Here is a 72,089-nt window from a genome sequence, read left to right on the forward strand (position 1 = left end):
TGGGCCATGGTCTGCTTCGGGGGAGGCAGTGGTTTGGCGCCGGTTTAATTCCCTTAACGCTCCCTTTGCATCTTCTAACTCCTCACACAATCTGATGTTTTCTGCCTGTAGTTCAATATTCTGTTCGAGTACTTGATCTAGTTTCTTCTGTGTACACTGCATTTTGTCATGAATCCTTTGCTCCCAGTGCAAGTGATTGTGGAGAGCAGAAAGGTTCTCTCGCCATTCACTTCTTTTTTTCCGCATCTGGCTTACTAAACCTTTTAACTCTTTAGTCTCCCTAATAATAATAATAATAATAATTCAACTTTATTGTCATTGTACAATGCACAACGAAATGTGATCTTGCAAGCTCCCATGAGTCCAGTGCAAATAACATTAAACGTAAATTTAACTGGGCAGTGCACAAATGTGCCCCGTAAGCTAACCTGTCTCGACCTCTCTTTATTATAACTTTGTTTTTCTGAACATCCTCAGAGATTTTATCAAGGATGTAGTCATAGTCCCCGTTACCATCTTCTAAGATTTTTAGGAGGTCAGCTGTTGCAGACGTGCCGACTTTTTCTGCCAGGCTGTCTACTAGCTGTTCTCGATGGTATGCCAATGCCATTGTATCTCTGGTTTTACCTTTACCCCACTCACTCCCTCTCCCTTCTTTCAGGGAGTCTTCTACTTAGTCTTAAGCGACGATCACGCGTGACCAAGTCCCTCCGGTCCCCACAACTGGAGCCTTACCCAACTCTGATCCCACTTCTGACACCACTGTAAGATTTTGGATCACAGGTCATACACAGATTACCCAAAGGGTTTTAGGAGTTGTAAGGCATTTTATTAAGTGGCGGCAGTTTAAGTTAAGTACAACACGCAATCAAGATAGACATAGTCGACATACGACCGTGACAAGCAGCTGGTATCGGTCCCGATCGGACAGACGACTGGCGTGCGTGAACAGCTCTTCCCTTCCCTTCACCGTCTGTGCTAAAAGCTCTTTAGATATCTCTTTTACTATCTTTTATGGGGTGGGCCTAGGGTAGATTATCAAAGATACAGTCAACAACCTTTCTAGTACACAAACAGCAGACAGCTAGTCTGGAAACAAGGTCACCGCCACGGTGCAGAATGTTATAATATTCATAGGGAACCAAGAACATAAGCAAATTCTAAGCATCTATCCAGTTATTCTAACACCAGTCTGAAGAGACCTTTTTGTCTCAAGTTATTTCTTCCAATTCACGATTTCTTACAACTGCAAACCAATATGGTGGGTATATTGTGTTTAATCTGAGTTTAAGACGGAATATAACATGCTAGTTATACAGCAAAAACATACGACCATGACAAGCAGCTCGTCCCTTGTCCCTATCCTCTCTAGTTTGAAGTCAGACATGGCATTCTCAGCCAACAGATGTTTGTAACTGCTTGTTATCAGTTATTTTATATTCATGCTGTTCATACAGCTTTAGCTATACAAAATGAACTATTTCATTATCAGACAATTTTACCATGGAATGAATCATTAAATTCCCAAAGATATCTTCTGTTCTATTCTCATACACTGGCTAACTTATGCATTTTAAAGCAGTTTTGTTAAACAAAGTCAAAATCCTAACTTAGCATTATAATATGGTTATCAGCATAATGGAAGAAACGTAGGCGTTGGGCCTTGGCTGGTCAAATTAGAGATACATAAACAAAGTCAAAATCCTAACTTACAAACAGCAGATATCTGGCCTGGATCGCTGACGTCACCAGTAACTAGGTGTCCCTTAATTGACCTGCTGAGCCCGCTGGGTGGGCTTAACAAGGTCAATCAAGGGAAAATAGCGTGGGTTGGCCACAAGTCGATGGAAGCGGGACTACAACCCAAAAAGTGGGAGTCCCGCCTCCATCACGTCCCCATTAACAAAATCCAGCCCTAAGCATCTATCTTGTTATTCTAATACTAGTCTGAAGAGACTTTTTTTGTCTCCAGATCTAATACCATCATGTAACACAGCATTATTTGCATCACAATTTTATCCGCATAACCATATACATTTTGGCCACCCTTGATTTCTAACACCCGTGCTTCCAACAGGCCTCCGAGTGAATATCAGTACCTATGATTCTATAAATGACATAGGTAGAAAAAGGGATGAGGTCCTGCAGGCAGATTTTAGGGAGCTGGGAAAGAGATTAATAAGCAGGACCTCAAAGGTAGTAATCTCGGATTATTCCCGGTGCCACACGCTAGTGCGTACAGAATAGGAGGGTAGAGCAGATGAATGCATTGATAGAGAGATAGTGCAGGAGGGAGGGATTTAGATTCCTGAGGCATTGGGACTAGTTCTGGGGGAGTTGGGACCTGTACAAGCTGGACAGGTTGCACGACAACAGGGCCGGGACCAATATCCTCGCCGGGTTGGCCGGGGGGGGGGGGGCGGGGGCTGGAGGAGGGGGCCGTTGCTAGTGCTGTTGGGGAGGGTTTAAACAAGCTTGGCAAGGGGATGGGAATCTGAGCATAGATTCAGAAGGGAGAGAGGCAAAGCTGGAAATAGAAGGCAGAAAATTAGTAAGTGAGTTTGGAAAGCACCTATGTCATTTATAGAATCATAGGTACTGATATTCACTCGGAGGCCTGTTGGAAGCACGGGTGTTAGAAATCAAGGGTGGCCAAAATGTATATGGTTATGCGGATAAAATTGTGATGCAAATAATGCTGTGTTACATGATGGTATTAGATCTGGAGACAAAAAAAGCAACGGCTAGAAAATAGACAACAAAGGAATTTGACAGAGCTTAAAGGTATACACTTCAATGCAAGAAGTCTAGTGAATAAAGTAGATGAGCTGAGGGCACAGATTGACACGTGGAAGTATGATATTATAGCAATTACTGAAACATGGCTGAAAGAAGGGCAGGAGTGGCAGCTCAACATTCCTGATTACAGGGTTTTCAGACGAGATAGTGAGGGGGATAAAAAAGGAGCGGGGGGGTCGCAATATTGGTTAAAGAAACAATTACAGCTGTGAGGAGGGATGATATGTTAGAAGGACCGTCAAATGACTCCATATGGGTTGAACTGAAAAACAAAAAAGGGGCAATCACACTGCTGAGAATGTACTATAGACCGCCAAACAGTCAGAGGGAGATAGAAGAGAAAATATGTAGGCATATTTCTGAGAAGTGCAAAAACAATAGGGCAGTAATACTAGGGGATTTCAACGCCCCTAATATTAACGGCGATAGAATCAGAGTAAAAAGTATAGAGGGCGCAAAATTCTTAAAATGCATTCAGGATAACTTTTTTAGCCAGTACGCAGCAAGCCGAACAAGGGAGGAGGAGGGTCTGGATTTAGTTATAGGGAATGAAACTGGTCAGGTGGAAGGGGTATCAGTGGGAGAGCATTTTAGTGGTAGTGATTATAATTCAGTTAGATTTAGCGTAGTTATGGAAAAGGACAAAGATAGACCAGGAGCAAAAGCTCTCAAATGGGAAAAGGCCAATTTTGCTAAGCTGAGATGTGATTTAGCAAAAGTGGACTGGAAACAGCTACTTGAAGGTGTCAGATCAGTGGGAGGCATTCAAGGAGGAGATAGTGAGGGTTCAGAGCAAGTATGTTCCCAGAGAAAAAGGGTGGACTCCTAAATCTAGAGTCCCCTAGATGTCAAGGATCATACAGGGTAGGATAAGGCAAAAAAGGGAAGCTTATGTCAGATACCGAGAGCTAAATACTGCAGAAAGTCCAGAGGAATATAGAAAGTGCAGGGGTAACATTAAAAAGGAAATAAGGAAAGCAAAGAGAGGGCATGAAAAATATTGGCAAGTGAAATCAAGGAAAGCACAAAGAAGTTTTATAAATACATAAAGAGCAAGAGGATAACTAAAGAAAGGGTAGGACCTATTAGAGACCAAAAAGGTAACCTGTCTGTGGTGGTGGAAGATGTGGGTATGGTTCTTAATGAATAATTTGGCCCGTCTTCACAAAAGAAAGGGATGATGCAGGCATTGTAGTTAAGGAGGAGGAGTGTGAAATATTAGATGGGGTAAACGTAGAGAGAGAGGAAGTATTAAGGGGTTTAGCATCTTTGAAAGTAGATAAATTGGCAGGCCTGGATGAAATGTTAAGCTGTTAAGAGAAGCAAGGGAGAAAATAGCGGAGGCTCTGGCCATCATTTTCCAATCCTCTCTGGCTACAAAGGTGGTGCCAGAGGACTGGAGGACTGCTAACTATTAACCATTTCTTAAAAAGAGAGAAAGGGATAGACCAAACAATTACAGGCCAGTCAGGCTAACCTCGGTAATGGGCAAATTTTTGGAAAAAATTCTGAAGAACAGTATTAATCATCATTTAGAAAGGCACGGATTAAACAAGGATAGTCAGCATAGATTTGGTAAGGGAAGGTCGTGTCTGACTAACTTGACTGAATTTTTTGAGGAGGTAACTTGGAGGGTTGATGAGAGTAGCGCATTTGATGTAGTCCTCATGGATTTTAGCATAGCTTTTGACAAGGTCCCACATGGCAGATTGATCAAAAAAGTAAAAGCTCGTGGGATCCAAGGGAAAGTGGCAAGTTGGATCTAAATTTACTCTGTGCCAGGAAGCAAAGGGTAATGGTCGACGGGTGTTTTTGTGACCGGCAGGCTGCTTCCAGTAGGGTTCTGCAGGGCTCAGTCATGGGTTCCGCAGGGCTCAGTCATAGGTCTCCTGCTTTTTGTAGTATATATCAATGATTTAGACTTCAATATTAAGATTAAGAAGTTTGAGATGATACAAAAATTGGCCGTGTGGGTGATAGTGAGGACGAAAGCTGTAGACTGCAGAAAGATATCAATAGACTGATCAGGTGGGCAGAAAAGTGGCAAATGGAATTCAATCTGGAGAAGTGTGAGATAATGCATTTGGGGGTGTGAATACACACTAAATGATTGGAAACTGAGTAGTGTAAAGGAAAGGAAGTGTAAAAACAGAGGGACCTTGAAGTCATGCCACAGAGCCCTGAAGGTAGCAGAACAGGTAGGTAAGTTGGTTAAGAAGGCATATGGGATACTTTCTTTTATTAGCCGAGGCATATAAGAGCAGGGAGGTTATGCTTGGACTGTATAAAACACTAGTTAGGCCACAGCTAGAGTACTGCGTGCAGTTGTGGTCACCACATTACAGGAAGGATGTAGTTGTGCAAGAGAGGGTGCAGAGGAGATTTATGAGGATGTTGCCAGACTGGAGAATTTAGCTATGAGGAAAGATTGAATAGGCTGGGGATGTTTACTTTGAAACAGAGGAGCCTGAGGGGAGACTTGATTGAGGTGTATAAAATTATGATGGTCCTAGATAGATTGGATAGGAAGGACCTATTTCCCTTAGCAGAGTGGCCAATAACCAGGGGCATAGATTTTAACGTAATTAGTAGAAGGATTAGAGGGGTGATGAGGAAAACTTTTTTCACCCAGATGGTGGTGGGGGTCTGGAGGTCACTGCCTGAAAGGATGGTAGAGGCAGAAACATTCATCACATTTAAGAAGTACTTGTATATGCACTTGAAGTGCCATAACCTGCACGGCTACAGACCAAGAGCTGGAAAGTGGGGTTAGGCTGGATAGCCCTTTTTTAGCCGGCACAGACACGATGGGCCAAATTGCTTCCTTCTGTGATGTAAATTTCTATAATTCTATGATCAGGCTTACGCCCCTGCCACAGTACCAAAATGGCTCTGATCAAAGTCACAAATGGCATCCATTGTGACTGTGACAATGGTAAACTATCCCTGCTCATCCTTGTCGACCTGTCTGCAGCCTTTGACATGGTTGACCACACCATCCGCCTCCAACGCCTCGCCACCGCCATCCGGCTGGGTGGGACGGCACCTGTCTGGTTCCACTCTTATCTACCCAGTAGTAGCGAGAGAATTACCTGCAATGGCTTCTCTTCCTGCTCCTGCACCGTTACCTCTAGTGTCCCACAAGGATCTATTAATCGCCCCTTCTTATTTCTCATCTACATGTTGCCCCTCAGTGACATCATCCGAAAACACAGCTTCAGTTTCCACTTGTACGCTGGCAACACCCAGCTCTACCTCACCACCACCTTTCTCAACCACACCACTACCTTTCTCAACCACACCACAGTCTCTAAATTGTCAGACTGCTTGTCCGACATACAGTACTGGATGAGCAGAAATTTCCTCCAACTAAATATTGGTAATACCGAAGCTATGGTCTTCGGTTCCCGCCACAAACTCCATTCCCTAGCCACCAACTCCATCCCTCTCCCTGGCTACTGTCTGAGGCTGAACCAGCCTATTCTCAACCTTGGTGTTGTATATGACCCCGAAATGCGCTTCCGACCCCATATCCACTCCATCACCAAGACCGGCTACTTCCACCTCCGTAACATTGCCCGAATCCACCCTTGCCTCAGTTCATCTGCTGCTGAAACCCTCATTCATGTCTTTGTTACCTCTAGACTGGACTAATCCAATGCTCTCCTGGTCGGTCTCTCATCTTCCACCTTACGTAAACGTGAGCTCGTTCAAAACTCTGCTGCCCGTATCCTAGTCCCATTCACCATCACCCTTGTGCTCACTGACCTACATTTATTGGCTCCCAGTTAAGCAAGCCTCTATTTTAAAATTCTCATCCGTGTTTTCAAATCCCTCCATGGCCTTGCCCTTCCCTATCTCTGTAATATCCTCCAGCCCAACAACCCTCCAAAATGTCTGTGCCCCTCCAATTCTGACCTCTGGATCATCCCTGATTATAACCGCTCCACCATTGGCAGCCTTGCCTTCCGCTGCCATAGCCCTAAGCTCTGGAATTCCCTCCCTAAACCTCTCTGCCTCTCTTTCCTCCTTTAACACACTCCTTAAAACTTTCCTCTTTGACCAAGCTTTTGGTCATCTGCCTAATAGCTCCTTATGTGGCTCAGTGTCAAATTTTGTTTGATTACAATCCTGTGAAGTGCCTTGGGATGCCTTACTACATTAAAGGTGCTATATAAATACAAGTAATGCCGATGCAAGCCGGAAGTTTCAAAGTGATATGGACAGATTAAGTGAGTGGGCAAAACTATGGCTGATGGAGTTTAATGTGGGCATGTGAAGTCATCCATTTTGGACACAAGATAAATCTAAATGGTGAGAAACTAGACAACTGTACAGGAGCAGCGATTTGGGAGCCCTGGTACACAAATTATTTAAAGCTAGTAGACAGGTAAAAAAAGCAATCAAAAAAGGCTAATGGAGTTGGCCTTTATCTCAAGGGGGTGGGTTACAAAGGAAAGTTATGCTTCAGTTGTATAGAGTGTTAGTCAGACCCCTTATGGAGTACTGCATTCAGTTTTGGGCTCCGCACCTCAGGATGGATATAAAGGCCGCAAATTTAATCACGCTGAGGGAGCAGATTTGGAGGCGGGTCCACCTTCAAAATCGCAAAGATTGACAGCGGGTCGGAAACCTGCTGTCAACTGGAGGGGTCACAAAATCCCCTCAGCCCCCGAAGATCGGGAAATATTAATCCACATCGTGGACGAAGACTTGTGTGATTTAAATTGTCTCTGGGTCGGACAATGTTTTAAAACATACCCAGAACCGCAAAAGGCTGCGTTAAAAAGCTCGTAAGCTAGGCAGCACTTGGACACTGGAATCAAAGAACTTTGTGAAAATCGCACACTTTAAGATTGTACATTTTATTAAAAGATGTACTCTTGAGCTTTGGACTGTTTAAATTGCCCAGGGATAAAATGGCCGTCAGACCGCATGGCCATGGACAAAGGACTTGGAAGCAGCTTGTGTGTCTGTCTGTGAAAAAGGGAGGATCAAAGATGGCTGACTAAACTGCCAATCAAAGGCAGTTCGGGGAGTTCCCTCCCTGCAGAGACAATCGATGTTTGTTTACAGAAACTGCTACTTTGTTTACACAAAGGATTATCCACTTCAGACTGCGGTTTCAGCTGACCACAAGACAGTGGGTTTCTGTTTACACTCCTCCCAAGCTGTTTACATAGTAATATACAACTCCATTCAAAACCCATCAGGATGAATGGAAATGGTTCAATAGTCCATCACACACAATGAAGACACATTTAAACTGCAGCTTTACATTCAAAGCTCAGCACAGACATTTGAAAAGAGATATTTGGACTGAGAAAAGGAACAGTTTAAAATGAATGGGTTTGGATGATCCATTTTGTTCAGCCCAGATGAACCTGGATCTGGGCGGGAACATTTCGGCCCCAAATTGGGGTAGAAGAGATAGCCTCTCAGAAGCATCTCTCTCTCTCTGGCCTTGCCTCCATGTGCCTCTACAGCGTGGGAGTCTGTCTGAAGAAGTCAAACACCAGCAGTTTACTTTTAAAACACTGGGGTGTTTTTTTTCACTTCGGGGCAGTGAAGAGCTAAGTTTCGCAGGGCACTGAGCTGGCATTGCAGTGGTGAGCATATGTTTTTCTGGCCTTCCACAAGGCAACTTAGGGGTGGGAGTAAAGTGGGAATTTCATTAGAATTGTGATTTTAGTCATTTTCCCTCGTTGTGTCCGTTTTTCCTCCCCTATTTAAGTAATTTTACCGTGATTAATTTGATCGTGTGGTGTAGTTTCTTTAGTTTTAATAAAACTTTCTTGCACCCAGATCATTTGTCCGTTTTTAATATATCATTAATTATAAGTTCCTCCAGTCAGAACTGGAAGGGGGGGTTTAGCGATTCGAAACCACTGATTGGAATTGGTCACAGTGCAATGGCAAAGGCTGCCTGACCAGGTAAATTACCGTAAACCAGGTAAAGGATGCCCCCCTACAAATTGGCGACCGCACCAGGACTGGAGGCAGTTTTTGATATGATAAGTGGTCTGGATCTGGAGAAAGCATCAGCTCTTGCTTTTCTTGCTTTCAGTCTGTGGGTAGCCCTGCAGAAGTTAGCAGCAGCGTGTAAGCTGACCTATTATAGTATAGGTGGCTGGGTTAAGAAGGGTGAGATGAGGGTGCGGGAGGAGGTTACAGAGGCCAAGAATCAGGAGTCAGAGTTTGAAAAATGCCAGGCAGAGATAGAGCGCCTTGTGTAGGAAGTCACAGAGGCTAGGGACAGTGAGATGAGGCTACAGGAGGAAAACGCACACCTCACCCGAGAAGCTAGCGAGGGCAAAAGCCATGAGAGGCACAAGGTAGAGTTCCTAAAGTGCCAAATTACAGAAGCAAAGAGTAACGAGATGAGACTGTGGGAAGAGAATGCCCGCCTCACCTCAGAAGTAACAGAGCAGGAGGAAAAGGTTAGGGAGGTAAAGGCAGCTTATAAGCTGGCCTGCGACCAAAGGTTTAGTGGAGCAGATCATACCCCATGTAACAGAAAGATAGAGAGTTTGGGTATGGAGTTACTGAGGACTAAAGGGATGGTATGTCTCATAAGTCCGAAGGGAAGTCCGTTGGACAGGACCAGCAGCCCAACTCAAACCGCCCCACAGGCAGCACCCAGAACAGAGCTGGCTAGGGGATTAGAGATCCCAAGACTGCAGCCCATAGCTCTGAGTTTTGAGGAGCTCTGGCAGTGAGAAGGGGTGGACAGTGGGGTGGTAGGAGAATGCCAGCAGGTCCCGCTAGGCAGGCGGGGACCAGGACCAGTGTACCCCCTTCGACAATGGAGGTACGGTCCGCCCATGAACGATAATGACCATGGGGCTGTTCAGCATACCTATCTGGTACCCTATGATACCCAACAGCTCAGAGGCCTGGGGAAACATATTCCCCTGCTCTCCGAAAAGGGAGACCCCTCAATGCACTTCCAAGAGATAGAACAGGCAGCCTGTGTTAATGGCTGTGATGACGAAGAGAAAGCCAAAATGTTGCTTTTCTCTGTAGATAGTCAGCTCTATCAGACCCTTTCAGATGAAGCTAAGACAGGGCAGAAGGGTTTTGAGGACCTAAAGGAGGAAATACTGGAAGCCATGGGTGCGAACGACGGCAGTCCATTCGATCGCATAGGGAAAACACTGCAGAAGGAAGGGGAGACCCCACAGGCATTTGCAGACAGGCTGTGGCCAGTCTACAACAGCACGTGTACAGGGGGACAGGATAGGGCACACCTGAACCAGCGGCAGTGGACCCAATGGCTTCGTTGCCTGGTGTCCAATTGCCTGCCCCAGATAAAAGCAAAGGCTGATACTTGGTTTGACCACCGAGACCCCCTAGCAACCGAAGAGACTGTAATCCAGCAGCTCACGGTAGCATATAGGAACGGTAGGAATAGTGGGACCCCCCAGCAAAAGGGTAAGGTCCACGAGGTTAAACCTGGGGCTCAATACAAGAAAGAGTGGCGCCAGGAGGGGAGCCGTCCCTCTCAGAACAAGATCGCTTGTTACAGGTGCGGGGAGGATGGCCACTGACGCAGGGATTGTGAAAAGCCTGGGAGAGACGATAAAGCCAGGACCCCCGCAGCCCCAACTCAGAAGGCAGAGACAGAAACTCCTCCCGATACGGTTGAGTCCGTCATGGAGTCGATAAAATCTTTCCTCAGGGCCAATCAGGGAAAGGTAGCAGCCATCAGTGGTGCTGCAGCCCCCTCGCCCACCTCTGCCTCCCCACAATGACTGGAACGAATTTATGGGCAGGCAGCAAACAGCAAGGGGAAGCAGCATCGGAATAATCGGCTGCTGCTCGAGCCTAGCAAGAGCCACCAGTGGGAGATAGGAGACCTAGTGATGGTAAGAAACTATGCCCGGGTGGGAAGTTTAGAGCCACTCTACATGGGACCCTATAGTATAGTTGATTGGGCCAGCCCCATGGTCTATGCAGTAAAACTACCCCGGTGCACAAAGTGGTTCCACGCCAACCAATGTAAATTGTATAAATCTGACCATACAAGTTCAAGTTCACAGGCTGTAAAGACAGGCGCTGTGGCTTGTTTCAAGGGAAAAGTTGTCCGGCCCACCAATTGGAACACTTCCCCGCCCCAGTGGGACATAAATTGTGGCCAAAGTTTAAATTTGAACCAGTTATTTAGTTCAGAAACAGAGAAACCACAGCCTGAGAGTAGAAATCTGCAGGCTGCTGCGAGTTCATTCACAGAACATCGCTTGCGGGGGCTCCAGGGAGGAGCTGCCCTTTGAAGAGACTGCCCACGCATGCGTAGTCGCTGGTCTGGAGACAGGAATTCCCCAGACTTTTGAACGGCCTGTTCGTGCAGGCGCAGTTCCCCAGCCCGTGACCACAGCGGCTCCTCTTCAGTTTCGCTGCGTAGGCGCAGTCGCGCACCTGAGGGGAGAGGTTTCCCAACACTGGGTTCGCGCAGGCGCAGTTCCCCAGCCCATGACCACAGCGGCTCCTCTTCAGTTTTCCCGCGCAGGCGCAGTCGCCTGTTTGAATACAGAGGTTTTACAGCCTCTGCCATGGGACTCCGGGGAGGAGGTTCGCGCAGGCGCAGTCGCCTGTTTAAAGGGACAAGCTTCCCAGCCTGCTTCTAGAGTGGTTCCCCCTATGGTGTGGGACTCTGGGGAGGAAGGGATAGCAAGTCCTCTTGCAGGGGACATATGGAAGGAGCTGGTACCAGGTTTTGGACCTGGAGAGGAAGATTTTCAGCAACAGCAGCGGGTGGTGAGGGGATACCTGCCCCCAGTACAGGAGTGGGTAGGGAAAAGGAGACAAACCCGGATTACTGGCAGGCTGCCAGGTATATTAAACAGTGCGGGCTGTTTGCATCAGGGGGAGAAGGTTCCCAGCCAGCTAGGGCTGTGACCCAGGCTCAGGGTCCGTCAGCCAAGGTTTCCCCCACAGAGATGCACCTCAGAAGGTGTCAGCGGGTCCACAAGCCCAAGATAAGATGGTCACCAGAGTACCTGCCACAAAGAGCAATCTCCCGATCTCGAGAGGAAACAGATCACAGAGATCCCCAACTAGCAGCCATAAGCTGCCAGGGACTTGAAGCAGGAGGCAGTCCAGCTTCGCTGCAGGCAGCAGTAATCTGCAACAGTGACACCAGAGATTAGCCTGGCCGTCCAGAGATGGGTGGCATTTGTATTATAGCTTTGTGTTAAGTTACCAATGTTTATAGCTTGCATTTAAGATGTTTACATTTTAAGTTTAGAATGTAACTAGTAGTTTTGAGTTTAAGTTTAAAGTTTAAGTTTATAAGTGTGCCAAATGCTTGTATTTTGGTCCGAGGTCAAGGGACCCGACCATGTCTCCACCTAAGGCAGCAGGTCAGTGAGAGACCTGGCTGCATGTCCTTTTAAGTTCTTTTGCAGGAGAGTGGACAAAGGAGCAGCCCTGTTCGCCCAGCCCGAGCTGGGCATCGAATGAAGATATGGTTATACAGAATGTTGGGGATCACCTCGCCACTGGACAAATCCAGGAGGAGACCCTGCAGCGACCTTCGGGAGAAACCGGACAGGGTCCAGAGGAACCTGCCTACTCATCCTATGCAGAAGAGATGGCCCCAGCTGGGTGGGGCACGGCCACAACCCAGCACTATCATTGCGGGAGACCTCGCTATTGAGGAGTCATGGTGGGGAAGCATGGGCGCCTTGTCAGATAGGGACGCGTTCCCCGGGAGTGGGTGGTGATGGCCCGGGAAAGATTGTAAAGGGGAGGGGGAGAGCCAAGAGTCACATGGGTGCGTTCAGGGAAGGGAGGAACTCACCCGGGGCCCACGGGCAAAGTTAGAGTGTAAGTGTGGCTGGGAAGGATGAGTGGGTGGCCGGATCTGGGATCCAAGTTTGAGTGTGGGGCCAGTGAGAGCTGCCACACAGGCACCCATCAGTTTCTGCAGCCAGTCAAGGGAAGATGGGAGGGGGAATGACTGGGAGTCGCGATCCCATACTCCCCGGTCTTGGTCTGTGAAACATGAGGGGTACCCCGCCTCCACAAAGGGACAAGGGAACGGCTCGGGGCTGGCGGATCAGACTGTTCTGTAAAATCCATTCTGTATGTTTTAAAAGTTAAGACCATTAAAGGGGGGGTGGAAGGAACATTTACTGCCCGGGTGGGAGGAGCAATACCCACTCGAATTTCGCGACCCATCATTGGCATGTGATGGTCGGGGTTTATTTCAGCATTTTGTTTCAAATGTTTCAGCATTTTGTTTCAAATGTTTAATGAAGATTTTTGTATTTTGTTTTACAGTTCCAAGCGGTACCTCTCCATGCTTGGGATCATTTTTGATTACATTGTATAACCAAGATTGCAACATTTTGTAATACGTTATAATGTAACAAGTGGTGCAGGGGTATGAGACCCCTTATTGTAACATTTTGTAATTGATGTATCTGTAGATGCCTACCATACCACCGTTTTTCTCAGATTTGAGGGGAATAGACGGGTCAGGGAATCAGTGATAGGTAGCTATAGGTAAATACAGGGGATGATTGTTTGTGGGGGGTCAGAAAATTTTGCTCACTTCTTCAAGAGGATACTACAAGCAAGTTGGAAGTAACCAAGGGAGGAATGTAGGGGTCACAAAATCCCCTCAGCCCCCGAAGATCAGGAAATATTAATCCACATTGTGGACGAAGACTTGTGTGATTTAAATTGTCTCTGGGTCGGACAATGTTTTAAAACATACCCAGAACCGCAAAAGGCTGCGTTAAAAAGCTCGTAAACTAGGCAGCACTTGGACACTGGAATCAAAGAACTTTGTGAAAATCGCACACTTTAAGATTGTACATTTTATTAAAAGATGTACTCTTGAGTTTTGGACTGTTTAAATTGCCCAGGGATAAAATGGCTGTCAGACCACATGGCCAAGGACAAAGGACTTGGAAGCAGCTTGTGTGTCTGTCTGTGAAAAAGGGAGGATCAAAGATGGCTGACTAAACTGCCAATCAAAGGCAGTTTGGGGAGTTCCCTCCCTGCAGAGACAATCGATGTTTGTTTACAGAAACTGCTACTTTGTTTACTCAAAGGATTATCCACTTCAGACTGCGGTTTCAGCCGACCACAAGACAGTGGGTTTCTGTTTACACTCCTCCTGAGCTGTTTTCATAGTAATACAACTCCATTCAAAACCCATCAGGATGAATGGAAATGGTTCAATAGTCCATCACACACAATGAAGACACATTTAAACTGCAGCTTTACATTCAAAGCTCAGCACAGACATTTGAAAAGAGATATTTGGACTGAGAAAAGGAACAGTTTAAAATGAATGGGTTTGGATGATCCATTTTGTTCAGCCCAGATGAACCTGGATCTGGGCGGGAACATTTCGGCCCCAAATTGGGGTAGAAGAGATAGCCTCTCAGAAGCATCTCCCTCTCTCTCTGGCCTTGCGTCCATGTGCCTCTACAGCGTGGGAGTCTGTCTGAAGAAGTAAAACACCAGGGCCTAGAAATTCAGTTGGCGCCGCGCCAGGGCTTTAGCGCCGGAAATTTAGCGCCGGCGCTAAGTCCCCCTGCGCACGCCAAAAATTCAGTAGCGCCGCGCCCAAACGGCTGCCGGCGCTACAGGAGGGTGTCAGCGCCTCGAAATGGGCTCTGACTGCCGCATTGTGGCGCAATTCCGGCGCTGCGGCACCCGATGCGGTGCGGCAGACTGGGGAAGTGCAGGCCTCCTCCTTCAGTTAAGGAGGAGCTGCCTGCACCCGCCTGCTGGCCGTTGAAATCTTGAAAAAAATGAGCCCGGCACCTCGGAGAAGTGCCGGGCTCGCAGGCCAGACGCATCTGTTCTGCGGGGGGGGGGGGTGGAGGAGTCCGGGGAGGGAGGTGCGGGCAGGCGGCCGGCGGGAAAGCGGCCGGCCGCCGCGCGACCTTAATGCGCCGGCGCTAACTCGCGTAGGACTCTACTGAAACACCGTTAGTTGCGGCTGCCACGGGCGAGGCGGCCGCAACTCAATTTCGGCGTTGGGGCCCATCACCACGGCAACCGGGACGCTGCGCACACCGATAACGTCATCGGTGCCGGCGCAGCGCAACCGGTCTAACGCCGATGGCAGGGCCCCACTGAATTTACAAACCGGCCATAACTCCGGTGCTAGGCCCTCTAGCGCCTCAAATGGGGCACTAACCCTACTGAATTTTCAGCCCCAGCAGTTTACTTTTAAAACACTGGGGTGTTTTTTTTCACTTCGGGGCAGTAAAGATCTAAGTTTCGCAGGGCATGGACCTGGCATTGCAGTGGTGAGCATATATTTTCCTGGCCTTCCACAAGGCAACTTAGGATCAGCTTAGGGGTGGGAGTAAAGTGGGAATTTCGTTAGAATTGTGATTTTAGTCATTTTCCCTCGTTGTGTCCGTTTTTCCTCCCCTATTTAAGCAATTTTACCGTGATTACTTTGATCGTGTGGTGTAACTTCTTTAGTTTTAATAAAATTTGACTTTCTTGCACCCAGATCATTTGTCCATTTTTAATATATCATTAATTATAAATTCCTCCAGTCAGAACTGGAAGGGGGGGTTTAGCGATTCGAAACCGCTGATTGGAATTGGCCACAGTGCAGTGGCAAAGGCTGCCTGACCAGGTAAATTACCGTAAACCAGGTAAAGGATGCCCCCCACACAACCCACCTCCATGGTGTCGGGTCTGTAAGCGCAGAACTGACCCGACATCAAGCGGCGGGGCATACAATGCACCTACTTAAATGGCTTGTTAAGAGCCAACTTAAGAGTATTTTGAGGCTTACTTCTAATTTTACCTTCTCCCCTACTGGTTACCCACTGTTTGGGGAACATGCCAGCTCAACCTGCCGTGTTTTGAGTCTGCTCTGATATTTGTGAAAAGCTGACAGCTGCAGAAGTGGTGTCAAGGATGCCATGTTGCAAATGGTGAGTTTCAGAGCACAGAAAATGTTGGTTACAGCATTTTTAATACATATAGAGATTTCTTTAACTTACAAGTTTTTAGATTCAACTGTATGACCAGTGCCACCTCATTGGGAGAACCTCTTTCACCAGTGACAGATCGCTTCTGCCAACTCACCTGCAGCTGCCATCTATTCCAGCAACATCAGAGCCAATGAAACAATCAGACCTTGGTCCGCCGATTCCTTCCACAATCAGCCCCAACAACAACCTCACCAACCTCATAGCCAACCTTCTCCGCCATCATCTGATGCTGCACTGGACACAGGGCTTAAGCCCCTGGCAAATATGCTGGCCGGAAGGCCAGCGATGGCATCACCATGGCCAGATTTTCTTCACTTGACACCGTAAACCCTGGCTGCCACATGATGCGCCAGGTTGACACCATCCCACACCAGCACCATGAAGCTTCCCTTTAATGTCCAAGCCATTCCATGCACACTCATCACTATAGCAGGGGAGTGGGGAAGTTATGACTGATCACTCACTGGAACTCAGTAAGACACTTGTAAAGGTGCTCTCAATCTGTCCAATAAGGGGCACTTTTTGAGAAAGAGATTTCACTGTATGACAGCACATTACCAGAAACCTCACATGGACATTGGCTAAACCTTTCAAGTGCCTACCCTTGTGTGTTGTTATTTGGTATGCTTGCAGTAGGATGAGGGTGAGCATGAGGGGTGGCTAGTGAGATGGGGAAGTGATAAAGTAGATAGAGAGGGTTGGGTGACGGTGCAAAGTAAGTTGGTGTCCTGGGGAGGTTCTTCCGCCCTTGGAAGGGAAGGGTGCTGTGACTCCCTCCATAAACATATGAAGGGAGTCATTGGAGAGCTTGGGGGCAACCGTCCACCTTTGTGCAGTGCTTGTCAGTGTTTGCAGCACCTCAATGCTGTCAAACACTGACAGAACTGTCAAAATAAAATTGTGCATAGTCCCTTTAAGGAAACCGGCAGATGACGCGTCATCAAATGACATCATCAGATCCGCTTCCTGTTAATTGGCCGGTAGGGCGGGCTGAACAAGGCCAATCAAGGGAGAATCACGGCTGCAGAGCGGATGCAGCTGGACCAGAACCCCATCCCGCCTCAATTAAATTTGCTGCCAATGGCTTTGGAGGGAGCGCAGCATAGATTCACCAGCATGATACCAACAACAACAACTTGTACTTATACAGTGCCTTTAACATAGTAAAACATCCCAAGGCATTGCACAGGAATATTTTAAGACAAAAAATTTGACACCGATCCAAATAAGGCAGGTGACCAAAACCTTGGTCAAAGAGGTAGGTTTTAAGGAGCGTCTTAAAGAAGGAAAGAGAAGTAGTGAGGCGGACAGGTTTAGGCAGGGAATCCCAGAGCTTAGGGCCTAGGCAACAGAAAGCACGGCCACCAAAGGTTGAGCGATTATAATTACGGATTCTCAAGAGGGCAGAATTAGAGGAATGTGGATATCTCGGGGGGTTGTGGGGCTGAAGGAGATTACAGAGATAGAAAGGGGCAAAGCCATTGGAGGATTTGAAAACAAGGATAAGAATTTTGAAATCGAGTTGCTGCTTAACTGGGAGCCAATGTAGGTCAGCGAGCACAGGGGTGATGGGCAAATGGGACGGTGCAAGTTAGGACATAGGCAGCCGAGTTTTGGATCACCTCAAGTTTACGTCAGGTGGAATGTGGGAGGCCAGCCAGGAGTGCGTTGGAATAGTCAAGTCTAGAGATAACAAAGGCATGGATGAGGGTTTCAGCAGCAGATGAGCTGAGGCAAGGGCGGAGGCCGGTGATGTTACGGAGGTGGAAGTAGGCGGTCTTTGTTATGCTGTGGATATATGGTCGGAAGTTCATTTCAGGGTCAAATATGACACCAAGGTTGCGAACAATGTGGTTCAGCCTCAGACAGATGTTAGGGAGAGGGATGGAGTCAATGGCTAGGGAACGGAGTTTGTGGCGGGGACCGAAAACAATGGCTTCGGTCTTCCCAATATTTAATTGGAGAACATTTTTGCTCATGCAGAACTGTATGTCGGACAAGCAGTCTGACAATTTAAACACCGTGGAGGGGTCGAGAGAAGAAGTAGTGAGGTAGAGCTGGATGTCCTCAGAGTACATGTGGAAACTGATGCTGTGTTTTCGGATGATGTCGCCAAGGGGCAACATGTAGATGAGAAATAGGAGGGGGCCAAGGATAGATCCTTGGGGGACACCAGAGGTAATGGGGCTGGAGCGGGAAGAAAAGCTGTTGCAGATGATTCTCAGACTATGATTAGATAGATAAGAATGGAACCAGGCAAGTGCAGTCCCACCCAGCTGGACGATGGTAGAGAGACATTGGAGAAGGATGGAGTGGTCAACCATGTCAAAGGCTGCAGACAAGTCAAGAAGGACGAGGAGGGATAGTTTACATTTGTCACAGTCACAAAGGATGTCATTTGTGACTTTGATGAGTGCCATTTCGGTACTGTGACCAGGCTGTAAACAGTTTAATTATGAGGGCAGGTTGCGTAAACTTGCATTGTATTCCATGAGTATAGAAGATTGAGTGGTGATCTTATCGAGGTGTTTTAAATATTAAAAGGATTCGACAGAGTAAATGAGGAAAACACTATTTCCTCTGGTGGAGAAATCAGGAACAAGGGGATATAATCTTAAATTAGAGCCAACCATTTAGGAGGGAATTAAGGAAGCACTTTTTCACACAAGGGGTAGTTGAAATCTTGAACTCTCTTCCCCAAAAGACTGTGGATGCTGGATATTTTTCAAAGCTGAGATTGATAGATTTTTGTTGGGTAAGGGTATTTGGAGCAGTGTCAGGTAAATGGAGTTAAGGTACAGTTCAGCCATGATAGAATGACAAAACAGGCTCGAGGACTGAATGGTCTATTCTGTTCCTATCTCTGCACAAACGTGGATAATAGAATGTGAATTTTAATATTTGAAAAGCCTGTGTACTGTGAAGCCTAAAGAAGGTTACGACCTCGGACTCATGGTCGATTGTGTCCCGGGGGAATTTCAGGCAGTCGTGCAGGCTCACCTAGCTGCATTTGCCACACATAAACACGACTGCGGGAGGGTCACAGGGTTTGAGGTCAGAGTAGACGGGGACCCCATGGCCCGGCCCCAGAAGCAGTGTAATTTCCCCAAAGAAGCAGAACCCGACATGGAGGCAGCCATGTCCTCTCCAGTACAACAGGGAGTGTTGAGGCCCATAGCCACCCATGTTAACTCTCCGCTTTGGCCGGTCAGAAAACCGGACAATTCATGGAGAGCCACGGTGGACTATCGGGTGCTTAACAGCAATATCCCCGCGTGCGCCCCCACAGTGGCAGCAGTGGCCGACCTCATCGGGAGTATTCCAGCATCCACGACTACGTTCAAGGTGCTGGATATTTCAAATGGGTTTTGGTCCATCCCCTTAAGGAGGGAGGACCAGTATAAGTTCGCTTTTACTTTTAAAGTGCAGCATTATACTTGGAACTGCTTGCCACAAGGTTTTCATAACAGCCCCAGCATCTTCCACCAATGTATGGCGGATAGCTTAAAGGAATTTAGTCAGCCCACCCAGTTGCTGCAGTATGTGGATGACCTGCTCTTGTTTACCGACTCAGTCGGGGAGCATGGCCCGCTACTCGCCGACCTGCTGGAGCTGTTACAGAGTAAAGGGTTCAAAGTCAACCCGAAAAAGGTGCAGGTCGGTCAGCAGGAAGTTAAATTCCTGGATCTAACCGTCCGCACAGGAGAGAGGGCCATAGACAAGGCGAGGAGGGAAGCGGTCCAAGAATTACCGGTCCCCAACTCAGTGAGAGGGGTGAGGTCATTCCTAGGGTTAACAGGGTACTGCAGAGACTTCATTGAAGACTATGCAGCCACAGCAGCCCCTCTGCTCTGACTCCTACACAAGGGAGTGGAGTGGTCTTGGGATGAGGGTTGCCAGGCAGCATTTGTCCAACTCAAGGGAGACTTGCAGACCGCACCAGCCCTAGGAGCTATAGATGGGGGGAAAGAGTTCTTTCTGGAGGCAGCGGCTAGTGGGGATAGCCTGAGTGCTGTGCTGCTCCAGGAGCGGCACGGTAGGCTAAGGCCCGTGGTTTACTCCTCCAGCATACTCACTGATGTGGAGAGGAGCTACTCAATATGCGAACGGTGCCTTTTGGCCACGTATTGGGCTGTGAAAAGATCCTTGATCTTCACAGGCACCTCTCCCATCACCCACCTCACGCACCATACACCCACCCAGATGCTTCTGGACGGGGGGATTAAAGATGGGACAGTCAGCAGTGCCTGCATTGCGCGCTGGACCCTCCTCCTCTCGCAGATGGACCTGAGGGTGAGGGGCCTTTGCGAGCCAAAGCTCGCGGCCAATATGGTATATCCTGGAACAGCCCATCGGTGTTCCTTAGAAGGGGTATGGGAGGTGAACATAGGTTTACGGGCTGGGATACATCCCTCAGGCCGCGAGATCTATGTAGACGGTTCCAGCATGGTATCTGCTGGCGTACGACTCACGGGTTGTGGAGTCTATGACCCAACGGCAAACATTGCCTTGGCAATCAAGCTCCCCAACACCATGAGCGCCCAACAGGCTGAACTGTCCGCGGTGATGTACGTGGTTACCCACCCTGAAATCTTCCCTACCCCGTACATGATTTGCTCTGACAGTATGTTCACTTGCAACTCGTGTACGGAATACCTGGCCATCTGGTCCCGTCGCGGGTATACCTCTGCCGACGGGAGGCCCTTAACATTAAAGCCCCTGCTGGAGAAAATCCTGGCAGCCATGGGGGAGGAAGGCGAGGTCTTCATCCACAAAGTGATGGCCCATTCCTCCACAGAACCCCGCAGCCAGGGTAACCAGCAAGCCGACATGCTGGCCAAGGAGGGTGCTCACACAGGCACTTTCTGGGACCCACATGAGTCCGGGCCCATGGCGGCAGTTAGAGGCAGGGATGGGACACAAGGGAGCTTAGGAGTAGTGTTAGCCCCGGATCCTAAAATGGTCCAAACCCAGGAACCTGTCCTGAAAACCATCATTAGCGCAGTAGTGGAGGGCAGGAAGGTAGCAGGCCCTTACGGCACAGCCCCCCTCTCCATAAGGGAAGGCATGCTGTTCAGAGAAGAACAGTGGGTAGTACCCCAGCAACACCGGAGGGAGTTCCTTCAACTGGCCCATGAGGGGCCGGGAGCAGGACACCCTGGGCCTGAGACCACCTGGCAACGGGTGGAACAGGCAGGATGGTGGCCAGGACTCCGGGAGGACGTCCGTGAGTTCTGTGCTAGCTGTCTCGTGTGCGCTGCAAATAACCCCGACACCCACAGAAGGAAGGTACCCATGGGACATGTTAGGAGGGTGGAGGGACCATGGCAGTCAATCCAGATCGACTACATCGGGCCCCTGCCCACCACCCAGGGAGGCTACAAATACTGCCTCCTCCTGGTTGACGTGTTTTCCAAGTGGGTGGAAGCCTTCCCCTGTAAAATGGCCACAGCATTGGGGACTGCAAGGATCTTGGTACGGGAGGTGTTCTCATGGTGGGGACTCCCCCAGTTTGTGGAGTCCGACCAGGGAAGCCACTTCACCGGCCAGGTCATGCAGGACACCCTCACGCTGCTCGGTATTAAGGAGAAGTGGCACGTAGCCCACAATCCACAGTCCTCAGGGATTGTGGAGTGCATGAACCGCACCATTAAGGAAAAGTTGAGGAAGGAGACAGTGAAGCCACCCCAAAAATGGGCAGAGGCCCTGCCTCTAGTCCTCACGGGGATCCGGGCCAGCCAGTCCAAGAGTACAGGGTATTCCCCGCGCGAACTCATGACCGGTAGTGTTATGAGGACCCCCACCCATGTCCTAGCCCCAGTCCTTACTGAAGGGCAGCTTTGAGAAATAAATCAGGATAAATTCGCCCGAGCACTCCTCAAGCACCTAAAAAAGATTTATGGGCAGGCAGCAGGTAGCATGGGGAAGCAGCATCGGAATAACCGGTTGCTGCTCGAGCCTAGCAAGAGTCATCATTGGGAGATAGGGGACCAAGTGATGGTTAGGAACTATGCCCGGGTGGGGAGTTTAGAGCCACTGTACATGGGACCCTATAGTATAGTCGATAGAGCCAGCCCCATGGTTTATGCAGTAAAACTGCCCCGGCGCACAAAATGGTTCCATGTGAATCAGTGTAAATTGCTTAAGCCGGAGGCAGGGAAACAGGCAACTGGGATTGAACCTGAGGTTAGAAATCCTCAGCCCACAGCGGGTACACTCACACAGACCGCACACGCAGGCGCAGTCGCGTGCGTGAAAGGAGAAGTTTGCCAGCACTTGGCCCGAGTGATTCCCCCTCTCTTATGGGACTCCGGGGAGGAGCCTGGACCAGGTTTCAAACCTGAAGGGGAAGACTCTCAGCCACCGGCAGCCGGTGGTGAGGGATTGCCCATCCCCAGCCCAGGTTTGGGAAGGGAGGGACCCGAGGGAGAAGGTCCCCAGCCAGCAAGGACTGTGACCCGAGCTAAGGGTCCGCTCGCCAGGGTAGCTCCACCAGCGACACTCCCTAGGAGGTCTCTTCGGGTACCCCAGCCCAGGAAAGTATGGTCACCAGCTTTCCAGTTAAAAAGGGCGGTCTCCCGAGTCAGGGAGTAGCCAAAAGACAGAGGTCCCCAACCAGCAGCCATAAGCTGCGAGGGACCAGAAGTTGGGATCGGTCCAGCTTCGCTGCAGGCAGTAGTCTGCAACAGTCCTAACAGAGATTAGGCTAGCCGCCCGGAGATGGGCGACGCTTGTATATAGCTTTGTTTAAGTTTAATAATGTGTACAAGTAAGTTAGAGTGTGTTAATTTAAATTTTATATTGCAATCGGTAGTTTTAAGTATTAAAGTATAAGTTTTAAGTATGGAACCATTCCAGAGTGTTGTCTATGTGAGCTGAGGTCGCGGGACCCGATCACATTCCCCCGAGCCAGGGAACCTGGCTAGATTTTTTTTTAAAGTCTTTTTCAGAGTTTCGAAAGGTGCGGAGGACCATTGTGTCTTTGGATGCTCGGGGAAGGGAGTACCCCTAGCCCACGATGGGAGGGGTCTGTGGGAGGCAGATGCCCATGAGGGGAGTTGGCCAGGATGACTGGGATCCAATTCAACACAGTATTCTAGTGAGATCGGCTTCACGTATGGGGAGGCCTCCCTCCAGTGCCAGAGGATACAAATCGTTACCCCAAGGAAAAGATGTTTCGGAAATTCTGTAAATTTGACTTTTCAGAGGCCAATAAGACCGAATTGTAACTAATCATGAGAGATGGCAGATTCATTTGTTTTTTATTTCTCTTTAAAAAAAAGGGGAAGCTCGTTTTCTTCCATTTGTATTTTTAACAAATATGTTTTGGCTTGGTGTTAATCTCATTAAAGATGTTGTATCGTGATAAAGCTCTATGATGTCACAAGTGGTGCAAGGGTATTGGTCCCCATCTGTGCTTGAATTATTGTATTAAGTAATCATGTTTTTCTATCGATAGATGCCTACCGTGCACTGCGATTCTCTCTGAGTAAGTGGGATGGAGGTGTCAAGGGATCAGAGATAGATATAGATAAGTATAAAGGAAGGGTGTTTGTGGGGGGTCAGAAATTTTTGCTCACATTTAATGGGATACTGCAAGCAAGTTTTAGTATCCAGGGGTGGACTGTAAGGTTCACAAAATTTCGCCAGCCCCCGAAGATTATTTGATTAAAGAAAACGTGGTTGGAATGTACTTTAAAAACCCAGTACATCAAAGATGGCTGTAGCCGGCCCTGTGGCAAAAGACAATGACAGCCTGTATGAATATGAAAGAAGGATCTCCCAGCACTGGCTGACGAAAGGATTGTTTACACAAGTACTTAAGTACTTGAAGCTGTCAATCAACTGCGGTTAGGAAGTTTCAACACAGAACAAAGGACTCTGTTTACACAAGCCCTCAGCAGTGTTGACGCAACGGCTTATGTAGTTGCAGTCAATCAAGTTGCGGTTTGGCGGTAACCACAGGACAAAGGATTGTTTACACGAGCACTCAAGTATTGTTTACCTAGCACTCAAGAAACCAGCGGGACATTTTAAACTGGGACAGCTCTATTCACAAACCAGATAAATGAATGGGAAATGCATTATAGCCACATTCAAACCCATTAGGGTCAATGGGGGCCAGATCGGTCCCTTTTGTGTAACCCAGATACGTCCAGATTTGGGCGCGAAGATAAGGGCTCCCAATGGGGTATAAAGGTAGCCCCTCAGGAAGCCACGCTCTCTCTCCACCGCCTCACCTCCGGTGCCCTGCCTTCAAGGGGATCGTCACAGCCCGCCCAAAGAAGTGGAATACCCGCAGTTACTTTTGAATCACTGGGGTATCTCTACTTCGGGCGGTGAAAAATCCAAGGCAGACCGCAGGGCACAGAGCAGGCGTTTTAACATCATAGACTGGTGAGCATAAACTTTCTGGCCCATTACAAGGCAACCTAGTTAGGTATAAGGGGTGGGAACTAAAGGGGAATTTTGTTAAATTGCCATTTTAGTCAATTTTCCCTCAATGTGTCCGTCTTCTTTTCTCCTCCCCATTAAGTAAAAGTGTGCTGTATTCATAATTATTTTCACTGTATAGCAATTCATTCTTTATTTCAATAAAACATTGGTTTTCTTTGCACCAAACCACTGGTCTCATTTTGTCTATATCGCTACTGAAATAAGTCCGACAGTCAGAACCAAAGGGGAAGAAATTCGAACCGCACGGGGCTGGAACAGCTCAGACACACGGCTGACTGACCAGGCAAAAAACCCCAAACCAAAACCCCCTTACACAACAAAGCAGCAACACGTCACAGCAGTAAGGGGTCATCGTATCACATTCCTGCCGTAAGACAGTCTCACCTAACAGGGCACAGTGATCACAATGATTGTCTCTGTCCTGGGAACTACACCAACCAAGGCTTCTTCTGTGGAGGATTCACCGTAGCTCTCCTCCTCGGTTCAGGCTCTCTATTTTTATACCCTCTCTTATCATTGTCCTGTGATTGTCAGCGTTTCTCAGCAGCTGCGTTCTCTGTTCCTTCCCACACTCGTGATTATCAGAAAGTGTCAAAACAGACGTTTCTCTTCCTGTAGGAGTCAGGACTCAAGCCCTTGTAGCTCCTGTCAGTGGGTAACAGCACCTTCTCCTCCCACCCATTCTTTCGTGTAGCTGCTCCATCCGTCCTCACTGGGATCCTGGTCACCCCCAAGCTTGATTCTGAATTGTGTCTCTTTAGGCACCGCTTTGTCTGTCCCTGGCACCCTTTCTACATTCCCATGCTGGCTTTACCTTGACCAACTAACATTCATGTGTCCCTCCTGTGTCAAGTCAATAAACAGCAAGTAATTTCCCTGGACACACAATGCTAACAATGATTAGATGTTCTGAGACACCATGGTTTGGAGATTATATTATCATATATGTGGCAGACTAAAGCTGAGAATTGACACCACTTATTGACATAGAATCTTATGGCACAGAAGAAGGCCATTCGGCCCATCGAGCCTCTTTGAAAGAGCTATCCAATCAGTCCCACTCCCCGCTCTTTCCCCAAAGCCCTGCAAATTCCTCCCCTTCAAGTATTTATCTAATTCCCTTTTGAAAGTTACTATTGAATCTGCTTCCACCCTGCTTTCAGGCAGTGCATTCCAGATCATAACAACTCGCTACATCAAATATCTCCTCATCTCCCCTCTGCTTCATTACTACACTAACAAACTTCAGGAATTCACTTCAGCTTAGCTGTAGGAATCCCCGATTAACCCTTTCCATCCCCGGTCTGTTACATTCATCCGATGTTAACTGGAGTCTGATCACCTATCAGACTGGCGCGGTCACTCTGTCAGACGGGAATGATTGTAAGGAACTTTGTTATAGATCCCAAACTCTTACATTACACACTCATCACAGGAATCACACACATGTTGTAAATAGACAGATGCTTTAAATGGCCAACAAGTAAACCCGTGATCAGATTGCATCGCATGTATTTCTACAAAGTATTGGATCTATATTGCAGTGACCTTACATCACATGTCAAACACAAGTCAGTGAAGCTGAGGGACCTCACATAAAGATCACCTCCAGAGATATAGCGCAGAGCACTAAATACATGTAGAGAAATACAGTCAGGACCACAGGGAATGGAATAATTATACAGACCTGATACGCCATCAATTCAGCAGTTTCCAACATCTTACACAGGACATTATTCTTAAAGCAATGTGTTACAGTGTGTGAGCCGATTCTATCACTACGGTTCAGTTCATTGTTTACTGATTCTCATACAATTTATTATTCTAAATAAAAGCTGCGATCCTAAAATTAAACTATTTTCTCAGAATCGCTGAGGCACTGGGCGATGGCAAAGGTCCGATAACTGCAGTTAATCGGTGTGATTTTCCCAGACCCTTCGAGCACTTATTGGTGTTATTGGGTAGGATTTTCCCAGACTCCTGCAGCACTGCCAAGACCTCACACTTACCAGGTGAGTCAATGGGCAGAGCACCGGGCTGGTGCTCCTCAGTTTTCCAATAAGTTTCATGCTGCCTGCGCGGTCGTGCCTGGTATAAGAAGTCATTTTATTTGGATAAAGGGATAAAACCCTCATCCTCCTGGATTATTACTGTTTGGGACAAATTGTCAATGGTTCTGTGTTTTTCTCCTCATCAGTGAGACATGGACTGAAGTAAGGATAGAGTTTCTCAGTGAATGTATCAGTGAAAGTGTAGAGATGGGACTTGTTATCTGAGTTATAAAAGGACACCTTCCCTCCCTCATAATCCAGGCAGACTCGAATCTTTCTCAGGTCCACACTCGGCTGTAAGCGTTTCCGTGGTTTAGCACAAGCACAATATTTATTCTCTCTCAGGTTCACTGTCCAGTATCCATTACCCGGATTCAGGGTGAATTTACCCTTCCTGTTGATGGACTCCTTGGCCACACCCACGTCCCACTCAGTCTTGTTCCCCACCTCCACCTCCCAGGAATGTTTCCCTGATGTGAATCCCTCCGATCCCAGGACACAGACACAGGAATCAAATCTCTCTGGATTGTCGGGGAGCTCCTGCCGTTTCCCAGTGTTTCTCACAGTGCTCAGATCCTCAGACAGGAGAAGGGAAGGGTGGGCTGTATTAGGGTCCAAGGTCACTGGAGCTGGGAACAGAAGGACACAGATAGAAAGTTATTCACGTTCATTTTAACTTTCACAGCCGGTTCGTGATTGGTAAACTCGGCAATGTACCAGAATTAGAAATTCAACCTTCGAGGAAGACTTTAAGCAGCACACCGGGTAAATGGGAAGCTATTGCTGGGGGGATTGTTACCTGGCAGCCACACCCTGCAATGAGGCTGAGGAAGCCCCGTTACGGAGAGAGAGAGGGAGAGAGTGAGAGGAAGGGAGACAGGATCCCAGGATTGTACTAGAGCAGGAGTCTGCAATATAAATTATTTCAGAAATAGAGACAAGTTTCAAGGAGGAAGTGAGAAGAAGGGGACAGCACCCCAAGAGAGAACAGTGGGTAAAATGACATTATTACAGCATCTGACCAGATACAGACTGGTTACCTTAAAATAAGAGAAATGGCAGAGGAATATCAGTTAAACTGCAGTCAGAGAATAATATAAAAATGAGCACGCTTGCATAAGATTACGCAAGCTATAATGAGGCATTTTGCTTTTCTCAAGTTGAATACCTTATCATTTTTAACTGAACATAAAGGCCTAGAAATTCAGATGGCTGTGCCACCCGTTAGCACCTTAAGAGGGCGCTAAGTGGGTCGCAAGCCACTGGCCACGCCTCCCGCTAAATTCCGCGGGACGCTAATGGTGGCGCTAGCTGTTAGCGCTGCGCCGCTACCGATGACGTCATCGGTGTGCGCAGCACCCTGCTAACGTCCCGGCCGCGATATTAGGAAGCGCCCCCCTGATTTACCGCCGGACGCTATGTGCGACCGGTTCAGGGGGGCCTATCTGCGGCGGTAGAGGCGCAAATTACAGGAGAGGTGCGGGGCGGCCATTTTTGTTTTTGGCCGCCTGCCAGCACTTCTCTGCGCTCCCGTCCCCGGCCTCCTGACCCCCCTACCCCCCGCGGAGTGCCGGCTGCGTTCCAAGAGCCCGGCACTTCTCCTCGGTGCCGGGCTCTTTTGCCGGCACTCGCGATCCTCGGGGGCCCGGCTGGGCCCCAGATCGCGCAGAACAAGGCCCCTCCCCTTTAAGAAGGGGAGGAAGGCCTGCAGTACCGCAGCGCGATGTGCCGCAGCGTGTGGCACTGCGGCACGTTGCGCAACGATATTGAGTCGCAGCGCCCCAAGAGGGACGCGGGGCGCTTTCCCTTTTGGGCGCTCCAACTGAATTTCCGGCAGACGGCCGCGAATGCTTCCGGGGCGCTACTTTTAGCACCCTGGTGAGGCTGGCGCCCCAAACAGGGCTATAGTCAGTTTCTAGGCCAAAGAGTTTGCGACATGTATAAAATTGTATGGCCTATTTTTCGTGTAAAAACTGCAAAGAGTCTTTATTGGTTTCAGTATTTAAAATAACTTGGAGCCACTGGCAGCAGAACCAAGAGTATTGTTCCTCTTCACCCACAGATACACTGATGAAAATGTGTCCGGTGTAAAGTTTGTATAATTTGCATGTTGTTCAATAACACTCCCGTTATCCTGTGCTACTTTTCTGAATGTGGATGGATGGATGATTTCAAAAGACAGAGCTAGTCGCAGAGATTAGAGTGCGTTATACGTTCGAGTATGGTGTAAAATGCAATAGTGTGCATTATTTCCACTCCTACATACGGACATAGCTTAGAAGATTAGATCTCAGCACTTGGGCTCCTTATCTCAAAATATGTTCTCCATCAAAGTGCAAAAGCAAAATACTGCAGATGCTGGAAATCTGCAATTAAAACAGACAATGCTGGAAACACTCAGCAGATCTGACCTCCTGAGTTTTTCCAGTATTGTCTGGGGCTTTTCTCCATCACAATGTTTTGTGATCTAGAACAAAAAGGGCCAAGGAAGGGATCTGAGCCTTAAAATGTTACAGTTCAGATGTGGTCGACAAGACAAGTGAAGTATAACATGAACAGAAATTCATTATTGACTTAAAGGATGTTCGTGTAGGCTTTCACACAAGGTCAATCCAGTTTTGGTCACACTGAACATTAACACTTTTATATCTAAACACACTGTAATCCTCTCCAGTGACGGGTCTGGAATTGTCCAGCAGCCCAGGTTTGCTGAATAAATAAAATAATTACAAATGGACCCTTCATCAGAACTGAAAACTGAAATATAAGTAAATCCCTGAGTAGAGGAGGAGAAAGAAAAGGGGGAGAAGAAATAGCAGATGCTCCAATCACAGAGAGAACATTAATGGGCTGAATGACCTGCTAACTGCAGGAAGTGGGACTAAGTGGCGACAAATCCCCTGGACCCGACAAACTGCATCCTAGGATTTTAAAAGAGGTAGCTGCAGAGATGGCTGCACTGGTATTAATCTTCCAGAAATCCCTAGAATACAGAACAATCCCTAAGGATTGGAAGGTAGTAAACATAACTCCGCTATTTAAGAAAGGAGGAAGAGAAAAACCAGGGAACTATAGGCCAATTAGCCTGACATCAGTAGTAGGCAAAATGCTAGAATCTATTATTAGGGACGTGGTAACAAGGCACTTAGAAAATCGTAATATGATTAGGCAGAGTCAACATGGTTTTATGTTCTTATGAAGTCTGAAATGTAAACAGAATATGCTGCAAACACAGACCTCACCCACATTTCATGTCACCTCTCACTGCAGTATTTTATTAAATTCTTTCCAATTTCTACCAAATCTTGCCTCTTTTCCTTATGAGAATCTTTCCCATGCATTCTCCCTATCTTAGCTGGCTACGCACTCTTTGCTTCTCTTAATGTCCTTTCATTGCCTCACTGACAGGATCTTGTACAATCGAACAGGTTCTCCCTTTACTATGGAGCAGTTTTCAGTTCATTGAATGCATGAACTTTCTCTCTGATTAAACTATCTGTGGTTTGTTTGTCTCTTTATTCCGCCCTGCAAAGAGTTTTACTTATCTTCCAGTCTTCAGTTCCAAAGTAGGATGTAACTAGAACACGAGTCTGTTTTTTGAATGCAGACTGATAAAAGCATAACATTCTATAAATACATATATTTCAGAATTCCAACACTCAGTTTTTTTTCTTTTCCTTTTATTTGTCCCATTATTTACTGACATTGAGAGGAATGTTTCATCATCCTTACAGGTAACTGCAGTAATCATGTTTATTTTTAAACCATTCTTTTGGTGAATGTTCTTGTGCTAGTTATAGTTTGGGCTTTCCATTACCCTCTTTATTGGTGTGAACAGCAAATTGCAGTTTCCATAAGCAGACTGTGTGTTCTGTGCAGAGCTCAGAGACTTCGAGGACTCAGACCAGGTATCAGCAGTGACTCAGTGGTTGCACTCTCACCTCTGAGTCAGAAGGTCATGGGTTCAAGTCCCAACTCCAGAGACTTGAGCACAAAATCCAGGCTGACATTCCAGTGCAGTACTGAGGGAGTGCTGCAGTGTCGGACAAGACATTAAACCGAGGTCCCGTCTGCCCTCTCAGCTGGACATGGATTTCAATCTACAGCACAACACTAGAGATGTTGGGGGTACACCAGGAGACCCTGAGAAGGGAGAGATGTAGCTTTTTGAAGGAAAAGCTACACAGAGGTTTGCTTATTGGGAAAAGAGTCATGGAGAAAATTGATAGAGAAGTCAAGGAATCCCAGAATGCTCAATGACAGAATCAGGCCATGTCCGTGCCTGTGTCTTTTATTTCGATGTGAGGGGCTGGATTCTCGCCAGTTGCTGGTTTAGTCCACGTGTCTCTGCCACTAACCCACTGATGTCCTGGGGCCCTAATTATTCAAACAGGGCGAGTTAGGAACAGTGATGGTGCTCCTCATTGAGAGACTGAGTTAGCAGGGAGGGAATAGAGCGCTGTTGCAGTCTGTTAATTAAAGGACAGGTGACTTCTTAAACAGCAGGAAACACAAGTAGCAAGAGGTCTGAAGGAGTAGCAGGAAGGACACCCTGATTCTTTGATACATCGATGGAAGTGTGTCAGCTTTTAGCACTGCGCTAGAATTGGTGTCCTCCTGTCTCTGGCGACTGGTTTTGTACCACATTCTCCCCATCCTGTGCACCCTCCTCATGCTGTGTGAATGGATATTCTTCCCTCATCTTCATCACCATCCCCTTCCAGTAGCAGCAAGCTTTTCTTCACTGTGATATTATGTCGTACGTAAGCTGCAGTGATTCTGGAGACTCTCGACAGACTGTATTGCAGGGCTCTACTAGATTTATCCAGGCATTGAGAAACCAGACTTCAAAATACTTAGGGGGAGAAATTCAGTATCGCCCTGTTTTGGGCGCCATTAGCGGCCGTGCGCAAAGTTTAGCGCCTGGCGTTAATTATCACCTCCGACGGCAAACTTGGCTTTTATCGCCCCTGGAGGTAATTGGAGCGCTAAATCAGGCGCTTCACATCTGTCTTAAGGTGCAAAGGCCAAGGAGTGAGGCGCTACCTCACAGCGCTGACGAAGCTCAGGTGATGTCAGTCAGCAATGGAACACAGGCACACTGGCACTGTCCAATTCTTAAAGGGGAGTTCTGACGAATGGTCATCGACCTGAAAGGTTAACTCTGTTTCTCTCTTCACAGATGCTGCTTGACCTGCTGAATTTCTCCTGCATTTTCTGTTTTTATCTTAAAGGGGAGGGTAGATCTTGCTCTCCATCCACATCCTGCTCATTGCAGCCTTGAATCTCGGCCTGAATCTCAGCCTGGAGAGACCTGTACATCAAATCTGCTGGAAAGAACAATGGAGAGACCCAGGGAAAGAGCTCAGAGTGCAGCCCCCATAGTCTCTTCTAAATCGATACAAGGAAGGGCAAATCAAAATCAACCTGCAAAGTGCTGCTCAGTACCCAAAACGCCTTCACAAAGCGTTGAATCTCTCGAGAAGTCTCTCTCTCTCTCTCTCAGAATGCGTGGTGCAAAAATGTCACCGACAAAAAAAGGCAGGAAGCGGTCGCCTTTAAATAGCACTCCCCCAGTCCCTTTCTGACAGCATAATGCTCCCCTCAACCTGTCATTGATAGCGGCAGGCGGTAAGGCAGGGGGCGCCAGTCAATTTCCAGTCCGGGGCGCTACCGGGGCGTTGCGCACTCGACTGACATCACAATCTGCCGGCGCAGGAGATCGTGGCGGTAGTGTTTAGCGCCACAAAATGTCTAGTTAATTTCACGAGCGGTGCAAACATCGCTGCGCCCGGGCACTAGTTGCTTTATGCCCCATTAGCGCCCTCTTAAGGCGCTAATGGGAGGCACAAACAACTGAATTTTTCCCCCTTATAGTCTTCTCTATCGCACTTCTTGCACTGACATGGGCCTCATTATGTCTGGTGTCCTCCTCTGTCTGTAGAAACCTTACTGTTGTAAGCCATGACTGCTGGGGTTAATCCTGATCACCAATCAACCATCTTGATACTTGGTTTGAGTCACAGGAGTTGATATGGTAGATTAACACATGATGAAAGCATCAAGACAGCTTCCCAGATAGTGGGCTTAATGTTCAATATAAGATAGCTCCAAAAGAATCAAATGAATGCATTTGGTGTTCATGATATTGAGCAGGTTCTTATCTGGGGCTTTGAGTGCCACATGCACTCAGTCAATTGCTCCTTATAACTGTGGGAATCCTGCCAGTCTGTAGAATTGGACAGCTTGACCTCATTGTTTTTCCTGGTTCTATTGGGAAGAAAATGAAGTGAATGGACCACATGAAGAGAGCATCAGTCACCTTCTTTATGCAATGGTGCATGTCTAAAGTGGTAAAGGTCACCAGATGCTGCCTGGAAGGATCCAGATCCAGATCCAAAAGCATTCAAGACAGCAGTGACTTTGACTGCCAGACAGTGCAACTGTCCAAGTGGATGTGAGCTGCAGGTCATCAGCAAGCAGTGGACAAATCTACCCAAAAGCTTCTGGGGGAGGGCTGCATCTTCCTAGGAGGTGAGGCACTGAGAAATCCAAGAATGGCCTTCTTGGTCATCAACCCTGGTGAGCGAGTATCCACCCCCCGCCTATATAATGGCGGTGGGATTAATTAGGGTTGAGTTTGGGGCTTAAATTGAGGGAAATAGATTGGAAGGGTTGACCACCCACATTGTGCTGGAGCAGGCTCTGGGTAGACATTCAGGAAAGGCCGCTTTGTGTTGAGGAAATTGTAGTGTAATTTTAAACCGGCAGAGTTGAGGCAGTACTAGTTACGACCTGTTTAACTCAGTTTTTTCACCCACAATGGAGGTAAACCATAGGACAATCCAGCTCAAACAAATTCCACAGTGCCGCACACTCCCCCTATCCTTTAATATGCTTCTTTTCAAGCAATTATCTTATTTCCTTTTAAAATAATTTACTGACACCGCTTCCCGTGTCCCTGGTGTCCAGTATTGCTGAAGACATGGGGGGCAGTATTTAACATTTAAAAGGCTAGATTCTGAAATGTAATCAATTGCTATTTGCTTTCAGAAAACCGGCCTCCAGCAGCAGCAGTTTTCAGTTTTCAAACGTAGCTCCTCATGTCCCTTACATTTCTGACCAGTCTACTCTCACCTAAAGTTGGCTCCCTATTCAAGCAGGAAATAGTATTGACACCGACTCACAATATGGAAATAGCCAAGACTCCAGGATTTGGGACAGGGACACATCCATGGGGCAGGCAGAATTTCAGCACAGCCCACATCTGTCCTGAAAACGCTCCCACTGGAATTTCTGCTAATTATTCAGCAAAAATGTCAAATGGAAGCTGATCTGACAATTATGTACTGTAACAGAAAACCGACCAGTAAAATCTAGTCAGTTACAAATACAAGTAGATATTTATTATAAAAAGACAGGTCCATTCTACTAATAGTGAGAGCTGTTTAATAGCTGGTGTCAGGAAGCTCACACCCACCTATATTAATCACCGTCAGCATCTTTCTCCACACTCTGTACTGCAGTGACCCAATGTACTTCCCCACATTTATTAAAGGGTAAACCTTCTGCGGCTCTGGGAGAGTTCGCTTCGCTCTGGAACAGGAGATAAAGGTCAGTGTTGGATCATTCCAGGGTGGGGGGCAAGAGATGTTAGAAATTCAATTATCGACTCAAATCAAGGGTGTCAATTATACCTTTTCTGTATATCCAGAAATTTCTGTGGAACAAGAACAATTATTACTATTTGTGTTTCGAGAACATTTTATCACAAAAAGAAAGTAACAGACTGGATTCCACCGAAAAGTACATTCTAAATATGGAAAGTTATTGGACTGCCTCTTCCTGTCCTCACTGTACTGTGAGTTACTCCACAACATTACAACTGACTCGATCTGACTGCACAACACAACTCACAGAGCTACAATCCAATTGTAAAATCCTGAAGAACGTCAAATTATTAGAATTAATTTATTGGTTGAACAGAGTCACTTTAAAGTTTTCATGTAATTTGCAAGCGTCCTGGAGATAAATGCATTGGTGAATCCAATAGAAATCTCTGGGTTATTGCCCGAGCCGCGAGCAAATTGGCACAGAGAAAGACGGATGAAGAGTTAACACGTAACTAAAGGGCTGGTGTGGGAAAGAGGGGCACTGACACCAGTACTGGGACAGGAAGGAGCTGTACCGATAGGACGGGCTCCACCTGAACCGGGATGGGACCAGTGTCCAGCGGAAAGGGTAAATAGGAAGGTGGCATCAGCTTTAATCTAGTAAGATGGGGGTGAATGATCTACAAGAAATGAAACAAGCCTTATATAAATGAAACAGGAAAGGAGAGCATAGGTCAGACTAAACTGATGGAAGCTGATTTTGAGGGGCAGATAATAGAACTTGGGAAAATAAAATGGGCTACAATATTGGCCATCAACGATGTAGAAAAGCAATGGGAAACATTTAAAACGGTGCTCAACAGAGTGCAGGAACAATATATTCCATTAAAAGGAAAGAACAAACTAAACACTAATGAGATTCCATGGATGAATAAAGCCATACGGGAACAATTGAAAGTAAGGAAAGAGTCATACATTAAGTACATAGACAGCATGATAAGGGAGAATACGAAGAGATTAGGGAAGAAGTCAAAAAAACAATTAGGAAGGCAAAGAGGAACTATGAAATTAAATTATCAAGGAACATAAAACAAAATAAAATATTTTACAGGCACATCAATAAAAAAAGGAAGGTTGGGATAGGAATAGGGCCATTAAGGGATAGACAGGATAATACCACAGGTAACGATAGAGAGGTGGCAGAACTATTAAATAATTATTTTGCTTCAGTATTTACCAGGGAGATAGAACAGGTGGCCATGACATTGGATGATGAGATTAGTAATTAAATAAGTGCATTTAAAATAAAAAGAGGGGATATATTAAGTAAACTAATCAAACTCAAAGAGGATAAAACCCCTGGTCCAGATGGATTGCATCCACGCATTTTAAAAGAATCTGGGGAAGAGATAGCAGCGGCATTACTACACATATTTAGTAATTCGTTAGAAAAAGGTGTGCTGCCAGAGGACTGGCGGATAGCTAACGTAATACCTATATTTAAGAAGGAGAATAGAACAAGTCCAGGGAATTATAGACCTGTCAGCTTAACATCGGTGGTAGGAAAAATAATGGATTCCCTCCTAAAGGAGAAAATAGAACATCTAGAAACCAAAAACATATTAATGAATAGTCAGCAGCGTGGATTTCAAAAGGGAAAGTCTTGCTTGACCAATCTCATTGAATTTTTCGAAGTGGTAACAGAGAGAGTAGACAATGGTAATGCAGTAGATGTCATTTATTTAGATTTTCAAAAGGCCTTCGATAAGGTAACCTATAATAAACTGATGAACAAGGTCAGAGAATGTGGAGTCAGGGGACAAGTGGCAGAATGGATAGCTAGCTGGCTTCAAGACAGAAAGCAGAGAGTTGGGGTAAAAGGTAGCTATTCACAGTGGCAGAAGGTGGGTTGTGGTGTTCCACAAGGATCAGTGCTGGGACCACTGTTGTTAACAATTTACATTAATGATTTAGACTTTGGAATCAAAAACACAATTTCTAAATTTGCAGATGACACCAAATTGGGAGGGATAGTCAATACCGAGGAGGACTGCAACAAATTACAGGAGGGTATTAATAAACTTGCAGAATGGGCATATAATTGGCAAATGAAGTTCAACACAGATAAATGTGAGGTATTACGTTTTGGTAGGAAGAATAGGGAGGTCACTTCTTACTTGGAGGGTGCGAGTCTAGCTGGGGTAGAGGAGGAAAGGGATCTCGAAGCACAAATACACAAATCATTAAAAGTTGCGACACAGGTTAACAAGGCCACAAAAAAGCAAACCAAGCACTAGGGTTTATTTCTAGAGGTATAGAATTGAAAAGTAGGGAAGTTATGCTAAACCTGAATCGAACCTTGGTTAGACCACACTTAGAGTACTGCATGCAGTTCTGGTCGCCATATTATAAAAAGGATATAGAGACACTGGAGAGTGTGCAGAGAAGATTTACAAGGATGATACCAGAAATGCGAGGGTATACCTATCAGGAAAGGATGAACAGGCTTGGGTCTCTTTTCTCTTGAAAAGAGAAGGCTGAGGGGTGACCTAATAGAGGTCTTTAAAATTATGAAAGGTTTTGACAGAGTGGATACAGAGAGAATGTTTCCACTTGTGGGGAAGAGCATAACTAGAGGCCATCAATATAAGATAGTCACCAAGAAATCCAATAGAAATTCAGAAGAAACTTCTTTACCCAAAGAGTGGTGAGAATGTGGAACTCGCTACCACAGGGAGTGGTTGAAGCGAATAGTATAGATTAATTTAAGGGGAGGCTAGACAAGCATATGAGGGAGAAGGGAATAGAGGGATACGCTGATAGATTTAGATGAGGAAAGACAGGAGGAGGCTCGAGTGGAGCATAAACGCCGGCATGGACTGGTTGGGCCGAATGGCCTGTTTCTGTGTAATCTGTGTAAACTAAGGGCGGACATAAATGACCAGGGAATAAATAGAGTTATAGAACAGGAGTGTAAAATGATGGTTAAAAATAAAGTGAGAGGAACAGTTATTAAAAATGAGTTAAACTGTCTGTACAGCAATGCACAGTATTAGTAATAAAACAGGGGAGCTGGAGGCAATAAGGGAGATGGATCAGGTGGACATAAAGTAAAGACCGGCATTTATATAGCGTCTTTCACAACCTCATGATGGCCCAAAGCGCTTTACAGCCAATGAAGTACTTTGAGGTGTAGTCACTTTTATAATGTAGGAAACGCGCAGCAAGCACCCAAAAACAGCTATGTGATAATGACCAGATAATCTGTTTTAGTGATGTTGGTTGATGGGTAAAAATTGGCCATGACACCGGGGATAACTCCCCTGCTCTTCTTTGAAATAGTGCCATGGGTGGGATCTTTTATGTCCACCTGAGAGAACAAACGGGGCCTCGGTTTAACGTCTCATTTGAAAGACGGCACCTCCAACAGTGCAGCACTCCCTCAGTACTGCACTGGAGTGTCAGCCTAGATTTTTGTTATCAAGTCTCTGGAGTGGGATTTGAATCCACAACCTTCTGACTCAGAGGCAAGAGTGCTATCAATTGATGCACGGCTGACACTAATGACATCGGAAGATGAGATTAGAAATGATATAGCCACATTTAAAATAAAACGAGGAGAAATATTAAATGAACAAATCAAACTCAAAGGATAAAACCACTGGTCCGGACAGATTGCATCTGTGCATTTTAAAATAATCTAGGGAAGACATAACAGAGGCACCATTACAGATATTTTGTGGCAAAGCCATCAAGAGACTCTTGCAGTAACGTTTATAATTGTCTTTAACCATAGTTGTTACCTTTAAGTGTTTGCTCTGTTCAAACAGCGCGGGATCGATAAAATCGCGATCTGACGCGATGACGTCATCGTGCGGGTCACGTGACGTTCCCAATGGCGGGAAACGTGATGACGTTATGACGTCAGGGGGGTAGGGCATTTCAGTTCAGTCCTCGTAGATCCAGCTAGCGTACAGACCTGTCTGGAGTTTCTCCTGCGTTCTTTTGTTTGTAACTGTTTCAGTACATTAAACCACGTTTGTTTAACTGTCAGTTTCCACCTCAGTACTTTCGTAGTAGTGTGAAGACACCTACATTGGTGACCCCAAAACCTCGCGAACGTTTTTCGCGGTGGACACGGAACGCAGGCCAGTGATGGAAGCCAACGCAGTGGCTTTGAAGCTCCCCCAATTCTGGGAACAACAGGCGGCCTCCTGGTTTGTGCAGGCTGAGGCACAATTTGAGCTCCGCAACATCGCGCAGGACCAGCTCCGATATTTGTACATGGTCTCCGCCCTCGACAGCGTCGAGGATCATCAGCCTTCTGGAGAACCCCCCGACCGCTGACAAGTATGTCGCCATCAAGACACGGCTGCTGCAGGTATTTGGCCTTACAAAGGCGGAGCGCGCTCGCCGTCTACTTACACTACCCGGGTTAGGCGATTCCAAACCCTCGGAACTAATGAGCCACATGCTGACGCTCCTGGGGTCCGAACCCCAATGTTTCCTGTTTCGCGAGCTGTTTCTTAGTCAGCTTCCCGAACAGGTCCAAGCAGCCCTCGCCAGGTCGGACACCGGGGGTTGCATCGCGCTCGCCGAAGAGGCGGATAAAATATACGTGGTCCGACAGCAATACTGCACCATTGCGCAACGCCCAGCCCCGAAGGGCTCCGCCTCGACGCCTCCGACGACCGGTTACTGTTATTACCACGCTCGTTTTGGCCTGAAAGCCCGCTGCTGCTACCCGCCTTGCAGTTTCGCGCCCAAACCGTCGAACAGACCGCCGCGAGTCAAGAACACCGGAACTGGGGCATGCCCCGCGGCGACGGTGTCGATTGGCGATTCCGGGAATCTTCTGTAATTAACCGACTCCATCTCGGGCCGTCGTTTTTTGTGCGACACGGGGGCACAGTGCAGCATACTTCCCGCCTTGGTCCTCGACCTTCAGTCCGGCAGACGTGGTTCCCCCCTCCAAGCTGCCAACGATGGTGCGATTCGCACTTTCGGGAACCGGCGGGTACAAGTCTGTTTCGGTGGCCAACGTTTCAGCTGGGATTTTGTCACCGCTCAAATTTCGCAGGCTCTCTTGGGTGCAGACTTTTTTGGCGCCAACGGCCTGTTGGTGGATGTGAAGAATCGTCGCCTCGTTCATGCCGCCACGCTCGATGGTATTTCATGTGCGGCTCGGTCTCCTGCGCTCAGCCACCTCCCGACGACTTCTCCCGCCTTCTCGGGGATTTCTCCGAACTGACCAAGCCCACCTTTTCAGCTTCGACCGCCAAGCATCGGGTGGAGCACCATATTTCGACGACCGGCTCTCCCGTCTACGCCAGGGCGCGACGTTTAGAGCCCAGCAAGCTCGCGGCAGCGAAGGCGGAGTTCGCCGCGATGGAGAGGATGGGGATTATTCGCCGGTCCAATAGTCCCTGGTCTTCGCCGCTCCACATCGTCCCCAACCCGGGCGGAGGATGGCAGCCCTGTGGCGACTATCGTCGCCTCAATGATATAACGATGCCCGACCGTTACCCCGTCCCGCACACCCAGGACTTCTCCGCACATTTGGCGGGGAAGTCAATCTTCTCTAAGGTCGACCTCGTCCGTGGGTACCATCAGGTGCCAGTGCATTCCCAGGATGTCCAAAAGACGGCCGTCATCACCCCTTTTGGACTGTTTGAGTTCCTCCGCATGCCCTTTGGGCTTAAAAACGCGGCGCAGGTGTTCCAGCGCCTTATGGATTCGGTTCTGCGGGATCTCGATTTTTTGTTCGTCTACTTGGATGACATTCTGAGGAACACCTCAAGCATCTCCGTGTTCTTTTTCGTCGTCTTCAGCAGCACGGCCTCATTGTAAACCCGGCCAAATGCCGTTTCGGCCTGTTGCAACCCGACTTTTTAGGCCACCGCATAACTTCCGAGGGAGCAATGCCGCTTCGAGCTAAGGTGGAGGCGATCACGGTTTTCCCGAAGCCGCAATCCGTGAAGGCCTTACAGGAGTTCCTGGGGATGGTTAATTTTTACCATCGGTTCATCCCCAGGCCCTCAGGGACAAGGTGGGAAAGGAGCTCGTGGGTTGGTCGCAAGACATGGTTTGCGCCTTCGGGGATACGAAGACCGCGCTCGCGAACGCGCCGATGTTGGCACATCCCCGGCCAGGAGCTACTATCGCCCTCACGACGGACGCATCGGACTATGCCGTTGGGGCCGTCCAGGAGCAATGGGTCGACGGCGCGTGGCAGCCACTGGCATTTTTTAGCCGCCAGCTGCAGCGGCACGAATGCCGGTACAGTACTTTTGACAGAGAGCTGTTAGCTTTGTTTTTGGCCATCCGCCACTTCCGATTCCTCCTCGAAGGGCGCCGCTTCATTGTGTTTGTCGACCACAAACCGCTGACGTTCGCGATGGCCAAGACTGCCGAACCGTGGTCGGCTCAGCAGCAGAGGCAGCTGACATACATTTCCGAGTTTACCACCGACATCCGGCACGTGGCCGGCAAGGACAATGTCGTAGCGGATTGCCTCTCCCGCGCCGCCGTCCAGGTCATTCAATTAGGCATTGATTATGCGAGAATGGCTGCTGACCAGGCTGCCGACCCGGAGACGCAAGCCTTTCGTTCTGACCCCGCCAGCCTTCAGCCGAGAGATGTACCATTCCCTTTGGCGGGTACCACTCTCCTCTGCGACGTCTCCTTGGGTGATCCATGTCCGATTGTTCCGTCGACCTGGCGCCGAGACGTTTTCAACGCCATTCACGGGCTGTCGCATCCCGGGGAGCGTGCGTCACAGAAGCTGCTGGTCTCCAAATTCGTATGGAGAGGGATACGCAAAGACGTCCGTGACTGGGCGAACACTTGTGTGGTTTGTCAGCGGACCAAAGTGCAACGGCACGTCAGGGCCCCTCTGGCCACCTTCGCGGTACCAGAGTGGCGGTTCGACCACATTCACGTCGACCTGGTGGGTCCACTTCCACCGTCCCGTGGTTTTATACACCTTCTGACGATGGTGGATCGCAGCACGAGGTGGCCAGAGGCGGTTCCCCTGACGTCTACCACCTCTGCGGATGTCGCTCGAGCCTTCATTTCATCATGGGTAGCCCGTTTCGGTGTTCCGGCGGATATTTAGTCCGACCGCGGGCCGCAATTCTCGTCGGAACTATGGAATGCGGTGGCCTCCGCATTGGGCACTAAACTCCATCGCACTACGGTCTACCACCCGCAGGCGAACGGGTTGTGCGAGCGGTTCCACCGTTCATTGAAGGCGTCGCTCAGGGCCAGCCTTCTGGATGCGGCATGGGTCGATAAACTGCCGTGGGTTATGCTGGGACTGCGCACAGCGCCGAAGGAGGATTTACAGTCTTCTGCCGCGGAAATGGTTTACGGCCAGCCACTTCAGGTTCCAGGCGAATTCCTGCCGTCACCTACGCGGCCGTGGTCTGCAGCCGGTCAGCGAGAGGCCCACCGGGACGTGGCTCAGTGCTTCAGACCTGTTCCGACCTCGCAGCACGGTTTGCCTTCCTCCAATGTCCCCGTGGAGCTGTCAAAGGCTAAATTCGTGTTTGTCCGCCAAGACGCCCATTGCATCCCACTCGCACCTCCATATGCGGGTCCGTTCCAGGTTCTACAGGCCGGGGACAAGAGTTTCGTGATCGACTTCGGGGGCAAGCCGGATCTCATCTCCGTCGATTGCCTCAAGCCTGCGCACCTGGACCTCGAACAGCCAGTCGAACCTGCCCAGCCCCTGCGCCGGGGCCGGCCGTCGGCTACCGCCGCACCTACCTGCACCGTGCTACCTGCCAGCTCGCCACCTGCTCAGCGTTTTCCTCTCCGGGAATTTAGGAGTCGGTCAAACAGGCTTGTCCGACCTCCTCTGCGATTGATATTCCTCGTTAAAGACAATTCTGGGGGGGCGTATGTGGCAAAGCCATCAAGAGACTCTTGCAGTAACGTTTATAATTGTCTTTAACCATAGTTGTTACCTTTAAGTGTGTGCTCTGTTCAAACAGCGCGGGATCGATAAAATCGCAATCTGACGCGATGACGTCATCACGCGGGTCACGTGACTTCCCAATGGCGGGAAACGTGATGACGTCGTGACGTCAGGGGGGTAGGGCGTTTCAGTTCAGTCCTCGTGGATCCAGCTAGTGTACAGACCTGTCTGGAGTTTCTCCTGCATTCTTTTGTTTGTAACTGTTTCAGTACATTAAACCACGTTTGTTTAACTATCAGTTTTAACCTCAGTACTTTCATAGTAGTGTGAAGACACCTACAATTTAATAATTTGTTAGAAAAAGGTGTAGTGCCAGAGTACTGGTGGATAGCTAAAGTTATACCTGTATTTAAGAAGGGAGATAGAACATGTCCAGGTCACTATAGACCAGTCAGCTTAACATTGGTGGTAGGAAAGATAATGGAATTTCTACTAAAGGAGAAAATAGAAAAACATCAAGAAACCAAATATAATAATGAATAATCAGAATGGATTTCAAAAGGGCACATCTTGCTAGACCAACCTCATTGAATTCTATAAAGAGGTAACAGAGAGAGTATACAAGGGTAACACAACAGATGTAATATATCTAGATTTCCAAAAGGCCTTGGCTAAGGTAAAAAATAATTGACTAATAATTAAAGTCAGAGCATAGGGAGTCAGGGAACAAATAGCAGAATGGATAGCTAGCTGGCTGCAAGACAGAAAGCAGAGAGTAGAAGTCTAGGGTAGCTATTCAGAGTGGCAGAAGGTGGGAAGTGGGGTCCCACAAGGATCAGTGCTGGGACCACTGTTGTTCATAATTAATATTAACGATTTAGACTTTGGAATCAAAATCAACGGTAAATTTATGGACAACACCAAATTATGGGGAGGGGAGGGGATTGAATACTGAGGAGGTTTGAAGCAAATTACAAGAACACATTAATAAACTTGCAGAATGGACAACTGGTAAATGAGCTATTACATTTTGGTCTTTAAAATTATGAAAGGTTTTGATAGAGTAGACAGACAAAGTGATTCCACTTGTGGGGAAGAGCAAAACTAGAGGCCATCAATATAAGATAGTCACCAAGAAATCACATAGGGATTCAGAAGAAGCTTCTTTACAGAGAGTGGTGAGAATGTGGAACTCGCTACCACAGGGAGTAGTTGAAACGAATAGTATAGATACATTTAAGGGAAAGTTAGATAAGCATATGAGAGAGAAGGGAATATAGAGTTATACTAATAGGGTGAAATGAGGACGGATGGGAGGAGGCTCAAGTGGAGCATAAATGTTAACATGGACTGGTTGGGCCAAATGGCCTGTTCCTGTGGTGTATATTCTATATAATTCTATGTAAATTGCTGACTAGCAGCAGGTGTGACTACAGCAACACCGTTTTAGCTACAAAGGACTAATTTTAGTAGAAAATGCCTTACAAACACTCGTCATACCATTTTACCAACTGATGAACAAAGTTTAATGTACCCTTGCTTACACCATGTAAATATAAATATTGAGATCACATGTCCAACAATGGTGTCTACTCATTTTCTATTTACTAATCAAATGCAACTTTCCACATCTGGATTCCCAGTTCTCCACATGTGGCTAGTGGCTAATATATTGGACACCACTGATCTATACATACTACAGGTTTCCAGAAGGTCAATCTAACAGTGTGAGGGTGGGAAGCAGTATCAGGTACACATGGATTCAAAAAGGGTAATGTAACTCAGCAGTGAATCTGAATCACTACCTGTAACAGGTAATTTAGCACAGAGTTTCTCACCAGTTGTAGTATAACTCCAGAGTGTAGCTGTTCAACTTGTCGCCCAGACAGAAAACTGGTGTTGTGGGTTGTTGTCTCGTTATAGCAACTGCATGGTTTCTATTCCCTCGATTTCAACGGGAATTAAAATCGTGCGGTTTCTATAACAGATGGGCAATCAGCGATGTTAGTTTTATGCTCAAGCAGCAAGTTGACCTTGTGCAGAGCTCTCTCCTGGACAGAGTCATTACAGTTCCAGCCAGGCAAGGGCCAAGCAAGGTGAACACGGTCCTGCCTGGCTGATCCCGGACTGTAGTTACCGGTCTCAGACCAGCAGCTGCAGTGTAAATGCACTCTCGGGGGAGAATGGTCTGACCGTCCTGAGGGGTTTCTTACTCTGTATGAAGTTGATTTTCCTCATTGTTTGATTTGATGAAACTATCAACAACAACTTGAATTTATATAGCGCCTTTAACGTAGTAAAACATCCCAAGGCACATGGAGAAATTAGGGCAGGTGACCAAAAGCCTGGTCAAAGAGGTAGGTTTTAAGGAGCGTCTTAAAGGAGGAGAAGAGGTAGCGAGGCAGACAGGTTTAGGCAGGGAATTCCAGAGCTTAGGGCCTAGGCAACAGAAGGTACGGCCACCAATGGTGGAGCGATTATAATCAGGGATGCTCAAGAAGCCAGAAGCTCAGGAGCGCAGATATCTCAGGGGGTTGTGGGGCTGAAGGAGATTACAGAGATAGGGAGGGGCGAGGCCATGGGGGGATTTGAAAACAAGGATGAAAATTTTGAAATCGAGGCGCTGCTTAACCGGGAGCCAATGTAAGTCAGCGAGCACAGGGGTGATGGGTGAACGGGACTTGGTGCGAGGTAGGACACGGGCAGCTGAGTTTTGGATCACCTCAAGATTACGTAGGGTAGAATGTGGGAGGCCAGCCAGGAGTGGTTTGGAATAGTGACGTCTAGAGGTAACAAAGGCATGGATGAGGGTTTCAGCAGCGGATGAGCTGAGGCAAGGGCAGGGACGGGCGATGTTACGGAGGTGGAAATAGACGTTCTTAGTTATGCTGCAGATATGTGGTCAGAAGCTCATTTCAGGGTCAAATATAACACCAAGGTTGCGAACAGTGTGATTCATCCCCTTGTAATAATACTTCACTGCGCTAAACAAGCTCCAGATTTAGTTACTTCCATGTTCAAGACAGCCATTATTGCTCTTGGGTATGAGACAGAGAAAACCAAATGTCACAAGTGATTGCTATTATTTTGGTTTGTGAGTTTTATATTCTAGATTTTGATGGCACACCATGCACGATCTTGGACAGTGTTGAAGAAGAAGGGGAGAAGCAAAGAAAAATTTATAAACAGCTACCGTTAAAAACTTCATGTTGTCCTGTTCACTCAGCTCTTGTTCAATATCCTGAACAGTGACTGAAAGTGATGAGATTTCCTTCGTTATCTTCTCAATCCTCCCCTTCATCTCCTGACTGTTTTTCTCTTGCTCCAGCTTAAGATCTTCCAACACAATCCTCTCTTCCTCACGGAGAAACTGGTGAAGTTTTTCAAATTCTGCTTTAATCTGTTTCTCTGTCTTTACATTTTGGTCCTTTAGAAAGTAATAGTGAGGTTGAAAAATTAAATGAGGATTTTTAAAAGTTTGTGCAGTTCTCTTCATATAAGACTATTTTAGAGAAAAACATTCCCAATCTAGTAAGTGGGGACAAGTTAATTTATTGAGATGTAGACATGATTTTTTTTTAAATATAGAGAAAATCATTCTCTGATTCAGTGAAATAATAGTTAATAGATTATAGATTAGATACCATCGATAATAGAATACCACATGATAATTAATTCCGAAGAGGGAGCTCTAACTGAGGATCGAGCTGCTGAATTCCCTATTGGATTTATTAGCGACTGTCTTGTATTTATGGCCCATAGTTTTGGTCTCCCCCACAAGTGGAAACATCGGGGTCGATTTTGCCAGCCCTGGGGAGGTGGGTTTGGAGGCGGGACTGCCGGGAAAATGGCAAAATCTGGGGGCGGATACCCATCCCGCCCCCAACTCGCCTCCGTGCCATCTTCCCAGGAGGCGGGTGCCCGACCCGCGCCGGGTCCTATCTCCTCGAGGCGGGAAGGGGATTCGTGCCAATTAACTGCCTGTTAACAGCTAGTTAACAGGCAGTTTTTTTTGAGAATCCCCATTTTGAGCCCTGAAGTGTGGGCTTCCCGACAGCTCCGAATCTCACCAGGGTCAGCGAGGCGGGCCGTTGGTCTGCAGGGGTCAGAGGGGCAGAGATGTCCAGTGTTCAGGTAAGTGATGGGTGTACATGTGCAGAGGTAAGTGTGTGAGGTGTGTGTAAAGTGTTTTAATAAGTTTTACTTACCTTTACTTCTTCCTGCAGGCTTCTTCCCTTCAGGTCTCGGGAGTCCCTCAGTTCACCAGCACAGAAAGCAGAATGGCCGCTGAACTGTCAAAAGCTGCAGCCTTCTGCTTCCTGGTCAGGAAGGTTTTTGAATTGAGTCTTGAGTAAAGAATGTCAGATGATGACATTTCAGCTGTCAAAAGCTCTTGACAGATGAAACGTCACTCGCTGATGTCACCTGTAACCGACTTTCCCTTAATTGGCCTGCTAAACCCACTGGGCGGGCTTAACAAGGTCACTCAAGGGAAAATAGTGTGGGTTGGCCACAAGTTGATGGAGGCGGGACTAAAAGTGGGAGACTCGCCTCCAAAAGCTCCTCATTGACAAAATCCAGCCCATCATCTCTATATCTACCTTATCAAACACCTTCATCATTTTAAAGACCTCTATCAAGTCACCCTACAGCCATTTCTTTTCTATAGAAAGGAGGCCCAGCCTGTTCAATCTTTCATGATAGGTATAACCTCTCATTTCTGGCATCATCTGTAGAAATCTTTGTTGCACCTTCTGCAGTGCTTCCATATACTTTTTATAATATGGAGACCGGGGGCAAAAATTGGGTCGCGCACCCTTTAGGGCGTTAACTTCGCCCCGAAAAACTTAGCACCCCCATGCCCGAAATTCGATGGTAGTGCCCCAAGCAGGAGGCATAGCGCTACAGGAACCGCTCCCCCTCCCTCTTGGGGGGCTGCAGCCCAATATCGTGGCACTGTGTGCCGCAGTGCCACGCGTGCCAGCATGTTGTGCTGTGGTACTGCAGGCCTTCCTCCCCCGATTAAAGGGGAGGGGCCTAGTGCAGCGCGACCCGGGGCCCAGCTGGACCACCGGGGAGCGGGGTGCCGGCAAAAGAGCCCGGCACTCAAGAGGAGTGTCGGACTGCCCGATCATGGCCGGCACGGCAGAGGGGGCAGGTGCTGGCAGGCGGTCGGCAAGAAAAAGGGTGCTTGGCACCTCTCATTTAATTATCGCCGACCCGGCCACACCTACCCACCCCCACCCCCCGACCCTGTCATACATAGCGTCCGGCGGTACGTCAGAGGTCGCGACCGAAGTTTTCTGCTGGGTCACGAGCGGGGCACTACCGGCTACTACCACCGCTAACCTCCAGCTGAATTTCACGGGAGGCATGAGCGGCGCCGTGCCCGGGTGTTAGTTTTTTTGTGCCTCGTTAGCGCCCCCCTAGGGCGCTAATGGGAGGCACAAAGTAATCAAATTTTGCCCACAGAATTCTGCACGGTACAATTCTGCAAGTGAGTACAGAATGTAGAACAAAGTAGCATCAATGTACCTTAATGTGGGTTAATGTTTTCTTATAATCACTTTTTACAGCACCGCATTCCTTCTTCTTGTCCTGGACTGGCTTCAGCAAGGTTCGCAGTTCCTCCTGAACAAAGAACGAGAATAACATTGTACATTTTTGTGAAATAAACACCCGACAATTAAATGCCATTTAGTTTCATTAAAATTCTGAGTTCTCAAACTTTTATGGGGCCTCTTTTTCTTCACATTCAGAAGTTGCTGAGGTAGATTTTCAGCTTGCTGTCTATAGGAGCCACCTGGAGTCGAGAAGCAGTTATTTACTATTACATTTACTAACTCTGACTTTAGATCACTAGGACCAGCTCCCACTGTGTCTGCAGCTCCTGTATCTCCCTGGATATCTGTGTCGACACCTTTTGTCTACCTTCTACCCTATAGTTTGTCTCATCTGGGATCCTGTTTCCTCGCTGCACTTCCCCTGTCTAGTTGAAATGATTTTCTATTGCTGGTTCAATGTTCCACACAAATCTTTTTGCCCCTATCGTGATTAAATCTAGCCCATCTCTTGTGTAAAATTCCTTTTTCATTTTGGATAGTTCCCAGTTTTTTCTGAAGGTAGTACTGTTATACATATGCCACACCAACTCAACTTTTTTGACAAACTCTGCTCCGTTTCCAAATACTGAGAGCATGAATGACATTATTTTACAACCTCTGCCTTTGAGTTTTGAGCCAATCCTCATGTATGTAAATTTTAAGACTCCTACAAGATTCCTCTCTAAGTCATCTAACCCTACGGGAACGGTAGCATTGTGGTTATGTTACTGGACTAGTAATCAGAGGCCTGGACTAATGATCCAGTAGACGTGAGTTCAAATCCCACCACGGCCTATATGTGACTCCAGACCCACAGCAATGTGGTTGACTATTATCTGCCCTCTGAAATGGCCTAACAAAAAGCAATAAGAATAACACCGGATGGGCCACCCGGCATTGCTCTAGGTACGGTCTTCGGACATGACAACAGTACACCCAGCCAAGTTGGCCCTGCAAAGTACTCCTTACTAGCATCTTGCAACTTGTGCCAAAATTGAGAGCTGTCCCTCAGACTAGTCAAGCAACAGCCTGACATAGTCACACTCACAGAATCACACCTTACAGCCAATGTCTCAGCCCCTCCGTCACCATTCCTGGATAGGTCCTGTCCCACTGACAAAAGTGGTATACAGTCGGGAGGGAGTGGTCCTAGGAGTTCCTCAACATTGATTCCGGACCCTAAGAAGTCTTATGGCAAGGAAACCTCCTGCTGATTACCACCTACTGCCCTCCGTACTTCAGTTCTTCACCACTTGGAAGAATCACTGAGGGTAGCAAGGGCACAAAATAGACACTGGGTGGGGAAAGTCAATGTCCATCACCCCTACTGACTGAGTTGGCCGAGTCCTGAAGGGCATAGCTGCCAGACTAGGCCTGCGGCAGGCGGTAAAAGAACCAACACGAGGGGAAAACCTACGTGATCTCGACCTCAACAATCTACCTGTTGCAGATGCATCTGTCCATGACAGCATTGGTAGCAGTGACCACCACACTGTCCTGTGGAGATGAAGTCCCGTCTTCACACTGAGGATACCCTCCATCGTGTTGTGTTGCATTACCACCGTGCTAAATGGGATAGATTCAGAACAAATCAAGCAGCTCCAAACTGGGCATCCATGAGGTGCTGTGGGCCATCAGTGGCAGCAGAATTGTATTCAACCACGATCTGTAACCTCATGGCCCGGCATATCCCTCACTTTACCATTACCATCAAGCCAGGGAAACAACTCTGGTTCAATAAGGAGTATAGAACAGCATGCAGGAGCAGCACCAGGCGTACCTAAAAATGAGGTGCCAACCTGGGGAAGCTGCAACACAGGACTACATGCATGCTAAAAAGCGGAAGCAGCATGCTATAGACAGGGCTAAGCGAGCCCACAATCAACTGATCTGATCAAAACCTGCAAAAGTTGTGAATGGTGCTGGACCATTAAACAACTAACGGGTGGAGGAGGCTCCAAGAATATTCCCATCCTCAATGATGCTGGAGCCCAGTACGTGAGTGCAAAAGACAAGGCTGAAGCATTTGTAACCATCTTCAGGCAGAAGTGCCGAGTGGATGATCCATATTGGCCTCCTCCTGAGGTCCCCACCATCGCAGAAGCCAGTCTTCAGCCAATTCGATTCACTCCACGTAATATCAAGAAATGGCTGAGCGCACTGGATACAGCAAAGGCTATGGGCCCCGACAACATCCCGGCTATCGTGCTGAAGACTTGTGCTCCAGAACTATCCGCGCCTCTAGCCAAGCTGTTCCAGTACAGCTACAACACTGGCATCTATCCGACAATGTGGAAAACTGCCCAGGTATGTCCTGTCCACAAAAAGCAGGACAAATCCAACCCGGCCAAAACCGCCCCATCAGTCTACTCTCAATCATCAGCAAAGTGATGGAAGGTGTAATCGAAAGTGCTATCAAGCGGTACTTACTCACCAATAACCTGCTCACGGATGCCCAGTTTGGGTTCCGCCAAGACCAATTGGCTCCTGACCTCATTACAGCCTTGGTCCAAATATGGACAAAGGAGCTGAATTCCGGAGGTGAGGTGAAAGTGACTGCCCTTGACATCCAGGCAGTATTTGACTGGCTGTGGCATCAAGGAGCTCTAGTAAAGTCAATGGGAATCTCTTGAGTCGTTTCACAGGGATTCTTCCACCAACCTCAATCCATTCAGCAGTCCTATATCCTTGGCTTCCTTCAGCTCTTGTCCCTCTATGATGAGAATCTGCTGCTGATTCTAATGGTCTCCAGCTACAGTCCCTGAAGGTTCCCTCTGCAGGTCTAATCCTATCCTGGCTTTATCATTTACTGAATATAATTCTATCCACTCACCTTAGAAAATCTCTTGACTTCTCTCCCCTGTAAGTTCCTGCATCTCTAATGTCAGAAATCCTTTTTAAGCAACTTACCAACAGACACTTTTCATACCTCTTCACTTTTGTATTGTATCCCTCTTTCTCCTTTATGAATATTGCACAATAACCACGCCTCATGGACTCCATCTTAGTTATAATTTTCTCAGCTGTTTAATACCAAGCATTCCTTTTTAATTTTACTTTTGTCTGCAATCTCTTAAAAAATTACCTTTTACTTCTCTGGGGTTTTCTTTGCTGTATCTGGTCTCTGGTGGTGTGCTGTGTCACCTAATTCACACAGGGGTTTTATTTCACCTTACTTCTCCTCCACTCTATCCCTTTCCCCTGAACTTCTCAAGTACTGTCCCGCTAAATCTGCCTCTGCTGTTCTTTAAGAAAATACCGAGAGTAATTGGTCTGCTTCTGTTTCCTGGTCCCTGTTGTTTTACCCGATTGCTGAAACTTTGCGCTGTTCGGGAGGCTTTGGAGGAAGTTTAACAAGTTCATGTCGACATTAAACACTTCACATCTGGAATATAAATAGGAGACACGTTCCACAGATCATCACTTGTCACGGAGACAGGATCGGTATCGATCTGATAACATACTGTACAAGAGATTTCACTCTGCATTCCAAGGGCTGATCAATTTACACTGATCTATTAAAATGGTGTTTAGAATAAAGTGAAACTCTCACTTCCTGCCCCTGGCTCCTTCAGCAGCGATACAAATGGCAGTCCGTGTAAGGACTGAGTAATTAAATAAATACAAACGCATTATCTAAAGAGCTTTAAGTATTGAGAGACGCTCAAACCCGATTCTGTGAACGCTCCCTGTTCAGGATTCTGTTACCTGTGTCTGTATTTTATTTTACACGGTGTCTCACCTTAAACTCTTCAGTAGCTTCTTCCAGTGGCAGCACCTCGTGGTTTTGATGACTTTTTGAACTCTGACAAATGATACAGATGGGCTGATTGTCAGTTTTACAAAAAACCTTCAACTTCTCCTTGTGGCGGCTACATTCCTGCTGACTTTTAGCACTTTTAACAAAAGTCTCCACGATGTTGGCGAGGGTGCGGTTGGGTCTCAGGTTCCTGGAGGAAGTCTCCTTTCTACAGACAGGACAGGCGGCGGTGACAGCGCTCTCCCAGTACCGGGTTATACAGGATCGGCAGAAACTGTGATCACAGTCGAGTAAGACAGGGTCTTTATACAGATCATGGCACACAGCACAGGAAAGTTCACCTTCCATCTCGAAGGACTGGTCACCTTGCACTGTGCTCGGAGTAAAATGGTGATCAGTAGGAAGTGAAGTACTTTCAGTTTCATTTCCTGTTTCGAGCAGCAATATTATAATCCACATCCCATAAAAGGGCAGAAAATAAGTGATTAACAGACTTTTGCAAAAACCAAACTGGTTCACTAATTTCCTTCAGAGATCCTGCTACCTTGACCCAGTCTGGCCTGAATGTGTCTTTGGTCCCACAACATGTAAACAAACGTTACAAAACGAATAAAATAAATATCAGATGGAGCCAGCAGCAATGGCTAGGACAAGACTCAGGTAATTCCCAGTCAACCTTGCATAGTCATCACCAACAGCGGGGGGATGAGGGTCCAATTTAGAATAGTTGTTCCATGAACCAGTTAAGCAATAACCTGACACAAAGTCCCACCTGCGAGCTACCCAGACTCCTCCATTACCATCCCTAAGTATGTCCTGCCCCACTGACAAAATACACCTACCAGAGGAGGGGCACAACAGTGTACCATTGGCTGGATGTGGCTCTTGGAGTCCTCAACATTGGCTCCAGACCCCTCATTGCTTCAGGTCACAAAAGGTCAAGGAAACCTCCAAACTGATCACCACCGACTGCCTCCCTCAACTAATGAATCAGGACTCTATGTTGGAGGAAGCACTGAGCAAAGCAAGGTCACAGAATGTACCCTGTTCAGGGGATTTTAATGTAACACCACTGAATGAGCTAACTGAGTCCTGAAGGACATAGCTACCAGACTGGGCCTGTGTCAAGTGGTGAGAAAACCAACACAAGGGAATGACCTATTCGACCTCATACTGAAAACCCTACCTGTTACAAACACATCTCTTCATGATCACTTTCATAGGAATTAAACCGCAGTCTTTGTGAAGGCAAAGTCGCATCTTCAAAAGCAGCCGGCTATATACAGACTAAGCAATGGCATCACCATCACCAAATCCTCCACCAACCTGAGGGTCACCATTGAACAGATGGTTAAGTGGACCAGCTCTACCAACAACATGGCTGCAACGGATGAACGGACACCGCGCAACAATCACCAGGCAGGAGTGTTCCCTCCCAGCCGGGGAACACTTCAGCAGTCAAGGACATTCAGCCTCCGGTCTTCGGGTAAGCATTCTCCAAGGTGGCCTTCGAGACACACGACAACGCAAAATCGTCGAGCAGAAACTGATAGCCAAGTTCCGCACCCATGAGGACGGCCTCAACCGAGATCTTGGGTTCATGTCACGCTACATGTAACCCCACCTGATGCAGGGTCATCCAGACTCGAGTCGACATTGGCTTGTTCTCTCTACACAGATGCGGCCGGACCTGCTGTGATTTCCAGCCAAAAAAAATGTTTTTTGTCTGTTTCTTTGTTTTTCATACAGACCCCAGCATCTGCAATATTTGACCCCTTGTGACCCCACCTCATTGTTCTTTGATGTAATGTTTCCCTGACTGACCTGTTTGGACACCATTCACACCTTTGACTGCTATGATTATCTCTCTGCCGAGGTGTGATAAATGGCAGTTGGAAAGGTTACCTGTAAACATCTGACATGATTCTCTGACTATATAAGCTGTGTCCTTATGCATTTCTCCACTTCACCTGAAGAAGGAGCAGCGCTCCGAAAGCTTGTGATTTCAAATAAAGCTGTTGGACTATAACCTGGTGTTGTGTGACTTCTTACGTTTGTCTACCCCAGTCCAACTCCGGCATCTCCACACCATGACTACTATCGACACCACAAACTGCCGGCTCAAAGTGGAGAGGATCTCCAAGAAGATCGCGCATATCGACACAGACATCAAGTTTCTACAGAGATGCAAGAAAGCAGACAAGATCCCGAAAGGGCTACAGATCACTAACCCACTCAAGTCGACCTACAACACAGACTACGCTGAGACACCCTGCCGTCGTACCTCTCGCACACTCCTCAACCATCTCGTACACCAGCTCTACAGCAGACGCCGCAACCTCGAAACCGAGATGGAGTCCATGTTCTCAGCCTGTGCTCAGGACACAGCAGACCAGCTACGAGACACCGCCAAACAAACAAGGCAATGGAACTACGCTACCTACATGCACACCAAGAACAGGAAGCTTGAGAAACTTGGCATCACCAGCAGCAGCAACCAAGCCTCCCCCGGTACCACGGTTGAAACCACAGGGAAATCCATCGTCAACCTGTCCGACCACACCCTTCAACCAGACGAAATTGAAGTTCTCAGCCGAGGGCTCAATTTCTGCCCCACCACCAAAATGGACCCCATCGGTCTCGCAGCAGACACAGAGGAATTCATCAGGAGAATGAGGCTCCGGGAATTCTTCCACAAATCCCAAGATGTCAGCAGCGAACCCAATGAGACAATCAATGATCTGGAACAGCAGACAGAGGGATCCGCAGTGCAGCAACCGAAGAAGAAAGAGTCAAATTGGACCCCTCCGGAGGGTCGCTGCCCTAAGCTTGACATGTATGCTCAAGCTGTCAGGAGATGCATCAACGCCAGATTCATCAGCCGCACTCACAAGACAGTCCAGAATGTCACGCGAGCACAACGCAACGCCATCCACGCTCTCAAGACCAACCGCAACATCGTCATCAAACCAGCAGACAAAGGAGGTGCCATCGTCATACAGAACAGGACGGACTATTGCAAAGAAGTATACCGACAACTGGACAACCAGGAACACTACAGACAGTTACCCGCAGATCCGACCAAAGAACACACCCGCCAACTCAACAGACTGATCAAAACCTTCGATCCAGACCTTCAAAGCATCCTACATGCTCTCATCCCACGTACTCCCCGCGTGGGAGACTTCTACTGCCTCCCAAAGATACACAAAGCCAACACACCTGGACGTCCTATCGCATCAGGCAATGGAACCCTGTGTGAGAACCTCTCTGGATATGTCGAGGGCATCCTGAAACCCATCGTACAGGGAACCCCCAGCTTCTGTCGCGACACTACAGACTTCTTACAGAAGCTCAGCACCCACGGACCAGTTGAACCAGGAACACTCCTCGCCACGATGGACGTCTCGGCACTCTACACCAGTATCCCCCACGATGACGGCATCGCTGCGACAGCCTCAGTACTCAACACCAACAACAGCCAATCTCCAGACGCCATCCTACAACTCATCCGCTTCATCCTTGACCACAATGTCTTCACCTTCGACAACCAGTTCTTTACCCAAACACACGGAACAGCCATGGGGACCAAATTCGCACCCCAATACGCAAACATCTTCATGCACAAGTTCGAGCAAGACTTCTTCGCTGCACAGGATCTCCAACCAACGCTATACACCAGATACATCGACGACATTTTCTTCCTATGGACCCACGGCGAAGAATCACTGAAAAGACTACACGATAACATCAACAAGTTCCATCCCACCATCAAACTCACCATGGACTACTCCTCAGAATCAGTCTCATTCCTGGACACACGAATCTCCATCAAAGACGGACACCTCAGCACTTCACTCTACCGCAAGCCCACGGACAACCTCACGATGCTTCACTTCTCCAGCTTCCACCCTAACCACGTTAAAGAAGCCATCCCCTATGGACAAGCCCTGCGAATACACAGGATCTGCTCAGACGAGGAGGAACGCGATGGACACCTACAGACACTGAAAGATGCCCTTGTAAGAACGGGATATGACACTTGACTCGTCGATCGACAGTTCCGACGGGCCACAGCGAAAAATCGCATAGACCTCCTCAGAAGACAAACACGGGACACAACCAACAGAGTACCCTTCGTCGTCCAGTACTTCCCCGGAGCGGAGAAACTACGCCATGTTCTTCGCAGCCTTCAACATGTCATCGATGACGACGAACACCTCGCTAAGGCCATCCCCACGCCTCCACTACTCGCTTTCAAACAGCCGCCTAACCTCAAACAGACCATCGTTCACAGCAAATTACCCAGCTTTCAGGAGAACAGCGACCACGACACCACACAACCCTGCCACAGCAACCTCTGCAAGACATGCCAGATCATCACCACAGATACCATCATCACACATGAGGACACCACCCACCAGGTGCATGGTACATACTCATGTGACTCGGCCAACGTTGTCTACCTCATACGTTGCAGGAAAGGATGCCCCGGAGCATGGTACATCGGCGAGACCATGCAGACACCGACAACGGATGAACGGACACCGCGCAACAATCACCAGGCAGGAGTGTTCCCTCCCAGTCGGGGAACACTTCAGCAGTCAAGGACATTCAGCCTCCGATCTTCGGGTAAGCATTCTCCAAGGTGGCCTTCGAGACACACGACAACGCAAAATCGTCGAGCAGAAACTGATAGCCAAGTTCCGCACCCATGAGGACGGCCTCAACCGAGATCTTGGGTTCATGTCACGCTACATGTAACCCCACCTGATGCAGGGTCATCCAGACTCGAGTCGACATTGGCTTGTTCTCTCTACACAGATGCGGCCGGACCTGCTGTGATTTCCAGCCAAAAAAAATGTTTTTTGTCTGTTTTTTTGTTTTTCATACAGACCCCAGCATCTGCAATATTTGACCCCTTGTGACCCCACCTCATTGTTCTTTGACGTAATGTTTCCCTGACTGACCTGTTTGGACACCATTCACACCTTTGACTGCTGTGATTATCTCTCTGCCGAGGTGTGATAAATGGCAGTTGGAAAGGTTACCTGTAAACATCTGACATGATTCTCTGACTATATAAGCTGTGTCTTTATGCATTTCTCCACTTCACCTGAAGAAGGAGCAGCGCTCCGAAAGCTTGTGATTTCAAATAAAGCTGTTGGACTATAACCTGGTGTTGTGTGACTTCTTACATTTGTCCACCCCAGTCCAACTCCGGCATCTCCACACCATAACAACATGGCTGCAAGAGAAGAACAGGGGCTTGGTACCCTGATCAGCAGCTCATCTCATCCACTGAAAACATCTCCACAATCAAGAGTGTGATGCAATGCTCACCACTCGCCTGGATGGGTTTATTGAATCAAAGAAAGAACAAAAGGCTTGCATTTTTATAGCACCTTTCATGACCTCAGGACGTCCCAAAGCACTTTACAGCAAATTATTTTTTAAATTTAGTGACTGTTGCAATGTAGGAAATGTGGCAGCTAAACTCACCATTCGCCTGGATGGGTGTATTGAATCAACACTCAAGAAACTTGTCACCATTCAGGATCAAGCAGTCAGTGAACAGAATATCCACCCTCTTGACCAGTGAATTGTGGTTGCAGTATATCCTATCTACAGGATGCACTACAGCAACTCGGCAAGTTTCATTCAGCAGCACCTCCCAGCCCCACAAACTTTGCCACCAAGGAGAACACGAGCAGCAATATCATGGGAAGAGCTTCGCCCCCAATCATCATCCCGACTTGGACATTGCTGGCTCAAAATTCTGGAATCCCCTACCCGACATCCTGTGGTAGTATCATCACCACAAAGACTGCAGTGGTTGGAGGAGAAGCTTCACCACCCCTTCTCAGGGCAACTAGGAATGGACAATAAATGCAGCCTTGCTAGCGTTGCCCATATATTCAAAAATATTTCCAGTAACTGTTGTCTGATCCAAACTATCTGTTTCCAGGTACGGGCCTCAATTGCTGCTGCAGACCTCCCTCTCAGGCCTGTACAGTGTAGGACTCTGGACACCACACCTTAGAAACAATATATTGGCCTTGGTAAGAGTGCAGCACAGGTTCACCAGAATATTATCAGGGCTTCAAGGGTTAAATTTTGAGGAGAGTTCACATAAACTAGGCTTGTATTCCCTGGAATATAAAAAGTTAAGGCGTGATTTGTTTGAGGGTTTCAGGATTTTGAAGGAATTGATAAGATAGATGTGTCGAAACAATTACACTGGTGGGGGAGTCTAGCACAAGGGGACATAACCTTAAAATCAAGAGCCAGGCAATTCAGGAGAGAAATTAGGAAACATTTCTTTACACAAAGAGCGGTAGAAGTGTGGAGCTCTCTCCCACAAAACATAGATATTGATAGATTAAGTGAATGGGCAAAACTGTGGCAAATGGACTTCAATGTAAACAAATGTGAGGTCATCCACTTTGGACCTAAACAGGATAGAACAGGGTACTTTCAAAATAGTAAAAAGCTAAAAACAGTGGATGTCCAAAGAGACTTGGGGGTTCAGGTACATGGATCATTAAAATGTCACGAACAGGTACAGAAAATAATCAAAAAAGCTAATGGAATGTTGGCCTTTATATCTAGATGCCTAGAATATAAAGGGGTAGAAGTTATGCTGCAGCTGTACAAAACCCTGTTTAGACCACACTTGGAGTATTGTGAACAGATCTGGACACCACACCTTAGGAAGGATATATTGGCCTTGGAGGGAGTGCAGCGTAGGTTTACCAGAATGACACCCGGACTTCAAGGGTTAAGTTACGAGGAGAGATTACACAAATTAGGGTGATCTGATCGAAGTTTTCCAGGATATTAAGGGGAACAGATAGGGTAGATGGAGAGAAACTATTTCTGCTAGTTGGGGAGTCTAGGACTAGGGGGCATAGTCTAAAAATTAGAGCCAGACCTTTCAGGAGTGAAATTAGGAAACACTTCTACACACAAAGGGTGGTAGAAGCTTGGAACTCTCTTCTGCAAACAGCAATTGATACTAGATCAATTGTTAATTTTAAATCGGAGATTGATAGTTTTTTGTTAACCCAAGGTATTAAGGCAATGGGCCAAAGGCAGGTATTTGGAGTTAGATCACAGGTCAGCCATGATCTCATCGAATGGAGTAACAGGCTCGAGGGGCTGAATGGCCTACTCCTGTTCCTATGTCCCTAGATGCTAGCTCATAAATAATTTTACATCTGAGATCAATAAGTTTTTGCAAGCTAAGGGTTATGGAATCAAGGCAGGTAAATGGAGTTAGGATACAAATCTGATTGAATGGCAGAACAGGCTCGAGGGACTAAATGGCCTCCTCCTGTTCCTATGTTCTTGAAGCAGCAGTTGAGACCTGGATGTAGAGGCAGTTCAGCTCAGGTGGGACACACTTCAGGTGAGCTCCATCTGGTTTCTACCCAGGTGGTAGTGGAAGGAAAATCAGCTCTTACATACTTGAAAAGTTGAGGTATCGCAATCCAAAGATGAATTCCAAACTCTTTATTGAAACTTGATGTGCTCCCTATGCCCCAGTCTAAGACATCTATTTATACCAAGAACAAAAGTGGACCTAGCACTGACCTCTCGGGGACACCACTTCCAATCTACCCCAATCGGAGCAACATCCATTTGTTTCCCGTCTGTCAACTAACTTTCTATCCAAGCTACAGAAAATGCTGGAAATGCTCAGCAGGTCAGGCAGCACCTGTGGAGAGAGAAACCTTTCACCAGAACTGGAAGAAGTTAGGAATTTAACAGTTTATAAATAAGTACAGAGCAAGGGGAAAAGGGAGTGGGGGAAAAAACAAAAGTGATGGTCTGTGATAGGGTGGAGGGCAGGAGAGATTAAATGACAAAAGGGATGATGGTGCAAGGCAAAAGAGGGTGGTAATGGGCCAAGTAATGAAACAAGAGATGGGTCGAGAGGAGCAGTAAATGGCAACAGCATGTCCGAATAAATGGGAGCGGTGGTTATGATCTGAAATTGTTGCACTCGATGTCGAGTCTGCAAGGCTGTAAAGCACCTCATCGAAAGATGAAGTGCTGTTCCTCAAGCTTGCGTTGAGCTCCAATACGTCGAGGAACCAACTAGAGATCAGGTTATCTTAGACTAGGTATTATGTAATGAGAAAGGATTAATTAGCAATCTTGTTGTGCGAGGCCCCTTGGGGAGGAGCAATCATAAATATGATAGAATTCTTCATTAAAATGGAGAGTGAAGTAGTTGACTCAAAGACTAGGGTCCTGAATTTAAATAAAGGAAACTATGATAGTATGAGGCATGAGTTGGCTAGGATGGATTGGGGAACGTTACTTAAAGGGTTGACGGTGGATAGGCAATGGCAAACATTTAAAGATCGCATGGATGAACTACAGAATTTGTTCATCCCTGTTTGGCATAAAAATAAAACAAAAAAGGAGACTCAACTGTGGCTAACAAGGGAAATTAGGGATAGCATAAGATGCAAGGAGAGGACATATAATTTGGCCAGAAAAAGCAGCAAACCTGAGGATTGGGAGCAGTTTCGGATTCAGCAAAGGAGGACAAGGGGATTAATTAAGAGGGGGAAAATAGATTGAGAGTAAGCTTGCAGGGAAATAAAAACTGACTGTAAAAGCTTCTATAGATAGGTGAAGAGAAAAAGATTGGTGAAGACAAGCGTAGGTTCATTGCAGTCAGAATCAGTGGAATTTATAATGGGGAACAAAGAAATGGCTGACCAATTAAATACATACTTTGGTTCTGTCTTCACAAAGGAGGACACAAATAACCTCGCAGGGATGTCGGGGAACATAGGGTCTAATGAGAGGGAGGAATTGACTTAAATCAGTATTTGTAGGGAAATGGTGTTAGGGAAATTGACGGGATTGAAGGCCGATAAATCCTCAGGGCCTGATAATATACATCCTAGGGTACTTAACGAAGTGGCCCTAGAAATAGTACAGGTAGACTATCCTTTATCCGAAAACCTCGGGACCAGCTGTGTTTCGGTTTTCGGAAAATTTTGGATTTCGGAAGGTGAGCAAAAACACTTCGGTTTTCAGAGTAATTCGGTTTTCGGGAGTGCGGATAAAGGATACACTATCCCTTATCCGAAAGGGTGGGGGTCGGCGGGGGGTCGGGGTCAGCGGGGGGGTCGGGGGTGGGGGTCGGCGGGGGGTCGTGGTCGTGGGGGGGTCGGGGGTGGGGGTCGGCAAGGGTGGGGGTCGGTGGGGGGTCGGGGTCGTGCGCACGACTTACGCTGAGCGAAAACACTTCGGTTTTCAGATTAATTCGGTTTTCGGGAGTGCGGATAAAGGATACACTATCCCTTATCCAGCTAGGCCTGCAATCTCCTACCCAGGAGGGAACTCAGTGACACTCTGCCCTGCTCAGCGTAAGTCGTGCACCACTCTGGTCATGTCGTGCGCACGACTTACGCTGACCGAAAAAACCTTCGGTTTTTAGAGGGTTTCAGTTTTCGGAAGTTCGGACAAAGGGTAGTCTACCTGTAGATGATTTGCTGGTCACCTTCCAAAATGTTATAGACTCTGGTACACAGTTCCCATGGATTGGAGGATAGCTAATGTAACCCCACTATTTAAAAAAGGTGGTAGACAAAACACAGGCAATTATAGACCGGTAAGTCTGGCATCGGTAGTGGGGAAAATGCTAGAGTCCATTATAAAAGATGTAATAGCAGAGCACTTGGAAAACAGTGACATGATCGGACGAAGTCAACAATGGATTTACAAAAGGTAAATCATGCTTGACTAATCCACTGGAATTTTTTGAGGATGTAACTGGTAGAATAGATAAGGGAGAACCAGTGGATTTGGTGTATTTGGACTTTCAGAAGGCTTTCGATAAGGTCCCGCATAAGAGATTAGCATGCAAAGTTAAAGCACATGGGATTGGGGGTAAGGTACTGTCTTGGATACAGAGCTGGTTGGCAGGCAGGAAGCAAAGAGTTGAAATAAACAGGTCTTTTTCTGAGTGGCAGGCAGTGACTAGTGGGGTACCGCAGGGATCGGTGCTAGGACCCCAGCTATTCACAATATATATAAATGATCTGGATGACAGAACTAGATGTAATATCTCCAAGTTTGCAGATGACACAAAGCTGGGTGGGCGTGTGTGCTGTGAGGAGGATGTGGAGAAACTCCAGTATGATTTGGACAGGTTGGGTGATTGGGCAGATACATGGCAAATGCAGTATAATGTGGATAAATGCAAGGTTATCCACTTCGGTGGCAAAAACAGGAAGACAGATTATTATCTGAACGGCAATAGATTGGGAAAAGGGGAAGTGCAACGAGACCTGGGTGTTCTTGTGCACCAGTCGCTGAAGGTAAGCATGCAGGTGCAACAGGCGGTTAAGAAGGCAAATGGTATGTTGGCCTTCATAGCGAGAGGATTCGAGTACAAGAGGAAGGATGTCTTGCTGCAGTTGTACAGGACCTTGGTGAGACCACACCTTGAGTATTGTGTGCAGTTTTGGTCACCTTATCTGAGGAAGGATGTTCTTGCCATGGAGAGAGTGCAGCGAAGATTCACCAGACTGATACCTGGGGTGGCAGGACTGTCATATGAGGAGAGATTGGGTCAACTAGGCTCATATTCACTGGAGTTTAGAAGAATGAGAGGGGATCTCATTGAAACTTATAAAATTCTGACAGGACTGGACAGACTAGATGCAGGAAGGATGTTCCCAATGGCGGGAGAGTCCGGGACCAGGGGTCACAGATTAAGGATAAGAGGTAAGCCATTTAGGACTGAGATGAGGAGGAATTTCTTCACCCAGAGAGTGATGAACCTGTGGAATTCTCTACCACGCAAGGCAGTTGAGGCCAATTCATTAGATATGTTCAAGAAGGAGTTAAATATATTTCTTAAGGCTAAAGGGATCAAGGGATATGGGGAGAAAGCAGGGACACGGTACTGAATTTGGATGATCAGCCATGATCTCATTAAATTGATGATTTTTCAGAATTCATTAGACTCGGGAACAGTGCCGATGGATTGGAGGGTAGCTAACGTTACCCCACTATTCAAAAAGGGGGGTAGGGAAAAAGCAGGTAATTACAGACCTGTAAGCCTTACATCAGTTGTGGGCAAAATGCTGGAGTCCATCATTAAGGATGAAATAGCGGAGCACTTAGCAAATGGGGACAGGATAGGACAGAGTCAACATGGATTTACAAAGGGTAAATCGTGCTTGACTAATCTATTGGAATTTTTTGAGGGAGTAACTGGTAGAATAGATGGGGGAGAGCCAGTAGATGTGGTGTACCTGGACTTCCAAAAGGCCTTCGATAAGGTCCCACATAAAAGATTAGCATGGAAAATTGAGGCTCATGGGATAAAGGGGAAAGTTTTGGCGTGGATAGGGAACTGGCTGTCAGATAGAAAACAGAGAGTTGGAATAAACGGCTCATTTTCTGAATGGCAGGCAGTAACAAGTGGGGTACCACAGGGATCTGTCCTGGGCCCCCAGCTGTTCACAATTTACATTAATGACCTGGATCAGGGAGTCGGATGCAGCATTTCCAAATTTGCAGACGACACTAAACTAGGAGGTGGGGTGGGCTCAGAGGAAGAGACCAGGAAGCTCCAGAGCGATTTGGACAGACTGGGCGATTGGGCGGATAAATGGCAGATGCACTATAATGTGGACAAGTGCGAAGTTATCCACCTTGGGTGCAGGAACGGGAGGGCAAATTATTATTTAAATGGCAATAGATTGGGAGAGGGGGAAGTACAGAGAGACCTGGGTGTTCTTGTACACCAGTCACTGAAGGCGAGCATGCAGGTGCAACAGGCGGTCAAGAAGGCAAACGGTATGCTGGCCTTCATAGCAAAAGGGTTAGAATACAGGAACAGGGATACCTTGCTGCAGCTGTACAGGGCACTGGTGAGACCACACCTCGAGTACTGTGTACAGTTTTGGTCGCCTCATCTGAGGAAGGATGTTCTTGCCATGGAGGGGGTGCAGCGGCGATTCACCAGGCTGATACCAGGAATGGCGGGAATGACCTATGAGGAGAGACTATGTAGTTTAGGGATGTACACACTGGAGTTTAGAAGATTGAGAGGGGACCTCATAGAAGTGTATAAAATTCTGACAGGTCTAGACAGACTGGATGCAGAAGGAATGTTTCCCTTGGCGGGTGAGAACAGAACTAGAGGACATAATTTAAGGATAAGGGCTAAACCATTTAGGACAGAGATGAGGGGGAATTTCTTCACTCAGAGAGTGGTGAACCTGTGGAACTCATTGCCACAGAGGGCAGTGTACGCCAGCTCATTAAATATATTTAAGAGGGAATTAGATATATTTCTACGGGCAAAAGGGGTTAAGGGTTACGGAGAGAAGGCGGGGACGGGATACTGAATTAAAGGATCAGCCATGATCTCATTAAATGGCGGAGCAGGCACGAAGGGCCGAATGGCCTACTCCTGCTCCTATCTTCTATGTATCTATGTATCTATGTATCTATAAATGGCGGAACAGGCTTGAGGGGCCGAATTGCCTACTCCTGCTCCTATCTTCTATGTTTCTATATTTGAACGGTGTCGGTGGCTGAGGACAGAGAGGTCAGAGAGGGAGTGGGACAGAGAATTAAAAGGAGAAGCGAGCAGAAGCTCGGCGTCAGGCTGGCGAACTGAAGGGAGAGACCGCCCAATCGGGGTATTGGGTCAGCCTGATATGGGGGAGACAGCGGCAGCAGGGTGGCGAATACAGCGCGCCGAATCTCTGGAGCGGGGACTGGAGCCCAGCATCTTGTGGCCCCAGAGGCCAGAGCACTGCCCACTGAAGTGAACAGCGCCACACCCACTGAGGCCGCATGTTTAGGGGGGGAGTCTTGACCCACCTGGGTTGGGGGGGGCGGAATTGTATCCCCATTGTCCTCACATTCAATCTGCTTCTGCCACTGAGGAATGTTGGAGAGAGGCTGCGGCTGTGTCTTAGGGCCTTGTGGGGAGGGACAGACGGTGACAGTGCTCTCCCAGCACCGGTTGGTCCAGGCTGGCCAGGAGCAGTGAGCCGGGCTCTTTATCCCTGGGGCGGGCAGCCGCAGCTCAAATGCCAGCATGGACTGGTTTGGGTCGAATTGCCTGTTTCTGTTCTGTATATTCTATGTAAATCACTGACTAGCCACAGGTGTGATTGCAGCAACACCATTTTAGACACAACCACATAATTTTAGTAGAAAATGTCTTACACACACTCGTCTTACCAGTTTACCAACTGATGAACAAAGAGGTTAATGTACACTTGCTTCCACTGTGCGGATACAAGTATTGCGATCACATGTCCAACAATGGTGTCTTTTACTCATTTGTTATTTACTATTCAAGTACAACTTTCCACATCTGGATTCCCAATGAGCCACATGTGGCTAGTGGCTAATATATTGGACACCAACTGTACGGAAGACTGGTATTTCGAGGTCCTTAGTAGATGAGAATCATATATGTATAAACTGAAGTGCAGCCATTGACCAACTAATCTTACCCATAATTCCCTGTGGGTATGAAAATATTAAGTCTTGTTCAAAATGCAGCTGGAAGGACAGTCAGAAGCAGTTTTGACTAAGCTCTGATAACAAACAACCACAGGCTGCGAGTGAAGGTTAAATAGTTAAATAACATATTATAATGCTAAGCAGGAATTAGAGTTCACTTAAGAAAACTAAATGCAAAGTTAATTAAAAGTTAATTAGTATAAGGAACATAAAATGAGAGAGACCATGGGAGTTAAGGTATCCATCTGGTAGATTAAAGTGAGATAGTCTGGATACCTCAAGACTAGTGAGACAGCGCTGACATGGGCCCCTTGGTACCATGGAAGCTAGAAATAAGAGAGATAAGGTAAATTCCAATGAGGTGAAGAATGTATAAACAAAATGCTACCCTTCGTCTGTGTGACAATGGTATTTTGACCATTAGAACCAATTGAAAAAAGTGATTTTGTTAAAGACCATATATGGACACTAGCCAAATGAACTTTTGATAAGAAAAGGGTTAAAACATCAATACTCAAAGAACAACTTCACACAGACCTACTGTGAGAACAAAGGAACAGACTGAAGACGACATCAACTGTGTCCGAGAGGTTCCAGAGACCAAGGGCTGCGAGTTACTCGTTGAACTATCGGCTGTTATTAAGTATATTATGCTGTAAGCTTAATAAACTCTTGATCTATTACTCAAACATCCTGGCTGCTGCCTATTTGTGTCTTGTCCAATAACTCTGAGGAATCATTAAGTTTTTACAAATTGGCAACCCAGATGGGACAAGACAAAGTGGCTCGTATTGTTTAATAGATTGGACCTTGAGAGTAGCCGCCTGATCAGCTGCTGCACTCGAGGAGGGATTAACCCCTCGTGGGGCGTGCCCATGGATTGCAAGCCGATAATTATTGCTGTTAGAGGCCTGTTAAGAAAATCACAAAATAGCTAGTAAGAGTTTTGCTAACGTATATAAGAGTAAGTTAGACAGAGGTGATTGTGAGGAGGAAGTACAGGTATTATTGACAGAATGTTTAACCAAAGGAGACCGAGTCCCCTTTGAAGAAGTGATAAACTTTATTCAGGAACGTGTGAATCTAAAAAAAATTAAAAGTGATAAGGCTACTAATCTATGCAGTATTATACTGTGCTCAAAGAGAGTATGAGTATTGTAAGAAATAAAGTAAAAAGATAGAAGAACTAAAAGCACAACACAATGAGTTAAAAGAAAAACGTAGCCAGGAGGTAGAGGACTTAAAAAAACAGCAAGAGCTGGAGGTGGAAGACCCAAAAGGAAAACAGGTTCAGGAAGTGGGAGGTTTGAAAATGCGAATTGCTGACTTAGAGAGCCAGACCTCTCAAGCTGCAATAGTTCTGCAACAACAGAGCGTGTGTGTGGCTCAGGCAGGAAGCGCTATGCATGAACTAGAGGAAACCAAACAAGCATTACAATCGTGTGAGATAAAGAGGGAGAATCTTACACGCGACCTACAAGATGACAGAGGCGCTTTGAGGGAAGCCCTGCAGCACCCTCATAGAGAGACGGACCACACTCAGTGTAGTTTGAAGGTATATGAACTAGAGGGAAAGCTAGGAAGCCATTACTGCCAGATCGTATGATTCAGCAGTAGGAGCAGCAGGCGGAGGAGAAATAATAGAGTAGGACACACTGAAAGAAAAGGCGTATTGTTAAATCCGTGAATCTTGATGTATGGTGTCCTTCCAGTAATAGACAGAGACTGCAGAGGAACAATCAACAGGTGTTTACTGGATGAGGGTTATCTAAAACTAACAATACAGATCCCTGCTCAGGGTTTATATACAGGTGTGGTCACTGCCGGTACTACAGTATACAGGAGCTGTAAAAAGTAGTTTTCCCCTTAAAGGTACATACACTACAATTCCTCCCCTTTTAGATTAACAGTACCATAACATTCATTTAACAATTAACACTTTTAACATGCAACATTAACTGAAAATAATCCATTTATAAATTCAGGCTTTGGGGTGGCTTCCTGATCCTTTCTGGACAGCGCCTTTCCTGAGTGTCTTGCTCTTGGTGCGGAGGCGATTCTGGCCCCCTGTCGTCGGTTGGTTCATCAGCTTCCGATGCTACTGTTTCTGGGGTAGATGCTACCTGTATATCGGGTTCATCACTAGGTACGCAAGACATGGGGTTGACTCGTTCCTGTGACTCTAGGATCTGGTCGACATGGCGTCTCACAATGTTCTCCCCAACATTAGTGGCTCCTGCCGTGTGCATATCGTTCCTGGTTGCCATTTCTCTGTTCGGCAGTTGCGGGCCAAGACTGGTTGCCCTACATTGAAGCTCCTTGTCGGCTTCTCATTGATGTGCTGGAATTGCTTATTCTCAACATCTCTTCGTACATTTGGTCTGAGCAAATCCAGATGAGATCTCAACCTTCGGTTAAAGAACATTATGGCCGGGGTCTGGTTGGTGACTGCATGTGTCGCATTTCTGTAGGCTAACAGGAAATTGTCCACCTTATGCTGCAGTGGAATGTCGTCATCGCACATGACCCTTACTGCCTTTTTAAAGGTTTGTACGAACCTCTCAGCCAATCCATTTGTGGCTGGATGATATGGGACGGATGTGTAATGCCTTACCCCATTCCTTTTCATAAATTTCCGAAACTCTTCGGACACAAACTGTGGCCCGTTATCAGAGCAAATCTGCTCTGGCAAGCCGTTCCTGGCAAATATGGTCCGTAGGACTGCAATCGTATTCTCCGTGGTGGTGGAGGACATTTTGATCACCTCAGGCCATTTCGAGTGCGCATCCACGGCTATTAAAAACATTGAGCCCATGAATGGACCAGCAAAATCAATATGAACCTGTTGCCATGGAGAGGAGGGCCACTCCCATGTGTGTAGAGGGGCATGTGGTGGTGCATTTTGGACCTTCTGGCATCGTGAGCAGCTCTTTGTCAGGTCCTCGATTTGCTGATCGATCCCCGGCCACCACACATAAGCCCTAGCAAGGCTTTTCATTTTCACCCCTCCCAGATGGCCTTCGTGAAGCTCATTGAGCACTCTCTCCCTTAACTTGGGTGGAATTACCACTCGGGATCCACACATCAAGGTCCCCTGGCATACTGACAGCTGTTCTCTTCTGGATGAGAATGCTGGCAACAGTGAGTTGCCATGCGTTGGCCATCCCTTCACCGTCAAGTCATATACCCGAGACAGTGTCGGGTCATTTTGGGTCTCCTTCTCTATATCTGCGTTAGTTACTGGCAAGGGTTCAATTATAGTCGAATAAAATATTTCGACAGGGTCCACTGCTGGTGCTTACTCCGCCGTAGGCAGTGGCAGGCGTGATAGCCCATCAGCGTTTCCATGCTGTTTCGTGCCCTTATACTCTATTTCATATTGGTTCGCCCCTAGAAAAAGGGACCATCTTTGTAGCCGTTGCGCAGTCATCACCGGAACGCCCTTCTTTGGATTAAAGATGGAGACAAGTGGTTGGTGGTCAGTCAGCAAGGTGAATTTCTGCCCGTGCAGATAGTGGTTGAACTTTTTCACTCCCCACACTAGGCTGAGGGCCTCCCTGTCAATCTGGGCATAGTTACGCTCGGCTGAGATTAGTGACCGAGGCGCAAAGGCTACTGGCCTCTCCAAGCCGTCTGGGAATTTGTGCGACAGCGCCGCTCCAATACCATAGGGTGATGCATCACACGCTAACCGAATTGGTAGTGCTGGGTTGAAATGAGCCAACAACTCTTTTGATGTGATCAATTCTTTGCACTTCTGGAAAGCTCGTTTACATTCGTCATTCCACTTCCATGGTACCCCCGTTTGCAGTAGGGTGTTCAGTGGGTGTAGTACTGTAGACAAATTCGGCAAGAACTTATGGTAGTAGTTCACCAGCCCGAGGAACGACCTCAGTTGTGACACATTTTCCGGTGCTGGAGCCTTGACTACTGCCTCAAACTTTTCAGGGGACTTATGTAACCCCTCTTCATCAATAACGTGGCCACAATACGAGATCTGCTTCTGGAAAAACTCGCATTTGTGGCGATTTGCTCGGAGCCCATATTCCTTCAATCTAGTGAGCACCTGCTCCAGGTTGGCAAGGTGATCACTGTCATTTTTGCCCGTGACCAGGATGTCGTCCAAATAACACTGGGTCCCTGGAATCCCTTGCAGGACTTGATCCATTGCCCTTTGCCAAATAGCCGGAGCTGATGCTACCCCGAACACCAGCCGGTTGTATTGGTAGAGATCTTTATGAGTGTTGATCGTGAGGTACTGTTTCGAGGCTTCTTCTACCTCCATTTGCAGGTACGTCTGGGCCAGATCAATCTTAGTGAAGCGTTTTCCTCCAGATAGCGAGGCGAAAATATCTTCAATCCGCGGAAGCGGATATTGTACAGTGTGAAGGACTGGGTTCACTGTCACCTTAAAGTCCCCACAGATGCGAACCTTCTTTGGTTCCCCAGGCGTATTACTCAACGACCTCTTCATTACAGGAACGATGGGTGTAGCCCACTCGCTCCAGTCCACTTTGGACAGTACTCCAGAACGTTCCAAACCTTCCAGCTCTGCTTCGACGGCTGGGCGGATCGCATAAGGCACTGGTCTGGCCTTAAAAAACTTTGGGCTTGCATTTTCCTCTATTTTGATCGTCGCTGTTATGCCTTTTAGTGTTCCGAGTCCCTCCTGGAACACTTCTTGTGCGTCAGTTAGCATTTTTGACAGTCGTCCAGGTGTGACATCGTCATCCTTTTTGGCATCTACAGTCAGTGCTTGTATGGAATGCCAATCTAGCTGTATCTTCCAGATCCATTCACGTCCTAGTAGTGGTGGTCCTCCATCTGGCAATACATATAGGTCCATTTTTGGTGTTTCCTTGCCGTTATATATAACGTTCACCCTTATTTTTCATTTGGGGTCGACTTTTTGCCCCGTGTACGTCTTCAAGACAATCTCTGTATCTCTCAAGGGTATATGTGAGAATAGCCACTTGTAGTCCCTTCGGTTTATGACTGTTAGGGCTGATCCTGTGTCCAATTCCATTTTCACTTGGACTCCGTCTATCTTGAGCGTGACCCAGATAGTTTGGTGATCCTCCATTTTGATTACATTATGTAGTTTCAGACAACCCAGCGCCTTGCTTCCGGAGTCTGTATCACTTTTCTGTTCGTCTGAACTACTCTCCGTCACCTTATGTACCTTTTTGTACTTCTCCTGTGGAGATTTCTTGCTGCTGGTTTCCTTTCCCGACCTGCAGACTCTTGCTATGCGTCCTCCTTTTCCACACTGTCTGCACACTTTGTCCTTGAACCAACAATCCTTATGGTCGTGTGTTGTTCTGCCGCAGCGATAACACTTCACTGCTCCATATGACATTTCAATTGTGCCATATTCTTGCGGTCTCCGTTGTATCTCTGCAGCGCCCCATGCGGCTGCTTCATGTGATACTGCCATGCTGAAAGCCTTGTCCAGCGTAAGATCCTTTTCTGATAGGAGCCGTTTCTAGGTTCCTTCACTTTGAAGCCCACACACAAACTTGTCCCTTAAAGTATCTGCTAGTCCCGTTCCAAACTGGCAGTGTTTCGATAGCTTGCGCAGTTCCGTTAAATACTCAGCATTACTTTCGTCTTTATGCTGGTTCCTTTTGTGAAACTTAAATCTTTCTGCTATCAGCAGCAGTGTGGGGTTTAAGTGGTCCTGTAGGATTGCCACTATGCTTTCAAAATCCTTTTCCACTGGCTTCTCTGGGGTTACTAGGTTTCGCAGTAAGCCATACGTTTTTGCACCCATGGAATTCAACAATACTAGTGCTTTCCTGGCATCTGGCACTTCATTCGCCTTGCAGTACACTTCTATGCGTTCTACATATGTCGCCCAATCTTCGGCTTCATTGTCGAATGCTGTGACACTGCCACTCTTCGGCATCCCTGGGTGTGGTTAGACTGGCTAAAAATGGCGTCTCCCGCGCTCTCCCTTCTTCTCCGCTGTGGCTCAAAATGGCGTCTCCCGCGCTCTCCCTTCTTCTCCACTGCGGCTCAAAAATGGCATCTCCCGCGCTCTCCCTTCTTCTCCGCTGCGGCTCAAATGGCGTCTCCCGTGCTTTCCTTTCGTCCCCCGCGGACGCTGCTCAGCCCTTGAACACCGGCCGCGCTCTGCGCATTTTCCTGCGCACCTCTCTCGTTGACGCCGCTCGGTCCTGAACCCCAGCTGCGCCCTGTGTGCTTTACCCTCTCTCTCTGCTCCCGTCGACGCTGCTGGGCCTTTTCCTGTGCCGTCGATCGGCTCTAGCCGCCGCTGTGCGGGAAGGGTTTGCGCCGGATGGTCGATGCCCGTGTCTCTGGAATCGGCCTTCCTCTGCAGAGTTGCAGGTAGGTTCGAATCGCCTCGTCGCCAATGTTAAATCCGTGAATCTTGATGTTTGGTGTCCTTCCAGAAATAGACAGAGACTGCAGAGGAACAATCAACAGGTGTTTACTGGATGAGGGTTACTCTAAAACTAACAGTACAGATCCCTACTCAGGGTTTATATACAGGTGTGGTCACTGCTGGTACTACAGTATACAGGAGCTGTAAAAAGTAGTTCTCCGCTTAAAGGTACATACACTACACATATCAGCACGGCCGACATGATGGTTGGGGAGACCCCGGGGTGTCCCTCAGCAATGACAATAGTAAAGGGTCAGCCCCTTTAAATGTCATCGTTAGAACTCTGGCCTATAATGACAAGGGGCAGGAAACCTCCTCCGAGGAATGCTCCGTTCCCCTCAAAGCTGCCGAAGTACAAGCTTGCCTTAATGAGTTGGGCCCCATAACACTATCTGAGTGCCCCATCGATCTTAATGTTCAATGGAATGCTTGGAAGCGGGGACACAATGAATTAGAGGATGCCGATTTGAAATGCGTCCCCCTCGCTGCCACCAACCCCAAGATACGGCAACATTTTCTGTTCCTGGTTTATGATATCGCCACAATTCGGCAGTAGTCATGGAGTCCATTCAGAAACAGTTAGGCATTAAAAGCATGGATATGGCTAAGAAATTTAATCAGACACTACAGGGACCAGTAGAATCACCCACTGTATATAGTGATAGGCTCTACATGGTTTATGATGAAACACAAGGGGTTGCTCCCGACTCTGACTATGATGGGAGAGACCAGGAGCTGTTCAAGAAACAATTCTTGAATGGCTTGCAGAGCTCATTGAGGCGTGCTCTAGGACACACAGGGTGCTAATGGGGCGCAAAGCAACTAGTGCCCGGGCGCGGTGATGTTTGCGCCGCTCGCGAAATTAACTAGAGTTTTTGCGGCAGCGCAAAAGTTTACCGCCCCGATCTCCTGTGCCCACAGATCGTGACATCAGTCGAGCGTGCAATGCCCTGGACCGAATATTGAGTGGAG

General features: G+C 47.4%; 1 pseudogene across 1 annotated transcript; it reads right to left on the minus strand.

The window, feature by feature from the left end:
• Window positions 1-24,357: 24,357 nt before the first annotated feature.
• LOC147096189 (zinc-binding protein A33-like) lies at window positions 24,358-51,576 on the minus strand (annotated as a pseudogene). The gene is made up of 6 exons (XR_015074867.1): window positions 51,167-51,576; window positions 47,357-47,452; window positions 45,015-45,248; window positions 33,985-34,007; window positions 33,768-33,883; window positions 24,358-26,916 (listed from the first exon to the last, which is right to left on the minus strand). The product of XR_015074867.1 is annotated as a zinc-binding protein A33-like (transcript).
• Between the last annotated feature and the right edge of the window lie 20,513 nt (window positions 51,577-72,089).

Source organism: Somniosus microcephalus, unplaced genomic scaffold (assembly GCF_052327205.1).
Source record: "Somniosus microcephalus isolate GS21.2 unplaced genomic scaffold, FLI_Smic_1.0 unresolved_chr1, whole genome shotgun sequence".
Lineage (NCBI taxonomy): Eukaryota > Metazoa > Chordata > Chondrichthyes > Squaliformes > Somniosidae > Somniosus > Somniosus microcephalus.